General features: G+C 44.7%; 1 protein-coding gene across 5 annotated transcripts; it reads left to right on the top strand.

Moving 5' to 3' along the window:
* Positions 1–21,183: 21,183 nt before the first annotated feature.
* On the top strand, positions 21,184–65,868 carry PIK3R1 (phosphoinositide-3-kinase regulatory subunit 1). 5 transcript variants are annotated; one of them, XM_073680200.1, is made up of 15 exons: positions 21,184–21,784; positions 49,920–50,012; positions 50,432–50,506; positions 52,487–52,618; positions 53,159–53,360; positions 53,482–53,561; positions 59,165–59,270; positions 59,762–59,860; positions 59,969–60,149; positions 60,242–60,367; positions 60,631–60,773; positions 60,938–61,114; positions 61,214–61,282; positions 61,803–61,970; positions 62,060–65,868. In XM_073680200.1, exons 1-15 carry the CDS (start codon positions 21,451–21,453, stop codon positions 62,247–62,249), a joined length of 2,175 nt encoding a protein of 724 aa, XP_073536301.1. In that variant the 5' UTR covers positions 21,184–21,450; the 3' UTR covers positions 62,250–65,868. The 5 variants fall into 5 exon arrangements, with proteins under 5 accessions (XP_073536301.1, XP_073536300.1, XP_073536302.1 ...); XM_073680199.1 differs by having other exon boundaries at positions 53,156–53,360; XM_073680201.1 differs by lacking the exon at positions 21,184–21,784 and adding an exon at positions 45,738–45,986 and having other exon boundaries at positions 53,156–53,360; positions 62,060–65,803.
* The last annotated feature ends 6,221 nt before the right edge of the window (positions 65,869–72,089 follow it).

Genomic DNA, 72,089 nt, shown 5'->3' with positions numbered 1-72,089 from the left:
CAAAATATACAAGCGGTATGTCGTTATATCACGAAGAAGAAGTGTGTATAACTTCGAAACGCGTCAATAATAAAACCGCATAAATAAGTTTCTTGTATCCTGGATCTATTCATCATTCCTCCAGCAGCGCGGAAAATCCACGAAATTTCCTCCTTTGCTGTAATAATAATCAGAACATTGGTGGACTTGATTGGCTCCATGCACTGGTCCCCATCACTGACGGGTGGAGAATCTGACTGCCGTTACATGCACTGTTCTCATCCATAAACTGAACCCCAACAGTACATGCTGAGATTTTCCCCACATGCACCCCAAAGTGCCCTAGCCCATACAATTAGTCCGTTTTGCACATGGACAGCACACAGACTGGAAAATTGGAAAATGATGGTCTGAACAAGGTCTTGGCTGTACAGGCCTTACACAGATAGGACAGTTATGACAAGTTGATTGGCATTCATTTAAAGGCCCTTTTTCTTGCAAACTGTATAAAAACTGACAATTAAAGAGGTTGTCCACTACAATGTGTAGTTGGCAGATCGATTTAAACCTTGGAAATAAGGATTTCTTCAAATACCTTGTGTTTCCAAATGTGCCTGTGAGTGGCGCTATTGGCGTCTGCTCATCCCCATGATGTGACCCCCAGCTGCAGCTGCCTCTGATGTCCGGTGATGTCATGTCAAGTTCTGGAATCGGAAGCTGAATCAGCATCACCGAGGAGAGACCCAGTCCCCCCGAGTGACTGGGCTGTGGGCAGAGTTTCCCCGCATGTCACAGCCCAGCATCGCGCAGGCTTGCGGCACTCTGTTAATAAAACCAGTGCAAAGATTGGATTTTTTGTTGTTGTGTATGTCAGTTTACTGATTTAATAAAGATTGAAATAAAATTTGATATAAAGTGGTTAACATCTTTTATTGTCTACTTGGTGGTAATAGTTATAATATGCGATATCTTAGGTACCCCCAAGATTTTTTGTCACTTTGATAGGAAATGAGTTTATATATCCTTTTTTTGGTAAACATACATACAGAGATGCATATACAGTACAGACCAAAAGTTTGGACACACCTTCTCATTTAAAGATTTTTCTGTATTTTCAAGACTATGAAAATTGTACATTCACACTGAAGGCATCAAAACTATGAATTAACACATGTGGAATTATATACTTAACAAAAAAGTGTGAAACAACTGAAAATATGTCTTACATTCTAGGTTATTCAAAGTAGCCACCCTTTGCTTTGATGACTGCTTTGCACACTCTTGATGAGCTTCAAGAGGTAGTCACCGGAAATGGTTTTCACTTCACAGGTGTGCCCTGTCAGGTTTAATAAGTGGGATTTCTTGCCTTATAAATGGGGTTGGGACCATCAGTTGTGTTGTGCAGAAGTCAGGTTGATACACAGCTGATAGTCCTACTGAATAGACTGTTAGAATTTGTATTATGGCAAGGAAAAAGCAGCTAAGTAAAGAAAAACGAGTGACCATCATTACTTTAAGAAATGAAGGTCAGTCAGTGCGAAAAATTGAGAAAACTTTGAAAGTGTCCCCAAGTGCAGTTGCAAAAACCATCAAGCGCTACAAAGAAACTGGCTCACACGAGGACCGCCCCAGGAAAGGAAGACCAAGAGTCACCTCTGCTTCTGAGGATAAGTTTATCCGAGTAACCAGCCTCAGAAATCGCAGGTTAACAGCAGCTCAGATTAGAGACCAGGTCAATGCCACACAGAGTTCTAGCAGCAGACACATCTCTACAACAACTGTTAAGAGGAGACTTTGTGCAGCAGGCCTTCATGGTAAAATAGCTGCTAGGAAACCACTGCTAAGGACAGGCGACAAGCAGAAGAGACTTGTTTGGTCTGAAGAACACAAGGAATGGACATTAGACCAGTGGAAATCTGTGCTTTGGTCTGATGAGTCCAAATTTGAGATCTTTGGTTCCAACCATCGTGTCTTTGTGTGACGCAGAAAAGGTGAACAGATGGACTCTACATGCCTGGTTCCCACCATGAATAATGGAGGAGGAGGTGTGATGGTGTGGGGGTGCTTTGCTGGTGACACTGTTGGGGATTTATTCAAAATTGAAGGCATACTGAACCAGCATGGCTACCGCAGCATCTTGCAGCGGGATGCTATTCCATCCGGTTTGCGTTTAGTTGGACCATCATTTATTTTTCAACAGGACAATGACCCCAAACACACCCCCAGGCTGTGTAAGGGCTATTTGACCAAGAAGGAGAGAGATGGGGTGCTACGCCAGATGACCTGGCCTCCACAGTCACCAGACCTGAACCCAATCGAGATGGCAAAAGGGCCAACAAGTGCTAAGCATCTCTGGGAACTCCTTCAAGATTGTTGGAAGACCATTTCCGGTGACTACCGCTTGAAGCTCATCAAGAAAATGCCAAGAGTGTGCAAAGCAGTCATCAAAGCAAAAGGTGGCTACTAAGAAGAACCTAGAATATAAGACATATTTTCAGTTGTTTCACACTTTTTTGTTAAGTATATAATTCCACATGTGTTAATTCATAGTTTTGATACCTTCAGTGTGAATGTACAATTTTCATAGTCATGAAAATACAGAAAAATCTTTAAATGAGGTGTGTCCAAACTTTTGGTCTGTACTAATTATATAGATATAGATATATACACACATATATAAATATATATATATACACACACACACACACACACACACACACACACACACACACACACACACACACACACACACACACACACACACACACACACAGTAGTGGCCAAAGTATTTGCACCCCTGCAACTCTGTGAGATAATACTCAGTTTCTTCCTGAAAATGATTGCAATCACAAATTCTTTGGTCTTATTATCTTCATTTAATTTGCTTGCAAGGAAAAAACACAAAAGAGAATGAAGCAAAAATCAAATCATTGATCATTTCACACAAAACTCCATAAATGGGCCAGACAAAAGTATTGGCACTTTAGCCAAAATAACTGCGAACAACCGCTTCCGGTAACCATCAGTGAGTTTCTTACAATGCTCTGCTGGAATTGTAGACCATTCTTCTTTGGCAAACTGCTCCAGGTCCCTGATATTTGAAGGGTGCCTTCTCCAAACTGCCATTTTGAGATCTCTCCACAGGTGTTCTATGGGATTCAGGTCTGGACTCATTGCTGGCCACCTTAGAAGTCTCCAGTGCTTTCTCTCAAACCATTTTATAGTGCTTTTGGAAGTGTTTTGGGTCATTGTCCTGCTGGAAGAGCCATGACCTCTGAGGGAGACCCAGCTTTCTCACACTGGGCCCTACATTATGCTGCAAAATTTGTTGGTAGTCTTCAGACTTCATAATGCCATGCACACGGTCAAGCAGTCAAGTGCCCGAGGCAGCAAAGCAACCCCAAAACATCAGGGAACCTCCGCCATGTTTGACTGTAGGGACCGTGTTCTTTTCTTTGAATGCCTTTTTTTCCCTGTACACTCTATGTTGATGCTTTTTGCCAAAAAGCTCTACTTTTGTCTCATCTGACCAGAGAACATTCTACCAAAACGTTTTAGGCTTTCTCAGGTAAGTTTTGGCAAACTCCAGCCTGGCTTTTTTATGTCTCGGGGTAAGAAGTGGGGTCTTCCTGGGTATCCTACCATACAGTCCCTTTTCATTCAGACGCCAACGGATAGTACGGGTTGACACTGTTGTACCCTCGGACTGCAGGGCAGCTTGAACTTGTTTGGATGTTAGTCGAGGTTCTTTATCCACCATCCGCACAATCTTGCGTTGAAATCTCTCGTCAATTTTTCTTTTCCGTCCACATCTAGGGAGGTTAGCCACAGTGCCATGGGCTTTAAACTTCTTGATGACACTGCGCACGGAAGACACAGGAACATTCAGGTCTTTGGAGATGGACTTGTAGCCTTGAGATTGCTCATGCTTCCTCACAATTTGGTTTCTCAAGTCCTCAGACAGTTCTTTGGTCTTGTTTCTTTTCTCCATGCTCAATGTGGTACACACAAGGACACAGGACAGAGGTTGAGTCAACTTTAATCCATGTTAACTGGCTGCAAGTGTGATTTACTTATTGCCAACACCTGTTAGGTGCCACAGGTAAGTTACAGGTGCTGTTAATTACATGAATTAGAGAAGCATCACATGATTTTTCAAACAGTGCCAATACTTTTGTCCACCCCCTTTTTTAGGTTTGGTGTGGAATTGTATCCAATTTGGCTTTAGGACAATTCTTTTTGTGTTTTTTCATTGAAGACAAATTAAATGAAGATAATAATACTAAAGAATTTGTGATTGCAAACATTTTCAGGACGAAACTGAGTATTATCTGACAGAATTGCAGGGGTGCCAATACTTTTGGCCACCACTGTATATATATATATATATATATATATATATATATATACATATATATAAATATATATATATATATACACACACACACATATATACACACACACATACACTAGAATACTTACCAGTTCCCTCTTCTTCAGTTCTTTTAAACTCCCGCACATTACAGGACCTGTGGTGACATCACGGACACATGACCGGTCACATTGCTGTGATGTTACCAAAGGTCCTGAAGTCCCCCAGAGTACAAGACCTGCGGTGACATCACGGTCACATGATGTGATGTCACGGAAGGTCCTTAAGCTGTCTTGGAATTGAAAATTAGATTAATATTATCAATCTAATTCTTGCTGTAGACACTGGGAGCTCTTGCAGGAGTGGAGTCCCTGGGCACATGCCCAGTTTGTCTACCCCTAACAACGGCTCTGAGGTACACATAGCATAAATATTTCACCCGAGCCCCGGCTCCATAACTGGAACAATGCTGACACCAAAAGTGAGTACAGGCTCTTTTTATTCTACTTAGGGGGACTATTGTAATTGAGAAGGGGTTGACTTGAGTAGTGGACAACCCCTTTAAGAATACAAATTCCAAAATTTAGACCCCAATTTGAACCACAGAACACTTGCTGCATTTATGTGCAAAGCTTTCCCCAACCAAGGAATAGTTACCCGCTGAACAAGAGAAAAGTTAGAAAGATTCTCTGCCCAGTCAACATTTACTATAAAGACCAGTTCAATGCCATGAACCCATCTCTTATACCAAGCATCCAGACCAGTACATTCATTATGATGAGGATAGATTAGTATGCCTATTATCGTGTTCAATAGGATTATCTAATTCATTGTATAATAGGATTGCTTTATGGTTGCAGAGTAATAAAATGATGGTGACCTTTAACTCCACACAGGATGCCCTTTCCAGTCCATGCCAATGGCACAACGGTTATGCCAGGGAAGCAGATAACTTGTACACTGGATTGAGATTTACGACATTTCGCTGGGGCATCTTGGAATAAGGCCACTTACAAAACTAATAAGAAGCCTAGAATGCCAAAATAATTATATTAAGGTGGGTCACATGTAGACTGATCCTATACAAGAACAAGACCCCCAAACTACAAAATGAAGCAAACAAAAATATTTTTTATTAAATAAACAATAACATAACAATTAAAAGGACATAACAAGACATAAACCCGGGGAAAGTCAATCAAGAATGAATTAAAAAAAGTTGGATGATAAATAGACATTCCACAATACAATTAATTTTAACCATCGTATCTTTTTCAGCGCATGATTCCAGACCAAAGGTCACAATTTAACATAATGATTGCACAAATGTCCTAATAGTAGATTATTGAACTAACCAAAAATTTGGAAAATTGCTATTAAGACATATTATATACTTAGAACTAAGGAATCAGAATATAATAGTCCAAGATACCTGTTCCGCTCGCGCCCGGACTGACTGGCGTGAGAGTGATTAGTGATCCCACTGTACCATGAACCGAGGAGTGCCTGGAGGGGCGTAACTAAGTATCAACCCGATCCGACCAAGGTCGCACGGCGGCTTAGTCGACTCCGTGGACCAAGGAGGAACCGAGCAGAGGTACCAGGTGCGACTCCAGGTCAGACCCCGGTCATAGTTGTTGACCCACACCGTAAAATGAAGGAACAGGCAGGTTAGACTGGCATACAGGCAGGTGGGTATTGGCAAGTACGGCTGGTATGCAGACAGGTGGGTACTGGCAAGTACGGCTGGTATGCAGACAGGTGGGCACTGGCAAGCACGGCTGGTATGCAGACAGGGAGATACTGGCAAGCACGGCTGGTATGCAGACAGGGAGGTACTAGCAGGTTGGAGCGCAGGCTGGATAGGGTCGAGTACAGACTGGGAGACAGGTACAGAGCCGCAGATGCGGTAGACAAGCAGAGTAAAGCGAAACCGCCGGAGCGGAGGACAAGGTAGAGCAGAGAGGAACTGCTGGTGCGGTGAGCAAGCAGAGCGGAGCGAAAACCGCAGGTGCGGTGGGCAAGGCAGAGGAGAGCGGAACCGCCAGAGTGGTGGACAAGGCAGAGCAGAGAGAAACTGCAGGTGTGGTGGACAAGGCAGAGCAGAGCGGAACCGCCGGAGCGATGGGCAAGGCAGAGCAGAGAGAAGCCGCCGGAGCTGTGGGCAAGGCAGAGCAGAGAGAAGCCGCAGGTGCGGTGGACAAGGCAGAGCAGAGCAGAACCGCCGGAGCGGTGGGCAAGGCAGAGCAGAGAGAAGCCGCCGGAGTGGTGGGTAAGTCAGAGCAGGGAGAAACCGCTGGTGCGGTGAGCAAGTCAGACCAGAGAGAAGCCGCCGGAGCGGTGGGCAAATCAGAGCAGATAGAAACCGCCGGAGTGGTGGGTAAGGCAGAGCAGAGAGAAACCGCCGGAGCGGTGGGTAAGGCAGAGCAGAGAGAAACCGCCGGAGCGGTGGGCAAGGCAGAGCAGAGAGAAACCGCCGGAGCGGTGGGCAAGCAGAGCCGAACAGGGCTGAAGGTGCAGGCAGAGAGGACAGGGCTCTGTTCACATGGAACAGACAGGAAAATACAGGAGGATGGCTAGAACACAGGAGGAAGATACGGAGGAAGGGAAAAGGGACAAGCAGAACCAGATACACACAAGGTACTTCCTATGAAGTAGCGAGTGGACACAAAACTCACAAACAGAAGTACAGAGACAATGAGTTGAAGTTAGGTGCAGGTTCAGATACTGCAGGAAAAGGGAAGGTATGGACATAGAGGCAAACAGGTAACAGGCTAGGATACATTCAGACAGGAACTGCTACTACAATGAGATACAAGAACGAGCCTGGGTATACAGCTGCCAGAGTGGCGGAAACAGACTAGAAGTCACAGGTAACAGGTCTGGGTATGCAGCCCCCAGAGTGGCGGAAACAGACTAGAAACAGGACAGGACCTGGCAATTCAGCAGCAAAGACTAACTGAGTGAAGGTGTTGCTCAGGCCCCTCCTTCTGGGTGGAGGGGGTTTAAATATCCAGTGACTCACAGCAATAGGCTGGAGACGCATTAGGGGTGCGCCCACAGCAGCTATAAGAATCAGGAAGTAACCGGGCCGCCGCCCTAAGCAGTCAGTCAAGAGACATGCACACAGCATGAACTGGAGCAAGGTTTGTAGGCTGGACTGACAGGTAAGATTGCGGTCTTGCATAGTGGGAGGTGGCGCACTATGCAAGCACGCCACCAGGGATGTTACAATACCATCTATGGTGGAGGGTATATCCCAACTCATAGTTAGAATTTAAACTTCATGTAATGCCAATAAATGGAGCACAATTGGACAGCACTAAACAGAATACAAAAGAAAGGCAAAGGATACTATGATACTATGGGAGACTCAGAGGCTGATCCATGTTGCTAATACTGCCACATGTGCTAGCCATATGATTAGTCCTAATAGACCTAGTAGTGGCAAACATTTAGTATTATTCAGTATTTTCATATACTCCCTCAGTCGGCATAATACTGTCCGATTGCAATAGATATACACACGTGGTCAAAATTGTTGGTACCCCTCGTTTAATGAAAGAAAAACCCACGATGGTCACAGAAATAACTTGAATATGACAAAAGTAATAATAAATTAAAAATCTATGAAAATGAACAAATCAAAGTCAGACGTTGCTTTTCAACCCTGCTTCCACAGAATTTTTAAAAAAAATTATACTCCAGAAATAGGCCTGGACAGAAATGATGGTGCTCTTAACTTAATATTTTGTTGAACAACCTTTTGAGGCAATCAAACGATTCCTGTAACTGTCAATGAGACTTCTGCACCTCTCGACAGGTATTTTGGCCCACTCCTCATGAGCAAACTGCTCCAGTTGTCTCGTGTTTGAAGGTTGCCTTTTCCAGACGGCATGTTTCAGCTCTTTCCAAAGATGCTCAATAGGATTTAGGTCAGGGCTCATAGAAGGCCACTTCAGAATAGTCCAATGTTTTCCTCTTAGCCATTCTTGGGTGTTTTTAGCTGTGTGTTTTGGGTCATTATCCGGTTGCAAGACCCATGACCTGTGACTGAGACCAAGCTTTCTGACACTGGGCAGCACATTTCTCTCTAGAATCCCTTGATAGTCTTGAGATTTCATTCTACCCTGCACAGATTCAAGACACCCTGTGCCAGATGCAGCAAAGCAGCCCCAGAACATAACAGAGCCTCCTCCATGTTTCACAGTAGGGACAGTGTTCTTTTCTTGATATGCTTCATTTTTCCGTCTGTGAACATAGAGCTGATGTGCCTTGCCGAAAACTTCCATTTTTGTCTCATCTGCCCATAGGACATTCTCCCAGAAGCTTTGTGGCTTGTCAACGTGTACAGTCATGGCCAAAAGTATTGAGAATGAGACAAATAGTAATTTTTCCAAAGTTTACTGCTTCATTTTTTGTAATGGCAATTTGCATATACTCCTGAATGTCAAAGAGTGATCAGCTTAACAGCAATTACTGTACTTGCAAAGTCAATATTTGCCCAGAAAATGAACTTTAACCCCCAAAACACATTTCAACATCATTGCAGTCCTGCCTTAAAAGGAGCAGCTAACATCGTTTTAGTGATTGATCCATTAACATAGGTGTGGGTGTTGATGAGGACAGGGCTGGCGATCAATCAGTCATTAATAAGTAAGAATGACATCACTGGACACTTTAAAAGGAGGCTGGTTCTTGGTATCATTGTTTCTCTTCAGTTAACCATGGTTATCTCTAAAGAAACATGTGCAGCCATCATTGCACTGCACAAAAATGGCCTAACAGGGAAGAGTATCGCAGCTACAAAGATTGCACCTCAGTCAACAATCTATCGCATCATCAAGAACTTCAAGGAGAGAGCTTCCATTGTTGTCAAAAAGGCTCCAGGGCGCCCAAGAAAGACCAGCAAGCGCCAGGACCGTATCTTAAAACTGTTTCAGCTGCGGGATCGGACTACCAGCAGTGCCTAGCTTGCTCAGGAATGGCAGCAGGCTGGTGTGAGTGCTTCTGCACACACTGTGAGGCGGAGACTCTTTGAGCAAGGGCTAGTTTCAAGGAGGGCAGCAAAGAAGCCACTTCTCTCCAGAAAAAACATCAGGGACCGACTGATATTCTGCAAAAGGTACAGGGAGTGGACTGCTGAGGACTGGGGCAAAGTCATTTTCTCTGATGAATCCCCTTTTCGATTGTTTGGGACATCTGGAAAACAGCTTATTCGGAAAAGAAGAGGTGAGCGCTACCACCAGTCTTGTCTCATGCCAACTGTAAAGCATCCTGAAACCATTCATGTGTGGGGTTGCTTCTCAGCCAAGGGAATCGGCTCACTCACAGTCTTGCCTAAAAACACAGCCATGAATAAAGAATGGTACCAGAATGTCCTCCAAGAGCAACTTCTCCCAACCGTCCAAGAGCAGTTTGGCGCCCAACAATGCCTTTTCCAACATGATGGAGCACCTTGCCATAAAGCAAAGGTGATAACTAAATGGCTCATGGAACAAAACATAGAGATTTTGGGTCAATGGCCTGGAAACTCCCCAGATCTTAATCCCATTGAGAACTTGTGGTCAATCAAGAGACGGGTGGACAAACAAAAACCAACAAATTCTGGCAAAATGCAAGCATTGATTATGCAAGAATGGACTGCTATCAGTCAGGATTTGGTCCAAAAGTTGATTGAGAGCATGCCAGGGAGAATTACAGAGGTCTTGAAGAAGAAGGGGCAACACAGCAAATATTGACTTGCTGCATTAACTCATTCTGTCAATATAACCCATTGGTACTCATAATATGATTGCAATTATATTTCTGTATGTGATATAAACATCAGACAAACACTAATAAAAACCAGAGGCCAGCAGATCATGTGAAAATATAATTTTGGTGTCATTCTCAAAACTTTTGGCCATGACTGTAGTTTGGCAAATTCCAGTCTGAATTTTTTATGATTTTTTTTTCAACAATGGTGTTCTCCTTGGTCGTCTCCAATGAAGTCCAGTTTGGATCAAACAACGACGGTTGGTGCAATCTGACCATGATGTTCCTTGAGCTTGAAGTTCACCTTTAATCTCTTTAGAAGTTATCCTGGGCTCTTTTGTTACCATTCGTATTATCCGTCTCTTTGATTTGTCATCAATTTTCCTCTTGCGGCCATGTCCAAGGAGGTTGGCTACAGTCCTATGGATCTTAAATTTCTGAATAATATGTGCAACTGTAGTCAGAGAAACATCAAGCTGCTGGGAGATGGTCTTATAACCTTTACCTTTAACATGCTTGTCTATAGTTTTATTTCTAATCTCCTGAGACAACTCTTTCCTTTGCTTCCTCTGGTCCATGTTGAGTGTGGTACACACCATGTCACCAAACAGCACAGTGAGTATCTGTAGCCCTATATACAGGCCCACTGACTGATTACAAGATTGCAGACACATGTGATGCTAATTAGTGGACACAACTTGATTTAACATGTTCCTTTTGTCACATTATTTTCAGGGGTACCATCATTTCTGTCCAGGCCTATTTCATGAGTTTATTTATTTTTTTTAAATTCCGTGGAAGCAGAAAAGCAATGTCTGACTTTCATTTGTTTATTTTCATAGATTTTTAATTTATTATTACTATTGTCAGATTCAAGTTATTTCTGTGACCATTGTGGGTTTTTCTTTCATTAAACGAGGGGTACCAACAATTTTGACCACGTGTGTAAAAGTGCCAAGTGCTTCCCTATACCGATTCTAAAGTGCTCAGTGCTGCAGTATACCCAGAAACAAACAGTAATGCTTAGGATACATTACCCACCCCATGAAGTTTAGATTCTAATTATGAGTTGGTCGTTCTGGCTTTTAGCCAATGTGTATGGCCACCTTTGTGGCCCATTTAGAAGGGCCCTTAAACTACTCTAATTGACTATTTACTGGCTAATTGGGGGACATTTATTGCCCTATTTACACAGGTTGATGAAACAGTGATGGGGTCAGAATGATTGCTAATATTGTTCTGTCCCCAAAAAGTAAGTTATTGTCACGAGGACAATTTTCGTAGTAGCCTGGCAGTTCTTAATAGGGCTTCCATGGACAGGTTTAGTGCTAGCCACTCCCTCTACCTAATCTCAGGGGTTACCCTTCACCCCTTAACTCCTGTACAGGGATCTGGACTTGCACACAAGCCCATGAGTAGTGGCTACATAGTCAGCTGACTGGTGGAGCAAACTGGCAAGAAGGGTTATTATGTGGTGTCATTAACAATAGGTCAAGTCAGGGCAGAATAGAAAAGCAAATGGGTGGTTGATATACATGCAGAGGTCACAAACCAGAATAATCAAAATAGTACCAAAGAGCAGGGATGAGGACCAAGTCAAGCTGAACTTTAATAACTGGCAATGGAGAAAAGTTACTCAAGATCTTCAAAAGCCACCAGCCCCACCTAGGATTAACAACAATAATACTAGTCAGAAGTTATCCGTCAAGCTCCAGGCCAATATGGTACAAGTCCCAGAATCTCACAGGATCACTACTTTGTCACTCCGCATCACCTACAATATAGGCGACGACTGGGCCTGGTGAAGAAAGCAGAAGCAGGGGGTGTGGGCACTGACACGGATGTCACAGTTATTGGCAGCACATGTCCTGTTTACATGGGGCGAACTGATCCCGATTTACATGCATTCATAACAATCAACTACTCCAACGAACGGGTGATTGCCGGCCTGTGCAGCCGATAATCAGGAACGAGCAATCGTAGGATTGGCTTCTCTACATGGGCCACTAGTTATGAAATATCCTAGTTATCTGCCTACACGTTCTACGATAGGAAGACCCTTTTGAACAGCTCATACACAGAGATGTGTCATCTGGCAGGGGTGAGATATGTTTTATCGGATCTCTTCCTGCCAACCTATCCCAACTTAACGCAGGTGTAAAAAAAAGACAAAAACAGTGTATGCGCCCCTCCTGCAGTGTTGCGGTTCCAGCCCAGTCGGCAGCACTATTCCCAGCGGTGCAGCAAATGAGTGGTCGCTCGTTTGCTGTACCCTCTACTATTTCACCCAAGTAGACCACTGCCCTGACTTGAGGCTCCTGAGGACAAATACAAAATCTCCAACAGGGCCCCAACTATTACAGGCTTTTAATAGTAATAATGTTTTCATATGGAACTTTTGGGCCCCTAGGCTAAAGGGCCCATGTGCGATTGCAATCCTTGCACCCATTATAGTTATGCTCCTGGCTGCAACCAAAGAATGGCAGCTCTTTAGCAGCAGCCTGCACGTAACTCAACAAGTCACACCACTCTCCAGGAACAGTGGTGTTGACATCGCTGGAACCGAACCACTGCAGGACAGGAGTATACGCTGTTTTTGCTTTAACTTGGGTCTTGAATTGATTACGTTGTGGTTATATAGTGGTGGACAACCCCTTTAAGGCTGGAGCTACCTGTCACACACTGGTCACATGACCAAGGATCACTCTATGCTGGAGCTTCATCGCAGCATGATAAAAGTGATTGGGGTAGCACTGCAACCCCCAAGATACTGTGACTCTGACAAGCAAAGCACAAAAAGTTGGAACCAGTGTGATTTTTTTTGCAACTTGCTAGTCGTAGTCGTGGTACCTTGCGGGTCACAATGCAATCCCATTCACTTGCAATCACTGCAATCTTTGGCCACATGACCAGTGTTGTGGCCCGAGCCTAAAGAGTCTTGGACACTGCAAGATATTTGTGAACGAGCGATGTTAGGGCGCAAGTAAGGCAGCTGTATAAATCGGACCGAGATCAGAATGCAGAGCAGAATGCAGAGCATGGACTGGCCAGCAGCTCTACCGGCCCGAGCGTGGCAGCTGCATAGAAATATATGAATCAGTCATTATCGGGTGGGGAGAGCTGCCCGCTAGTCCGTGCATTGTGTTCTGATTTTGGACTAATTTATACAGCCGCCTGACTGCGCACTTAAAAACACTTATTTCACGATTATCCTGCCGTGTAAACGGGCTGCTGATCACCCGATGAACAAAACATTTGTGTGCATCGTGATCAATCTGTGCAAATGGACCCTAAGATTTACAACACAAGATAAACCAAAATGACCACTATTAAGCACTTGTGGTCTATGGACCCATCAGAGCAGAGGCCCCTGCCCATGTATACCCCAATCTTATGGTCTATGGACCCCTCAGATCGGAGGCCCCCGCCCCTGTATACCCCAATCTTATGGTCTATGGACCCCTCAGATGGGAGGCCCCTGCCCCTGTATACCCCAATCTTATGGTCTATGGACCCCTCAGATCGGAGGCCCCCGACCCTGTATACCCCAATCTTATGGTCTATGGACCCCTCAGATGGGAGGCCCCGGCCCCTGTATATCCCAATCTTATGGTCTATGGACCCCTCAGATGGGAGGCCCCTGCATATCCCAATTGTAGCGTCGGCGTCCCTGCCCTCTGCTAGGCAGGGACGCTGTTCCCCTCACCTCTCTGCTCCGAGCCCGGCGTCCCCCTCCCGCTCTGCTGGCAGCGCGCGCTCCTTCCCAGCCACTGAGCTTAGGGCGCGCTCCCTCCCTCTTAAAGGGGCCGCGCGCCGTCCTAAGGAGTCCCCGGCCAATGGCCGGAGGACTTCACCATATATAAGGCACCTCCTCCAAAATGGAGGTGCCCGAGCAATGTTGTTGCACTGTTCACTACTCTGCTTCAGCCCTCGGGTCCCGTTGCCAGTTACCTGCCTGATTCCTGCCAGAGTCCTGCCAGTTTGCTGTCTGTTTCCTGCCTGATATTCTTGCTACATGCTTGCTAGCCTGAGGTCCGACGGTCTGCCTTCCTACTCCTGTCAGTCTGTCTATGGACCAGCTTGCCCGCTCACCTGGGAGCGCTCCTCTGCTACCTGCCTGCTAGCCTGCCTGGAGGCTCCGCCGTCACATGCTGTGACCACCTGCTATTCCAGAGACTCTCGCCCGCTCACCTGGGAGCGCTCATCTGCTACCTGCCTGCTAGCCTGCCTGGAGGCTCCGCCGTCACGTGCTGTGACCATCTGCTATTCCAGAGACTCTTGCCCGCTCACCTGGGAGCGCTCCTCCGCTACCTGCCTGCCTGCCTACCTGGAGGCTCTGCCGTCACGTGCTGTGACCACCTGCTCTTCCAGAGACTCTCGGCTGCTCACCTGGGAGCACTCATCTGTCATCCGCCTGCTAGCCTACCTGGAGGCTCAGCCGTCACAGGTCGTACCTACCCTATACTCAGAGACTGTCCCGGTCACTTGCTGTGACCTCCTGCCCGTTCACCCAGAGACTGCCCCGGTCACTTGCTGTGACCTCCTGCCCGTTCACCCAGAGACTGCCCCAGTCACTTGCTGTGACCTCCTGCCCGTTTACCCAGAGACTGTCCCGGTCACTTGCCGTGACCTCCTGCCCGTTCACCCAGAGACTGTCCCGGTCACCTGCTGTGACTGCCTACCCGTCTTCCCTGGTCGCCACCCGCTCCCTTACAAGGACCGCCCCCTTGTATAGTAGCTCAGAGGTTCCGCCTACCAGATCCGTTACAGTTTGCTCGGGCCATGGAACCCGGTGGCACCCAAGCTCCCTCGCTCTCGGACCTCTGTCATGAACTGTCCCGTCAGAGGTCCCAACAGGAGTCCATCCTGGGTCACCTGCGGAATGTCAATTCTCGCCTGGACACTCTGACTGCTCCACCAGCAACCACCGCCAGTGCCATGACTCGCAACCCGGCAGCTCCGCTGCCCACCAATGCCATAGTATCCTACCCCGGACCCCGGCTTTCTGCACCTCCTCGCTTCGGAGGCGACTCCGCCCAGGCTCGGGGCTTCATAAATCAGTGCACCCTGCACTTTGAACTCCTGTCCCACCAGTTTAACTCCGACCGGGCCAAAATTGCCTTCATCATGTCCCATCTCACCGGGGAGGCCCTGGCCTGGCTAAATCCTCTATGGGAGAGAGGAGACCCCCTGGTGTCCGACTTGCCTGCCTTTCTCATGGCTTTCCGGAAAGTCTTCGACGAACCCGGACGGAAGACCTCATCCGCATCATCTCTGCTACGCCTCCGTCAGGGAAGTCTCACCGTGGGCCAATATGCCATACGGTTCTGTACCCTTGCCTCGGAGCTGGCCTGGGATAACGACGCTCTGGTATCCGTCTTCTGGGAGGGTCTGTCCGGCCGTATTAAAGATGAACTTGCCGGTCGGGACATTCCTACCACTCTCGATGATCTAATAACTCTTGCCACCCGGATTGACCTACGGTTCCAGGAGCGTGCCAAAGAGGTCACCCGTGAGAGAAGGTTTCCACGTCTAGCTCCTACTTTTCAGAGATCCGTCTCTCCCCAGGTACACTCTCCTGAGCCTATGCAGGTCGACCAGACCAAGATGGTCAAAACCCGTCAGGACTTACGCCGTGCCGAAGGGAGCTGCTTCTACTGTGGCAGTAAGGAGCACCAGATCCGTACCTGCCCGGAGAGGTCGGGAAACGCCTGTGTCTAGGTTCGCTCAGAGAGGTCAACCTAGACAAGAATAAATCCTCTCCATCTCTGCTACTGTCAGTCTCTATTATCTGCGGGGAGAATCGTTATTTCGAACTAGCCCAACTTGACTCTGGAGCGGCCGGGAATCTTATCTCACAGTCCCTGGTAGAAAAATACCGCATTCCCACCAAACCTCTGGCTGTACCATTATCTGTCGCTGCTGTGGATGGGGGCCTCTTACCACGTCCCATCCAACTCATCACCAAATCCGTAACTCTGCAGGTGGGAATGCTGCATTCTGAGAGCATCTCTTTTCATGTTCTGCCTGGACTCTCTCACGCCCTCTTATTAGGTCTACCTTGGCTCCAGAGACATGCACCCGTGCTTGACTGGCAGACCGGAGAAGTCCTTCGCTGGGGACAGGACTGTCATAAGACTTGTTTGGTTCCTGTTCATCCCGTCCGTCCTTCTCCTACCCCAACTAATCTACCTGGACTTCCGATTCCCTATTGGTCATTTGCTGATGTCTTTAATAAAAAGGAGGCAGAGACATTACCCCCTCATAGACCATACGACTGTCCTATCGACCTGTTACCCGGTACTACTCCTCCCCGTGGGCATATTTACCCGTTGTCCGCTGCTGAGACCCGGTCGATGTCCGAATATATTGAGGAGAATTTGGCCAGGGGATTCATCCGGAAATCTACCTCCCCGGCGGGAGCAGGCTTCTTCTTCGTAAAAAAGAAGGACGGCTCTCTCCGTCCCTGTATAGACTATAGAGGCCTTAACCAGATCACGGTGAAGAATAAGTATCCCCTTCCGCTCATTCCAGAATTATTTGATCGCCTGAGGGGGGCTAGAGTCTTCACCAAACTGGACCTCCGTGGGGCGTACAACCTGGTCCGTATCCGTCAAGGGGATGAATGGAAGACTGCATTCAACACCCGGGACGGCCACTATGAATATCTGGTAATGCCCTTTGGTCTCTGTAACGCTCCTGCCGTCTTTCAAGAGTTGGTCAATGACATCTTCCGGGACCTTCTCTACTCCTGCGTTGTGGTGTACCTGGACGACATCTTGGTCTTCTCTCCGGATCTCCAGACTCACCGGAGGGACGTTCGTCAGGTCCTGCTCAGGCTCAGGCAGAACCACCTCTTCGCTAAATATGAGAAGTGCCTCTTTGAGCAGACCTCGCTTCCGTTTTTGGGCTACATTATTTCTCAGACCGGCCTACGAATGGATCCAGAGAAACTGTCTGCCATCGAGAAATGGCCCCGACCGGAGGGGTTGAAGGCCATTCAGCGATTCCTGGGCTTCGCCAACTACTACCGCCTCTTCATACCGCACTTCTCTTCCCGGACTGCCCCAATTTCCACGCTCACCCGTAAGGGTACTAATCCCAAAGAGTGGCCGCCCGAAGCAGAGGAGGCTTTTCTTTCCTTAAAACAGGCCTTCTCTTCCGCCCCGGTGCTGCATCGTCCGGACGGCAACAAGCAGTTCTTTCTGGAGGTTGACGCCTCCTCCTCTGGAGCCGGAGCTGTACTTACTCAAAAATCTTCTTCCGGGAGGATGGTAACTTGCGGCTTCTTCTCCAAACTCTTCTCCTCTTCTGAACGCAATTACTCCATAGGAGACCGAGAGTTATTGGCCATCAAGCTGGCATTGGAGGAGTGGCGTTACCTACTCGAGGGGGCTCTTCATCCGGTAATAATTTACACTGACCACAAGAACTTGGCTTATCTCCAGCATGCCCAGAGACTTAATCCGCGCCAAGCCCGGTGGTCCTTGTTTTTTGCTCGCTTTGATTTTGTTCTACATTTTCGCCCGGCTGACAAGAACATCAAAGCAGACGCCTTGTCCCGATCCTTTCTGGTATCTGATCTCGAGGAAGAACCTAAACATATCATCGATCCCGCCAGAGTAATGCAGGTGGCTCCCGTGAGTCTAAATCGTCTCCCTCCCGGTAAGACGTTCGTATCGGTACCTGATCGGGAGAAGATCCTACACTGGGGTCATTCGTCTAAACTAGCTGGCCACGCCGGTCAGAAAAAGACCCTCCAGCTTATTTCCCGGCACTACTGGTGGCCTAACCTGCGCAAGGATGTAATAGACTTTGTTTCTGCCTGTGTGTCCTGTGCCCGCAACAAAGTTCCGAGACACCTGCCAGCCGGTCGCCTCCTTCCTCTGCCAGTACCTGCTGCCCCCTGGCAGCATATAGCGATGGACTTCATAACTGATCTTCCCGTCTCTGCCGGTTGTACGGTCATTTGGGTGGTCGCTGACCGCTTTTCCAAGATGGCTCACTTCATTCCCCTGCCAGGCCTCCCGTCTGCACCCGAGCTGGCTAAAGACTTTATCCGCCACATCTTCCGTCTTCATGGCCTGCCCCGTCACATCGTGTCGGATCGTGGGGTACAGTTCACTTCTCGTTTCCGGAGAGCCACTTGTAAATTGCTAGACGTCACCCTGGACTTCTCCTCCGCTTACCACCCACAGTCTAATGGTCAAGTGGAGCGGATCAATCAGATCCTGACCAGTTACCTCCGGCACTTCGTTAATGCCCACCATTCTGACTGGGTGGATCTCCTGCCATGGGCCGAATTCTCGTACAACAATCACGAGAGCGAATCTTCCTCCAAATCCCCGTTTTTTGTAGTCTTCGGTCAGCATCCTCGGATCCCGTTTCCCATCTCCACCTCGGTGGACAATCCGGCTGCGGAATCTCTTGTTAACAAATTTTCCTGCACATGGGAGAGTACCCGGTCCGCACTCCTTCTGTCATCCGAGCGTATGAAAAGACTTGCTGACAAAAAACGTCTGGATCCTCCTCAATTCCGTCCAGGGGATAAGGTCTGGCTCTCGTCCAAGTATGTCCGGCTCAAGATTCCTTCCTATAAGTTAGGGCCTCGGTTCATCGGTCCTCTGGAGGTCATCAGTCAGATCAACCCGGTGGCCTATAAATTGAAACTCCCGGCCAACTTGCGGATCCCTAACTCCTTCCATGTATCTCTCCTCAAACCCGTGGTACTTAACTCTTTTTCAAAGTCTACAGGTACGCCTCCTGCTCCGGTTTCCGCTGAAAACGAGTTTGAGGTAGAGAACATTCTGGCCACCAAAAGGGTAAGAGGAAAAACCTTTTTTCTGGTAGATTGGAAGGGGTTTGGTCCTGAGGAGAGAACGTGGGAGCCCCGGGAGAACATCCATGCCCCTCTCATCCTTGCTAAATTTCTGTCTGGCCTAAAAAAGGGGGGGCCTAAAGGGGGGGGTACTGTAGCGTCGGCGTCCCTGCCCTCTGCTAGGCAGGGACGCTGTTCCCCTCACCTCTCTGCTCCGAGCCCGGCGTCCCCCTCCCGCTCTGCTGGCAGCGCGCGCTCCTTCCCGGCCACTGTGCTTAGGGCGCGCGCGCGCGCGCTCCCTCCCTCTTAAAGAGGCCGCGCGCGCCGTCCTAAGGAGTCCCCGGCCAATGGCTGGAGGACTTCACCATATATAAGGCACCTCCTCCAAAATGGAGGTGCCCGAGCAATGTTGTTGCACTGTTCACTACTCTGCTTCAGCCCTCAGGTCCCGTTGCCAGTTACCTGCCTGATTCCTGCCAGTTTGCGGTCTGTTTCCTGCCTGATATTCCTGCTACCTGCTTGCTAGCCTGAGGTCCGACGGTCTGCCTTCCTACTCCTGTCAGTCTGTCTATGGACCAGCTTGCCCGCTCACCTGGGAGCGCTCCTCTGCTACCTGCCTGCTAGCCTGCCTGGAGGCTCCGCCGTCACATGCTGTGACCACCTGCTATTCCAGAGACTCTCGCCCGCTCACCTGGGAGCGCTCCTCCGCTACCTGCCTGCCTGCCTGGAGGCTCTGCCGTCACGTGCTGTGACCACCTGCTATTCCAGAGACTCTCGCCCGCTCACCTGGGAGCGCTCATCTGCTACCTGCCTGCTAGCCTGCCTGGAGGCTCCGCCGTCACGTGCTGTGACCATCTGCTATTCCAGAGACTCTTGCCCGCTCACCTGGGAGCGCTCCTCCGCTACCTGCCTGCCTGCCTGGAGGCTCTGCCGTCACGTGCTGTGACCACCTGCTATTCCAGAGACTCTCGCCCGCTCACCTGGGAGCGCTCATCTGCTACCTGCCTGCTAGCCTGCCTGGAGGCTCCGCCGTCACGTGCTGTGACCATCTGCTATTCCAGAGACTCTTGCCCGCTCACCTGGGAGCGCTCCTCCGCTACCTGCCTGCCTGCCTACCTGGAGGCTCTGCCGTCACGTGCTGTGACCACCTGCTCTTCCAGAGACTCTCGCCTGCTCACCTGGGAGCACTCATCTGTCATCCGCCTGCTAGCCTACCTGGAGGCTCAGCCATCACAGGTCGTACCTACCCTATACTCAGAGACTGTCCCGGTCACTTGCTGTGACCTCCTGCCCGTTCACCCAGAGACTACCCCAGTCACTTGCTGTGACCTCCTGCCCGTTTACCCAGAGACTGTCCCGGTCACTTGCCGTGACCTCCTGCCCGTTCACCCAGAGACTGTCCCGGTCACCTGCTGTGACTGCCTACCCGTCTTCCCTGGTCGCCACCCGCTCCCTTACAAGGACCGCCCCCTTGTATAGTAGCTCAGAGGTTCTGCCTACCAGACCCGTTACACCAATCTTATGGTGTACAGACCCCTCAGATGGGAGGCCCCCGCCCCTGTATACCCCAATCTTATGGTCTATGGACCCCTCAGATGTGAGGCCCCCTGCACCTGTGTACTCCAATTTAATGGTCTATGGACCCCTTAGATTGGAGGCCCCTGTATACCCCAATCTTACACCCACTGTCCGGTGTTACCCAGGACGGCTTCATACATGCAGATGAACTCCTCACTTCCAGTAAATGTTTTAAAAATTATTTAAAACTTTCTATATTGGAAAAAAAAAAGTATAATTTCAACTAAAAATGCCAATTTCTGCAGACTATGCATCACATAGGTGAAGAGGTGCAGCAGCTGCAGTCCGTCCACGATGGCTCCACACTCCACCCATGATGTGCCAGCTCCCCTCCGCCGGACCCCAGCATTCTGCTTCTATAAGCCCCCCATTAGCACTATTGGTGTTACCGCGCAGTGCACGTTGTCACTAGGGGTACAATGACGGAGAGGAGCAGAAGTTTCGCACCGCGGGGACAGACAGGGTTCTCCGTACATGCAGCAAAGCGCTGAAATCTTCCTCTGAAAATTCACACGCACATGGCAACAAGCCTGCTGCCCATTTAAAAAATGGCTCCTGCGGTCCCTCCCCCCTCCGTGACGTTGCATCTATCTCCACCAATCAGGAGTTAAGCATTAGAACTACTGAATGACAGATGTGTAAAGCAGACAGATGCGCATGCGTACGGAATAATCTTACAGCATCTGTACGTCCCGCCCACCCGGCTGGCTGGCTGCGTCTCCTCGCCCAGTGCTGTGAGCGGCTCCTGTGTGTGCGGCGTCGAGGAAGGAAGAAAGACGGAGGAGGAGGACGAGGGAGGAAGAGACAGAGAAATGAGAGCAAGCTCCGGCGCTTCCGACTCCAGGCAGTCCCCGGGCACCTTGGCTGTGTGAGCGCCGAGCCGGCTATTCATTGCACCGACAGTCTCCGCTTTTGGCTTGTAGAAATCCGCGGCGGCAGCAGCAGCATGAGCGCGGAGGGATATCAGTACCGGGCCCTGTTCCCGTACAAAAAGGAGAGGGAAGAGGACATGGAGCTGCGGGTGGGGGACGTCCTCACCGTCAACCGGGGCTCCCTCCTGGCACTGGGCTGCGGGGAGGGCAACGAGGCCAGACCGGAGCATATCGGCTGGCTGAACGGCTTCAACGAGAGCACGGGGGAGAGGGGCGACTTCCCGGGCACCTACGTGGAGTACATCGGGCGGAAGAAGATTAACCCTCCGACCCCCAAGCCCAGACCACCGAGACCCCTACCCGTGGCCCCCGGGGCCGCCCGAGGAGAGGCGGGGGCAGAAGCGCAGGGTGAGTGTCTGGTGTCTGCCCCAGTGTCCTACCTGCACAGCTGTCACTGGTCTGCCTGCACCATGCTTTATATGACAGCTCTTCTCACTTATGTGTTTTTTTTAATGTCCAAAATCCAGCAATTAACCTTTTAAAAGCTGCAAAAAAAAAATGCACTGGGAAAATCCAAAAGTGACCCTCATATTGCTAGATGGTGGTGTGTAGTAATGTCATATGAGTTTTTGCTTTAGAGGGGCTGTGGGGAGTCCATTTTTTTTAACTTAAGTGCTTAGATTTGGAGCTAAAACATTTGAAATTGGGTTTCATGAAAAATGTTCCATCGTTTGCCTTCAACTGTCTATTGCTGGCTGCAGAATGAGTTAACGAAGAATCTGTCGGTGAGTTCCTCCTAACAGGAGAGTTTGTAACTTTTTTTCTGCCTTTCTGGGCTTATAGCTAATTTATAATCACAAGATGCAATATTATTAATCATTCCAAAATGGAAAATCATGTTAAGCCCTAAAAACACAATTTTAAGTAAAAGAATAGCCCCCCATCCTTTAAACTGTATAGGCATGAGATCTTTCTCTCCAGATCAGCGACACACAACCCCTCATGGGTAATGATAACCCCTCGCCAGTGGATGAGCACCCCCTGATGTTAGCCCCTCATGTGTATGAGAACCCCCCCCCCCCCCCTTCCTCCGGGGTATAAGCAACCCCTGATGTCAGTCCCTGTTGGGTACGAGAGCCCCTGCCCCTTCCTCATGGGTATAGGGCAGCACGGTGGTGCAGTGGTTAGCATTACAGCCTTGCAGCGCTGGAGCCCTGGGTTCAAATCCCACCAAGGACAACATCTGCAAGAAGTTTATATGTTCTCCCCGTGCTTGTGTGGGTTTCCTCCGTTTTCCTCCCACGTTCCATAGACTGATAGGGAATGTAGATTGTGAGCCCCAGTGGGGACAGTGATGGTAATGTTTGTAAAGTGTAGTGGAATTAATGATGCTATATAAGTTAGTAAAATAAATAAAATGGGTATGAGCACCCCCTGATGTCAGATAGCGCGCCCCCCCCACGGGTATGGCTAGGTCCAGCGGACAGATTTCTAGGATCTTTCTATAACTTTTCTTCAGCGTTTTGCAGTGATTGGCTGAGTGTCAGATTGGGCTGCTGGGCTGGGAACTGTGCTGAGTAACACTGATGTGGAAAAGTACCAGATCTGTGGTGTATAAGTGGTCCAGAGATGGCTGGCTGTCCTCTATGGCTCCTATACTGGTCATACAGGATAAAGCAGCTTCTGTCCCTGCATGCTTGGCCTTGTAGTGCCCCATAAGTTGCACCATGTGGTACAATGATCAGCCCCATATTTACACTCTGTTGCCCATTTAGCAGTGTTTACAAACGTGGTGGTATACTCCTGTAGCCAGTGCATGGCGGTCCGGTACGGTGGTATCTCCTTCCAGAAGTGCCACTAATAGACCTGACACATGACCCCCGCAGGCCCGAGCCCCGTGCACGTCCCATTGTCCCCCTCCTGTAAAGTACTCATTCTTTATCTCGGCCCATTAGTATTGAGCTCGGCGTTTCCCCGGGAGCCATCATGTTCCTGCATTTATTGTCCAGGACATTCTTGAGTCAAAGTCAACTGTGAATGTGGAATGTGCTGCCAGTGCACAAAGAAGTCCAGTTCCTGTCCTTGACTATTGATTTTTTTCCTGCCTCTTTCTTTCCTGTGCTGCATGTAGATCTGCAGGCTTTGTGTCCAGGACAATAGAGCAGAAGTGTTTCTGTACCCAGAGTTTATTCAATGAAAGCACTCTGGGTCTGCAGCCCCTCCGCACCTGGGCTCGCTACATGGCATTGTCAGCCCTGGGACATGTTCTGGTGTCCAGTAGATTTGCATACATGGTTTACTATGCTGCCAGGAGAGCTGGATTTAGCTGGAGGAAGTCTGGTGGTCAGGGGGCCCTATGAGGGGCAGAGTCTTGCGCAATGCTCTGCATGGTGCTAAGCACAGAGCACACTGTTTACATACTAATCAGGCGTCTCGCGCTCACATTGAAGTATCTGCCATGTTTGTTTGTCCGAGTTCTAAATGTTTGTAAATTCCTTTCTAACTTTAGTCCCTCATACAAAATATTAGAACAATCTGTAGTTTACTTTTTTTAATTGTTTTATTTATTGCTGCAATTAATACTTGTTATTTTGATGCGTGCTGTGGTCAGGATTCTCGGCTGATAGAGGACATATTCAAATGAGACACAATTGCAATTTTTTATATATATTTATATATTTTAAATCACACTTCTAATGCATTTGCAATGTGACCAGATGATGAAGCCAGGGAAGTTGCTTTTTGAGGTGCAAGTGCCATCTACTGGCCTGGAATAACATGGGAGAGTCTGGAGAGCTGCACAGGATCATGTTCTGGTGTTCTGGGCTAATGCAAAGTTCACATTCCCCCCCCCCCCCTTCATATTTTGTGCGGTTTTAATATATCTGCTGCAAACAATTACATTGTTTAGACTCATCAGTGTTTGTGACATTTGTGCTTCTTAAGAGAAAAGGCTTTTTTCAGAATGTTGCTGAATTTTTGCAGAGCACTCAGTCAGGGTTTCTGTCGCAATCCCGCAATATAGGGTTCAGTCTTGAGCCCCACTGGAGTCGCTGTAGACACTGTCTGATCTCCATCCTGGCAATATTCATCTTTTCCAGACCTACCTGCTAGACAATGTGCACAGTGACTCCATCAGCTTCATTAAAGTGAATGGCTCCGTAGGGGCCCCTCCTGAATCCAGGTACATGCCATATTCTGGGGATGTTCTGTTCTAGATGCATTGCTTTTAGAGGACAGGTTGGTGTCTCATGGAGGCTCTACAAAGCAGCACCTAACTTTGACTAGGGTCTGGCATACGGAACATAGGTACTGCATAGCGCTATTGGTTTGAATAGGTGGCGGATGTGCAGTACCTGTCCGTGGCCACTATACAATCGACGGAGCTCGGCTATGCAGTTCTGGCCGACACCAGGAACAGCTGATCAGTGGGGGGCGCCGGGTGTCGCACTCCCACCGATCAGACATTGATCTATCCTAAGGATAGGCCATCAATGTAGGACATGGATAATCCCTTTATATGTCTTGGCAGTATTCTTAGCGACCGTGGCCTTGCATGGACAGCACTGATTGGACATTATCAGGCTGTGAATACAAACCAATCCTATAACTCCCACTTTTCTGTTTATTAATACATTTCTAGGAGGAATAATAGTGAACGGTACAATGCGGGGTCTAAGAAAAGCGGATTCTGAACTGTTGCATCATAGAGAATACAAGTGTTACTATTACATGTATCAGGAGAGATGACAGATCCTCTAAGGATTTATTGCTTTCTAATAATGCCATCTCTTTTTACCAAATGGAAATCCAGTCCCATTCTCATTACTTCTCATTTAAAGAAAGAAGAAAACATTTGCCATGTCAGAGGCAGGTCAGGAGCTTTAATCAGTGGGAGTCCTGGTGCCGAGACCCCACCATTCGGCTAAGAGCCTTTCCTCCTTCATGTTGGCATTTGTTGTGGGTCTTTACACAACCCACATGCAAACCTTTTTGTTATGACAAGGGTTTTTTTTTTTTAAATGAGTTGCAGTTTAAAGGGATTGTCTCATGATGACATCCCCTTTTAGTCTGAATTCGGCAGTGACCAATTTAGTCACCAAGCTTCACAATCTCGTCTTCTCTCCTTTGGAAGCAGGGGCGCCATTCGGGTTAATGACCAACCATGTAATACATGTACGGGTTGGGTACTTCAGCGCCACTCTTTACGTGGGCATAGAAAAAGGAGTTGTCTTCATTAACGAATCCGTTTAATATACGGTCTTGTTCAGACTGTGGTTGCAGGCTGCTGCTGCTATGTTGCTCTATAGCTTATGACCTGCGCTTGCAGTGCACATGGCGATGCTTTGCTTGTTGGCTAAGGTGAACAGATACATTAGCTTCAAAGTCTTAGGGTTATTGAATGACATGAATCAGAATTCTCAGAAACCGGCATCTGGGGGGGCTATACCTCCTGACATATGGAGCTCAGCAGTGCAGGCCATGTCATTTTGTGTGGAAATATATGGGCCTTTAATGGAACGCTATGCCTCATACACTTGTAAGAAGAAATTTTAGGAATATGCATAAGTTGGAGATTTGTATGAATCTGTAGGTGCGCCGCCTGGCTGGTCCCTGCCGTTGCGCGCCGCCTGGCTGGTCCCTGCCGTTGCGCGCCGCCTGGCTGGTCCCTGCTGCTGCGCGCGGCACATGACAGCCTTTTTTTTTTGAGTTCCCAGTGTGATCTGCTCCCAGAGTGGATGGGCTAAAAACTCACTTTGCTGCTATTTTGAGATCTTTTGGCCCAGCTTACTACTTTTGTAACAGTGCCGTTGTGTTATTGCCAGTAATGAAGCAATGCAATATCCCCCCTCCCCACTTATAGGCTGATTACTTACTCCGCCAAATCTCAGATGAGCCCTTAACAGGCGTTAATGAGGATAAGCGTTAAAAGGACAGGAGTGTAATTGCTTGCTCCCTCTGTAATCCATATGCTCTTTACATATATTAATAAAGACGTTCTTGTATATTGGTTGTACTTGTGTCATCCAGTAAATATTTTCTCAACTGGTAATAACTGTTCCCGTTTTGTTTTTTTTATATAATCCAAACTTTCATATCCCAGACGGGTTATAACCTGCGTCCCTCACCTGCATCTTACATTGCTAGATGAGGGTTGCTTTCTGACACCTAATCTCCAGTAATCTCGGCACAGACTATGATATCATACTTGGCACACAGGTAATGTCTTTTTTTCCAGAGATGTTTGGTTAGGGTAATGAATTGCTTCTTGGAAAATCATGGGAGCTTTTAAGTCAACAAAAGTTGGAGAAGCATCGGTTGCATCATGTCCTTCTTGGCTGCGCATCCATTGAATACACGTCCCCAGCTGCCAGGTGACACATTGGCCATCCCGTTTCCCTTTTTTCCTTCAAGTCCCTTTTGTTGATTTTGGCTCGTTTATGGAAATGTCGCAATTTGTCAGTTTTTCTCTCCCCCTTCCTAATTTTATTAATTAATTAAAAAAATTATAAGAGCGGCGTTGTTTCATCATCATAATCAGAAGATGTGATGAGAAGCAGACGTGAGTCCTGGCTCTGCCAGACTTGGTTATGGAACTTCACCACAGTGATCTCTACCAAACTGCAGAGCGTATGTGGTTTGCCCCAAGCTATTTTCTTCGCATGTTAGGAGTAGTAGTTTCTCAACAGCTGGAGAGCGACAGGTTGGAGACTGCTGACGTTTAGCGAACTCTGGTTGTATTGGATTAGGACGTCTAAATCTGGTGTTGTATGGGTGCATTTATAGATCGAGGTTAGGCCACGTTCACATTCAGTATTTCGTCAGTCTTTTAAATCAGTATTTGTAAGCCAAAACCAGAAGTGGGTGATAATTCCAGAAGTGGTGACGTGTTTCTATTATCCTTTTCTCCGATTGTTCCACTACTGATGTAAAATACTGACCATGTGAACATGGCCTTACAGTGCTGTACGCCGTACATGACGTCTGTGTTTCTGTCGAAATCCCTGAAAAAACATATTTCGACAATGCTGAAGTAGCCGTTCACTTCATTTTTTGCAGAATCTGATGGAAATCCTGAGCTATTTAGTGTAGAGCAGTATATAAATGTGACCCTAGCCTTAGATATTCATTTTACTTTTTACTGACTAATTTCTCTCTTCTTTGCCCATACTACTAATTAATCTATGGCACTCACCCTTAAAACGTATCGGTCACCAGATTTCAATAGAAAAACTGCATACGTTTTTTACTTGGATCTTAGACCCGATGATGCTGTTGTGCTTACTGTAAAAATCCATCTCCGATTGGCTGTGTAATACGAATATTAACAAGAGCATTTTATAAGTTCAGCTATAGAATGAAATAACTGTATGCAGGCTCTGACCACCGCAGCTTGTACTGAGCAGTGTGAGATAGCAGCAGCGAGGAGGCACACTGAGAAACTGTCAAGTCTTGGTAGGCGATGGTTGATTTAAACTCTCATAAATGATTATACGGCCATTCTTGCATGGATTTTCAAAGCAAGTACACTAGCATCATTAGGTATGCAATCTCCGCAATTGTGTGTATGCACTTTTAAGAGGAAGCCGAAAAACTAGTGCAAGGCAAAAGAGGGGTGTCTGCATATAGCGATTATTCAGATTCCATTGTAAAATAAAGGTCATAACCTCATTTATTGTCACGGGAAAATGCTCCTTTTTTTTTTCTTTGCTCCAGTTTTAGATCTCTCCCATTGTGCTCCGTTCCAGACTGTCAGGGCCGTGCAGAGATCTGAGCGCTCGGCGCTGTGCTGCTCTCGCTTCCACGGTTGTAGGGTTAAGCTGCAGACTGTGCGGTAACCTGATACCAGAAGGAGCCTGTCTGAGCCGGCCCTGTCCTGCTGGATCAGGAAATCGCTGATCCAGAGAATGATGCAAGACAGCTACAATATCGCAACTTTACTTTTTGGAAAAACGGAATTTTTGTAGTTCAGTTGCAGGCTTGCAAAAAGTAATTTCTTATGGAAGTCATTTTCAGCAGTGCAATATTGGATTTATCTTGCAGAGTTAGTAACTTTACCACCATGTTCCACATTTTTATGCTGCATCTAATTGAACATATTTTTCCACCATAACACACTTTTTTTTTTTTTGTTCATTTGTTATGCTAATGCAAATAAAGCAACTTTTCTACCATTTTACTGTTGCATTGTGTCTGTAAGTCCTTTATCTAGCTGAGTGCTTTTCAAAACTGACACAAGTCCATCAGACCTCCTTCTGTCCCCCCTCCCATCTTATAGTGTCTGCGACAGCAGCAGGAAGGAGGCTGTACTCAGATCTGCAGTGTGGAGAGGGATGAAAGCATGTCTCAAGGAGGGCAGAGAAAACGGGCTATAGAAAACGAGGAAAGCACATAAAGATAAAATAAGTAGAGTATTAGCTGTGGTGATGCATGAAAGCAAGTGACCGCAGAACCTTGGATACACTCATCACATATCCAGCCTATATTACAGGAAGAGACACTCCTACAAGAGGAAAATCGGAATCTTGGATCAGGCTGCAAATAACCTATGTAGGGTCTGAAAATGTGTAACTAAAGGTAACCACGAACACGAAAAAAATATATTTTTCATGTCAGAGGTGACCATAGCCTTTAAAGCGCCACTCCAGCTTTTTTTTTTTTTACTTTACTGCTGGAGTGGTGCCACTAATCTAAGTTTCTTGCACCTAGTATCACCGGCTGCCGTCGTCTTGACTAAACCTCAGCTACAATATCAGTCCATGGACCCCACTTGCACTGATTCCTATAAGGACCTGTTCACACTGGCATCACCCAGGGTTTTCTTGCTTTGGACCAGTAGATTAGCGCTTGCTGCATTACTCCACATATAACCTGATGGACCCATTATTAGCCTACAGGATCTTCTTTGACACCCCCCATGATGCCAGATTGAATAGAGTCCAAATACCTTGATCAGGAGATGAAAGGCATTTTATTATAGTCACTATAAATACTAAAATACTGCCCCGTGTCTTCATGCCAAAGAAACCAGACCCGTATGGCGCAGAATTTAGTGTCTGTGTGTGACTGATCCCATTCTGGGCCCTTGGTCGGTGTATTATTATACCGCAGACAGTGACCTGAGATGCCTAACAAGAGCCGGGTGTCATCCCCTGAGAAGTTGCAACTTAGTTACTATGTGTGGAAAGTGTCGACCTTCTACACATTGCACATTTCACAGCGTAGCCGGTTATTCTGGCTGTAAAGTGCTACTTCAGAAATAAAGTGGCTATTGTTATAGTCATTCCTAAACGCCACGTTGACCTGTGCGCTCCTATGAGAGATTTGGGATGTTACTGGAAGCGGGGAACTGTCTTGGATATTATAAGTTCCATTACAAAGTTTTCCAAAACTTGGCAGTGAGGAAGATTTTATGGTTAAACCGTAACCAATAGAAGAATTATTGCCGCTGTTTGGCTGGATAATGCATTTGCAGTGAGCAGGAATGTTCCAGCCACAATCCCCATTCTCCAGTTTCTAGTTGCACTGACTTTTCTATTGACCTCCATGTAAATCCAAAACAGATGTCAGTAGTACAGGTGGCTGGGGAATCAATCACATATGCTGATCTGGTTTTGGCTGGAATCCATAGTCAATCTATAGGACTTGTTTAGAAAAAAAAGATCTGAGTCATTTCTCCTTGGGAACAGCTTTGCATCTTTATGGCACGTGTAAATTATAGGCTTTATGGTGGGAGAGGCTTCAAGAGAAATGCGCCTGTCCTGCAAAAAGTGCTGAGGCAGATCTATAATTGATGCGACCTGTCTTCTCTACCTCCGTGCCGGTGTGATGAGGTTATGTGCAGATCTGAATCTGATCAGCATTAATCTTAAGAGCCTTTAAGTAATGTATAGTGTTACATCAGGAGCACAGATGTCTCAATGTGTTTGCATTAATACTTTATATACAAAATGTATCTTCTTAAAGATGACCGTAGATCTTAGATAGGAAGTGTCAGCCAGACACTTGTTCAGCTCTCTCCCGACTCCCCTTTGCATGAATGCTTATGCAAGCTTTCGTGTGTTCTCTATGGGGAGAGCAGAGTTAGTCAGAGACTCATCTGACAGCGGCTTATATGTCTGCAGTACAAAAGTAATGTGCGATTAAGTTCAGACTGCCAGATCCTTATTCTCTCCCTTCCCCATCCCTACCAGTAAGGGTCCCCATCCCTTCCCCATCCCTACCCCCCCCCCCCCCCTTTTCCGGTAAGGGTCCCCAACTAAAATCCTTCAGACTTTTCATTTGCTTGGTGAAGCAGTAAACTGCTCATAGTTGGTTACATACAGTAGGATGAAGAAGAGCTCAACACTTTTCGTAACTGAGTAAAGGTACGAGGTCGCACTTGTTGGTGTTCGTGATCCCCGTATTCTGATCGCAGCAAGAGGACAGAAGGGGAGACTCAATTACAGGCATTTATTGTTTTGTTCAGAAGCCTCATCGTGACGCTGCCATCTGTCTTCTGAAGTTGAATCTATAATTTTCAGTGTTTCCTTTGATCACGTCCAGGTATATAGTGAACACTGCTCTTTACAAGGTTACCTTTACAGTAATTAGGTGTATTTATGATCAGCTCGAGTGCTAGGTGTTAGCTGTTCCTATCATGAGAAAGCGTTTTTCTGTCTCCAGTTTTACATGGCTGCCAATCATGACTAGGTGACAAAACAGACGAAAACCTGTTCCCCATACATCCAACGGGAAAATCTGCATATTTTTTTTTTTGCCGTTATTGGAATAATTAAGTGCTACTTATTTCTCAGGATTTTCCCCATTCCAAGTAATTAATTGCAAAAATCAGTGTCAGCCTCGGATTTCTGCTGGGGAAACTGTCTGGTTTTATGACATGTTTGAATATGCACCAAACCCAGACACGTATATCATGGACAAGACGTGGGTCTCTTGACATGAGCCAGACAGCCTCCTAGCCATGTATGAGGCTGTCGACTTTGGGTTAGGAGAACCACGGTCGGTCCAGGCACGGACCACAGAACACAGGTGTGATTTTACCCAACACCACATCTGTGTGTGGCCCTGATGGCTTTCCCCGGCAGTAAGGACCACTCACTTGGTCGTCCTCAGATTAGTGTAAGGCTTCCGGTTTGGACCATTATGTCACATTTCATCATATCAAACCTTGGAGTTCCCCTGGTCCTGACCTTAATCCTGTGCCGATACCGCAGCCTCATCCCTTGTGTCCCTCGTTTCATGGCTTGAATAGACCCTTGCCGTCTCCTGAGACGTTTGGAGGCCCCCTCTTCCCTCCTCCTGACGTCTTACCTTCTCATATCTATCCTTTGTATCATTACCGCTCTGTATATTGTACATTTCTTACATGATGTGACATTGTAATCTGTTCCCGTTCCCCAGGAATGTCGTCTCTCCCGTGAGCCTGAGCACTTGGCAGTGTCTGGCGACTCTTCTCCCGAGGGGGCTGTCAATTCATTGCCGCTCGTGCTATAATGAAGACATTTTTTCCCTCTTGTTATAGAAACCACACCAGAATTTCTAGTTGTGTCTCAAGCAAGTAGTGCTTTCTGTCTTGCATTTCCATGCTTGAATTGCTTGTGGACTAGTTGCTTGTGTTTTATTAGCCCAATCGGGCATGTCTGTTCTTGTCAAAGAATACAGTCTATTGTCTGCTGTCGCCAGTGTTTTGCTGTCCATTGTTTGTCACACTTAGCCTTCGAAAGGAAAATACTGTCTCCAGCAATGAACATACAGCAGTTACTTTTGAGTTGAAAACTTTTTCTGCAACTTTTATTCCTTCGTTCTCTTTAAACCACTTGCTCTGTAATTTGTAACCTGCCCCCATGGTGGCGTCCCTCCCAGTAATATATGCTGGATATGAGGTCTGTGTCCGGACTGTTTCCTTCACTAGCTTAGCATAGAATGTGGTGCTTTTCATCTTCATATATCCCACCCATACTCCCAAGTGTTGGCCATAGGCTTTCTTGTTTCTCTGTGCACTTATGCACAGCTGTCTAGTATAGGCCCAGTGTGTACTTTTTTCATAGTTTGATAGTTCAGCTTGTGTGATCTGCCCTCCCTGAAGCCTTAGATGCTGTATCTCCCTTAATCACAGATCTGAAAATTCTTTTCCTATCTGATGCTATCTTTTAAGGCCCGATAAACATTTAAACTAACTTTAGCTGAACCCGCCAATATAGACCGGTTTGACCGACAGTCGTGTGTAGGTTGGACCTTCTACTCTTCCCCCTACAGATGATGGCAGCGGAGATAAGGATCCGGCATGTCCGATTTTGTCTGTTTGGGAGCAGTCTGGCAGCAGGTCTCCTGAAGATCACAGAGGCTTGGGAGAGGCAGGCGATATGGCCGCCAGCGGAACTATCATTTGGCCGGCGGTTATCTATATTGCAAACGTACAGTGCTGTCTGTTCACATCACGTATCCATTCATTGAAATGTATGAGTGTGGCCTGCTCTGACTTGTTTTGTTTTTTGGTCCAGTGTTGGAAATAAGTGTATGTAAAAGCTCAGGTGTGCATGAGCCTTAACAGTAAGGGGAGGAGAGCAGAGACAGCAGCCTATATTGGTGTGCAGTTGGATTAACATCAGACTCAGCAGGATACCCAGCTAGGTGAAGGGTTTAGCAAGATGCTACAAAAGCAAAATGGTAGATTTTTTTTTTTTTTTTTTTTTTTTTTTTTTTTAAGACTATAAAGTTGCTTGCTTTTGCATTTAGGAGACAATTGAGGAATAAAATAATTTGGCCTGAAGGTGAAGTATCTGAGGCATGAGGCTTTGTGTACCTAATGTATCATTTCATACCAGTTCTTAGTGATTTAAGGACTGGAATTTGATCCAACCATTGGGTAGGAATTTCTGTGGCAACCTCTGGGCCTCCAGCTGTTGCAAAACTACAAGTCCTGTCATGATCTATGGTGTGCAGTCTCTTCTACAGTGAGGGTCATTGTCCTTTTGCAATTATTAAGCATACAAGGCCACTCTGCAAGTCCTTTAATGAAATGTATGGAAAGTAGTGTTTGCGTTGTACGTTTGCTTTCCTTTCCCCCTCCCCCTCATAACGACTTGTACATTTTAACTGCTGGCACATTCCAAAACCAGATGGCTACAGAGAAAGAAAAAGTCTTCATCCCCCTCTGTATGGAGAGGGCTGATTTATAGCTCCCGGTGGGAAGGTCTCGGTTGCCAGCGCAAACAGTGAATGTCTGTGCCAGAAATCTTGGTGATACTGCGCTATTCAGGATTTTACTTGCAAATCGTGCTCTGTTCTCTGGACGTTTATACTTGGCCTTTATGTGCTCTTAAGATTTGGCTGCTTTATTTAATGAACCTAGCAGATCCGAGCTGTGATCTTTTGGAATCCATCAGTGAGGACGTATGTCCCCCACTTCACAGCTGCCTGGCTTGGTAGTCCCTAGAATCATGATGGCTCACTTGAGTTGTGCAATGAACAATGTGCCAGGATGACACACAAACCTGGTGACATGATGGAGCCGGCTGTAAAGTGAACAGCTCGTCCTGGTATGGGTATACAGGTGCATCTCGCTAAATTAGAATATCATCAAAAAGTTAATTTATTTCAGTTCTTCAATACAAAAAGTGAAACTCATATATTATATAGAGTCATTACAAACAGAGTGATCTATTTCAAGTGTTTATTTCTGTTAATGTTGATGATTATGGCTTACAGCCAATGAAAACACAAAAGTCATTAGCTCAGTAAATTAGAATACTTTATAACAGCTTGAAAAATGTTTTTAAAATCCGATCTGTTGGCCTAAGCATGAAGTGCTCTAAAATTTCCTGGTAGACGGCTGTGCTGACTTTTGTCTTGATAAAACACAGTGGACCTACACCAGCAGATGACATGGCTCCCCAAACCATCACTGATTGTGGAAACTTCACTCTAGACCTCAAGCAGCTTGAATTGTGGCCTCTCCACTCTCCCTCCAGACTCTGGGACCTTGATTTCCAAATGAAATGCAAAATTTACTTTGCATTTACTTAGTGTCAATGACAGCCTTCTGGACATCTGTCAAGTCAGCAGTCTTCCCCATTATTGTGGAGCCTACTGAAACAGACTAAGGGACCTTTCTAAACACTTAGGAAGCCTTTGCAGGTGTATTTTGTTGTTTATTTTAATTTACTGAGATAATGAGTTTTGTGTTTTCATTGGCTGTAATCCATAATCCTCAACATTAACAGAAATAAACACTTGAAATCACTGTTTGTAATGACTCTATATATGAGTTTCACTTTTTGTATTGAACTGAAATTAACTGTTTGATATTCTAATTTAGTGAGATTCACCTGTATGTGCAGCCTTACTCTGTCCTCCTGGGTCTGTTTTCCAATTTAGTGGCATTTTTGGCCCCTTTATGTTTAAAACGAACCCACAAACTTCTTTTTATCACCATTTCCCAAACTTGTGATCACTGGGTGTGATTGTGCTGGTGGTGGCACATCAATACAGACCAGTGCTACCACCTGGAGACGTGGCAGCATTGGCTACAGAGGAGCAAGGTGTTACGGCATGCTTGGGATGTCTGCACATACCGTAAGTTCACAAGTCTAAAATATTTTTTTTCAAAATGGTGTATGCACACCCTGATGGTGTACTCTGCTAGGTAGCAGGAAATAGTGTTAAAAAATATCCTTGATAAAAAAATATATTAAAATTTGACTTCCTTTAATAGCACATCCGTTTCAGATTGATGGGGGTCCGACAGTTAGAGGCAGAGTCACCAATTTGAATGGAGCAAGTATCTATGGGACTGACGGGGATATCCAGATACACCCCTGTGGTTAGGCGATATGTTTTCATTGTCTATTGAGTTTTGACACAATTATATGCCATCTTCATGGCACTGCCATGCTACAAATTATATGCCACCATCGTGGCACTTCCATGCCGCAAAGGTAAAAAAGTTGCCAAGTCAAAAAACTGCAACTAGTGAACCCAAGTTCCAGCTCGTGGTGTGTGTTCCCCACCCTCGGACATGTTTGGGTCTTTCTGCTTCTGGTGCTCTACAGAGGACGCAGATTGGTTCTTTCTGCAGCATTTGTGCATGTTGTACCCTTTTGGCCGGGTACCCTTTGCTTTTGTGAAACCTGTAATGTTTTGACATCACCACGCTGTACATTGTGGTCAGCCACATGAGGCGAGAGAAATGTGGTGCCACATTAGAAGAGTGCTATGTGCATCCTGTAAAGCTTACATGGTGACTGATGGGCTGTGTACGGGCTATCCAGATGTGAGCAACTCGTTACCATCTGCGTCTTCACGCATGGTTCTGGAGAACATTGTCTCTATAGATATCTGATGCTGTTGGTGATTTCGGGCCATGCATTTTCTTCCATGGATAACCCCCTTTTTTTTTTTTTTCTATTTAGATAACGAAGCTGGCACACTGTCAATTGGTGAATTGTGCTCCGAAGAAATGACTCAAAGGGGTTTTCCCGCGAGCAAAGTTGATTTTTAATCAATAGAACTTGGAATAATAATAACTTCCGCAATTGGATGTGTTTAAATAAAATGTTCCTGTGCTGAGATAATCTTATAAATGTGCCCCTGCTGTGTACTGTGTAATGGCTGTGTCTGTGCAGGAACATGGTCTGATCATACCACAGCTCCTGGGCAGGGGAGGAAGCAAGGGAGTATACAGACTGGACCGCATGGGATCGCTGCTGATTGTTTTTGTTTGTTTTGAGGTAAAACAATTTTTAAAAACAAGCAGTGAAATGTTTTACCACACAAAAAGAATCATCTGCGATTCCGTGCTGTGATGTCTGTATACTTCTTTTTTTTTTTTTTTTTTTTTCTCCCCCTCCCCTCCGCACCCTGTCCAGGAGCTGTGGTATGATCAGACCATGTTCCTGCACGGTCAGACACAGCCATTACACAGTACACAGCAGGGGCACATTTATAAGATTATCTCAGCACAGGAACATTTTATTTAAACACATCCAATTGTGGAAGTTATTATTTTTCCAAGATCTATTGATTAAAATCAACGTTAAGATTAACCTTGTACGTGGAAAAAAAAACTTAAATTCCTATAATATCCAGCTATAAACTTCGGCACAAAAAAGCTGAATGTGTCAACAAGTGACGCTTTAGTCAACAAATCTGACAGATGTATGCAGATGTATATTCAACGTTTCGACCAAAGTTGGACTTTGTGAAGATTTCTCTCTGTGGAGAGGTCGGAGTATGTGGGTATGCGGATCTGGTTGCGCCATGGAGATCCACATACTGCAACCTCTCCACAAACAGATAAATCTTGGCCAACTTTAGTTGACTATATATCTGCATACATCTATTGGATTTATTGACTAAAGCATCGCTTATTGATACATTCAGATTATTTTTCTACTTGTCTTCTGAAATGGATTCCCCATGCCTTCTCTTTCCTTCCAACAGGCCCTCTTCTTTGCGGACTTATTTTCCCTACAATTATATTTATTTTTTTTGCCTTAAACAACCATTTTCCCTCTTCTGTGAATTAGCAAGAAAGCTCACAGCCCTCACTTTAATTTCCTACAACCAACCTTTATCCTTCCATTTAAATTTCCATGGGAAATTTTAAACCATTTTCTGAACATCAAAGCTGCGGTGCCCAATGACGTACGAGATCCCGGAGAGAAGCCCTACAAGGTATAGATGGTTCTTCTACATGAGAACCGTCCTGTCCTCTCTCCTTTGGTTAAGTGCCCACGTAGCGTTTTTTACGGCTGCAAAAACGCTTGTAAAACAGTCTGCCATGCAAAGCAATGTGAATTCGTATGTGCTGTGCACATGATGCGCTATTTTGCGCGCCGAATTCGCATTGCGTTGCAAAACGCAGCATGACCATTTCTACCGCGATTACGCTGCAAATTCGCGGCCATTGAGGAACATTGAAACGCAGCAAACCCGCAGGTATATGTGGATTTTCTGCGTTTCAATTAAATTCAATGGCCACGAATTTGCAGCGTAATTGCTGTGTATGTGTGTGTGGTACCCAGGATGAAGAGGAGACTATAACTCCTCTTCATCCCGGCTACCACGCGGTGAAAAAAAGAAATAAAAAAGTTAAAAATAAACAAAACCTGTATACTCACCTCTCTGGCGGCCCCCGATCTGCTCCCGGCCGCCTCCTCTCTCTTCGGCATCCCGCGGTATACTGTCAGGACCTGCTGTGACGTCATTTAGTCACCTGATGGTCACGCAACCGCTGACGTCGGCGATCAGGTGATGATCGCGTGACCATCAGGTGACTAAATGACGTCACCGCAGGTCCTGACAGTACACTGCGGGACGCCGAAGAGAGAGGATCGCCGCCGGGAGCAGACCGGAGAGGTGAGTATACAGGTTTTTTTTTTTTTTACTATAGATGCTGCATTTAAAGCATCAGTTGTTCACACATTATAAATCCATGTCAGTTGCATGGATTTATATTGTCTGACCAACTTGTCAAGCACTTTTCCAAGTGATGCTCAAAATCGCTTGGAAAACTGCATGTAAAAACGCTGAAAAAACGCTTCTCCCTGGCAGAAAAAACGTATGTAAATCTGCATGCGTTTTTTTTTCTGCCAGAGAGAGGCAAAAACGCTCCGCATCAAATCTGCTACGTGGGCACATAGCCTTTAATTCGATAGTAACAGGGCCTCTTGCTGCTTTTTCTCCAGATCCATTCTTACTATTGTGCGCGTTGTTACAGGACGTGGTTTTCTGTAGGTTCTCACGTGTTAATAATAGTTGGCGGTGAGAGGCCCGACCTTCACACTTTGGTCAGCGACTCATGATTGCGCTACAACCATTGTGAAATGACCGCCCTTAGTGGATTTTGCAGAATTCACTGCAAAAAAAGAAAGTGGCCATGTTTTTCTAATCTTGTACAACCCCTTTAAAGTGGATGTCAAGCCCGAATTCTTTTTACTTCTAAATAAGTTTAAAGTAGTAAGACTTGCAGCCTGCTAACATTGTGTCTGATCTCCCAATATGAGCATCGGCTCCTGGTCCTAGGAGCTCGTTCCCGCCGTTTGTTTTTTTTTGTCCTCCCCTTAGTGCTGTATGTACAGGGGCTGGCTAGCTCATTTCAATTGCTAAACCAGCCCCCCTCTCTGGCACATACATTAAAGCTTGTGAATTGAACAGTCTGCCATACTGAAGTTTTCTCTCTGAGCCTGAAGTGGAGCTGCCAGGATCAGTGCTATACTGTAGATCAATGCATGTATTTTGGCCTAAAAATCATTTTTGCCAAAGTTTTTATGAAACACAATTTCAGTTTGCCGCCTTTTGCTTTTTGTCTATTGCTGGCTGCAGAATGAGTTATCAAAGCATTTGTCAGTGAGCTCGTTATGATGTTTTGGCTTACAAATCCTGAGGTAAAAAACTCACCAAATACTGAACGTGTGAACGTGGCCTGGGCTCCTCTCAGCTAATTTCTGACCACAAACCACATCAACATTGAGCTGAACTGTCTTGTGGTCATAAATCTGCTGAGGAGCCCAGAAAAAGAAAGATAAGGGCTACAGATTCTCAGATACCCCAATCTGTACCCAAATAAAAAGCCTAAAATACTGAACATGCTTTTAAAGTAGTAGTAGTAGTTGTTCTGATTTGCTAATTGGAGGTATTTGCTGCTATTATTAATAATAATATTTAATATTACATCTACTACATATTGAGATATGATCTTGGAGATGGGAATACCCTTTTAAGTAAAACATTGTACCCAAAGCTGGATTTCAGCACGCTGGAGCCAATCCTGCTGGTTTATCCGGGTGTTGGGAGAGCTAGATGTAGGCGAAGCCACTAATGGGTATAATCTGCATTATGTCTAATAGGGCATGAGAAGGACTCCTCTATATCAAGATTTACCACATCAGGCTGTCTCATTTATCAAAACCGTCTAATAGAAGATCTGGCCGCGTCGCCCGTTGCAACTTATCATGTCACAGCTATCCAGGGCTTCGGTTATACAGTTTTGATAAATGAGGCCCATTATGTCTTATTCATTTTACATTATTGCAGTTTTATTCCGCTCGAGCCGTTTTTTAGGTTATGCGATAGGGCTCAACCAGTAAAACCAGGTTAAATTGCTTCTGGAGCTTGAAATCCGATCGGTGGGTCTTATAGATGGTGCTATCAAGAACGCAAGAGGGCGTATACGTCCCTTATCCAGTTTAGCAACTGTCTGCCATAAAATGCTAAGCCTATAGGATTAACCTCCATGGAACGGATTTAGCAAATCAGTCAGCACCGAGGCAAGAGGACCGTCTGCTATTCCAGCATGGAGGGCACTTCTTTCCTCCCTATTTTTCCCCTTTTGCTGTTCGGTGCTACTTTTAGTTCGGAGAATGGCGAGGGAACGTTCCTCCATCTCCTCCCCCCGGAGCGAGGATTGTGCAATAATTTAGCCGAGTTTAAGAAGTTCTCATCTGTCAGATTCGTGCAAGCGAGTACATGTGCCTTTCATTATTTAATCGCCTGAGGAGACTGCTGCTTTAGTTGGCAAGTAGCTTTTTTTTTTTTTATTACTTAAGAGGGAAAAAAAAAAAAAAGCAAAGCCTGTCTGTTGGCGAGATTACAGAATGCCGGAGAGGAACGTCCAAATGCTGGGGAGAATTCACCACTTCTCCCTAAAAAGACTGGGAGCAACATTCTGCCTCTTAACCAGGGTGGCGTGTGGGGGTCCTACAAAATTCAGAGGAAAAAATAATGAAGAAGGAAAAAAAAAACATGGGTTCAGTATGGTTTCAATTTGTTGTTCTGGGCTTGAGATGATAGTGCTTCAGTAGTAAAATATGTACCGAGTTTATTTCCAGATCCAGTGATGGTGGAAAACAAGGCCGTCGCCGGCAGTATTGTTGGCAGCCTCTGAGTGGCCACGATGATTTCACCTCCTTTTTGGTGTAAGCTTGGAATCCAATACTTTGCAAGCCAGCCAAATGAGATCTCATACTTTTCTCTGATGAGGGGCAATACCCTAAAACACAGTGTCTGCAAATTGAGATTCTGATTTGGCTTTTATCCCAAGTCATGTTGCAAGGCTCGTTAAAGTGTCTGTATTGACCTTTAGGGTCGCTACTTCCAATAGATGGCGCTAGAGTTTAAGTCCTCTCTGAAGAGACCATTTGCATATTTCATTTCCCAGAGGAGCATGCAAGGCGTTTAAGTCTCCTCATACTGGCATGCCAGTCCTGGCATGTCACTCTCCATAAGGAGAAAACTTACCCCCTGAGATCCATGGCTGAGAGTGAAATTTAGAAGCGCCACTCTGTTATTTTTTATGAGCAAGCAGGTTCATGAATCCCCCTCCTACCCACTAACAGAACTGGAAACCACACGTATTGTTCCCCGTGGCAGCAGGCTGCTGTACACAGCCGATACACGCTATCTTGTCATCCTTATCTCTTAGGGGCAGGCAAAGATGTAACGTGACGGTTTGTTCTGCGTTTGTGACATTGAAGGCATCTTGCTCAGCCTCAGGCCGTCCTTCCTCTGATCTCAATCTCAGAAATGTCTGCTCATACCAGCGCTAGACCAAGGAACCTTCAATGCCAATGGGGAATGGCAGTATAAGGAGGTTAAGGACAGTTTTCACCAACCAGTGATTGAAAGGGGGTCTACACGATAATGCATTACCCCTCGTGTCATCCATGTTGACATGAGAGCGCTAACGATGACTCTCAGGCCTGCATAAAAGTTGCATTCAGATGAGCTCTTTGCCGAGGGGTTTTGGAGCCAACAAAAATGTAAACTGTATTGGTGGCTGTAGGACGATCTGCAACTGGCCGACTGCACCTGCAACTTCACATAAAACACCCAATAGGTATTTGAGCTCTTGGGGAATGTGCACACTGAGTTTATTTGAAGAGTTTTTGGATCAGAAACTCCTCAAATCCTCCAACTCCTCAAAAACTTTGCGTTTTTGCTCTGAAAACTCAGCAAAATGACTGCGCATATATCCTCAGAGTTCATGTAGCATACACAGATCTTCTTTTAAAGTTGTTTTTCCCTATCTGCATTCTGCATGACATCATGTACCTTTGTTAAAAATAATACAGCTGGTAGTTTCCCTTCCCGTGGATGTATATCGGTGACATCAGCAGTCCTGCAGCCAATTTTTGTACAAATTCTTTTGATATCCCTTCTGAGATGAGAGGATGGTCAGCTGTTTGGAGGTTTCCTATATAACTAGGTGGAGACTGGCTCCAAAAAAAAAAAAATTCTGTTGCACCCTACATGCTGCTCTTTCACAGACAGGCATTGGATATAATTTGCAATGTTATACCTCGCTCACCCTGTGGGGGCACTGTAGGAGAAATGATCACAAGTTTTTTCATTACCTGTGCTTATAGATTTGGGGCTCTAGCTTTTTTTTTTTTTCCCCAGATGCAATTTTTACAGGAATCCGCTCAGTGTTTTCCTTTTGTACAGGTAATGTTAATCTATGAGATAAAAGTACTACACAAAAGCAGAGCATCTTAGAAAGTACATGATTACAGTACAGTAAGATCACTATGGAAAATCCTTTTGAGAATAGATAGCAGGACGCAGAAAATAAAAATACATTAAGTGGAGAGCCTGAGCTGACCCGTCGGTGTTTGTCAGCGCGCCAGCTATATTTATTGGGCTTCGTTTTCTGCGTGGCGCTCAGGTCACCTTCTCTTATCCCTGCTCATGACTACAGGGCTGTGCTGCAGCGTTGGCATTTCAGAGAACAGCTCTCCTGTCATCACCGATAGGCAGCTCTTCAGATCATTAGCAGGTAAAGAGAGGTTCAAAAGCTTTTCCACCGAATGTAATCCGAGGCCGGCACGTATGGGGCAGCTTTAGAAGCGGTATATTCGCACTTCATGTACACGGCGCAGGCCGGGCTCAGCCACAGTAACACATGCAGAAGAACCAGAAGACCTCCAATCCTTACACAGGAGAGATTCCCGTCACCATTTCATCATACGGCCCCAAAGCAAGGGATTTTCTCAAATAAACGGCTCTATTTATTGCCATTAACACTCCTATGGCTGTCCACTAATTGATCAGCATACTGCTATTTCTCTGACGCCCTCCATAGGAGAGCTTGACTTGACCAAACTTTCATGTTTTTTTTTTGGGGTGGAGGAAAGAAGAAAGGCACTGCCGGACACATTTAACAGTAAGGATCGGACGGTGAAATTCCAAATGCCTCATCCTTCTCTCCCCTGACATAATTTGTTGGGTGTCTGGATCGACCATACACATTCAGTGGTCGACCAGTTCTGCCAAAATCGGCAGGTCTAACTCACACTTCTCCAATGATGTACGTGGGCTTCTAAACTTCGTTCACATCTGCTTCCGATGGACCCAGTTGACTATATTGGACTCTTATCAGGTTTCCATCATATTCCTAGGTAGAATCTTTCATCTGTCATTGTAATCTGCAATAGAGCATCCATGTGAACATGGAAAAGCTTGAGAAACCTCCATAATTTCATTTTTTTTTTTCGTCTGTTGATCACTGATGAAACTCGCTATTTTTTTGTGTACCAGAAAAATCGCTGATGTCTGAATGAGGCCTTAGAGGTATACACCATGGCATACCTTGTCTACGTTATGGGTTTCCTCCTTGGCGTTGTGACTTCTTGGCAGAAGGTGAGGTTTTCTCGCAGCTTTTCCAGTATATATCTGACTTTATTCATAGACAATTTGACAACGGGGAAAGTATAATCTGCCAAATGTTTAATATCGGACTCCGAATACCAAATCTATGTCAGTCATTCTGGTTCCCATACCCTGGCAGCTGACTTGTCTCTTATCTTGTCGCGCTTCTGACATTATCGCAGACTCCATACGCTCATGATGTCCTTCACCAGCACTTCACGGTGGGAAACTTCTTCTGCGGAGCCTTATGTTGGTTTTTGTGCTGATAAGTCATTTTGGTTTCTAGAATATTCATTTATGTAAGGACTAATTAAAGGGTCTTCAAGTGTAGGAAGCCGTAGTCAAATTGTGCAATGAACCTACATAGAAAAGAAGAGCGTGCGTGCATTTTAATAGTCGTCTTTACTTTCCCACCCCCTCTTTTATATTAAATAGTATTTAGTTGGCAATGCCGCAGGCTTCGTAATGCAGAACAGACATGTAGGGGGCAGCAGAACTCAATCCACCTTTAATTCCTTGGGGCTTCCTTCCAGAAAGTGTCTCTGCTTTGACTGGAGCCAACAAAAGCCATCTGTTATCTTATTTATAGCTCCTATTTCTAAGAAGTATATTCTATAGCAGGTAAAACGTGGCTGACAGGTCATAATTCACACGTTTACTGAGGCTTGAACTGTCGGGACATGATGTACAACACCTCAAAGACCATTCACCTGCATTTGCGCTTTGAAACCCGAGTGCTAATTAGGAAAGCAGCAGTTATCGGACTTTGTCAGCTGCTGTAATATGCTGCAAGCTTGGTACCGGACTGTGCCGGGAGAGGCGTGTAGAAATGGGGGGAGCGCATGACATGTGCTATATCTCATTGTATAGAGTTGGCATCAGTCTGATCTATATATTTTTTTTTACTTGTATGTTAAGTAGAAAGTTGGTTGCCAAGTGTAAGGTCTTACCGAGCTCAGATATAGAATTGTGCCCTCCCTGATAAAGACTGCGGGGATAAATGTACATAGACATTCCCGTTTCCTCCATTAGTCCTAAAAGTGCAGCTGACTGTCATGTAAAACAGATTAGAAAGGGAAAGACCACTGTTCTTTTGAAAGAATTGTGTGTTTTGAGGAAAGGACTCGAGGTCCAGACTTATTGAGGTTGGAACCTCCGCACCACAAAAACAAATCTTGTCCAACGTTTCGACCGGCTTACACCCTGCTTGCCGCATATCCCGAATCCCGGCTCCTGCTCCACACATGTCCTCCTTGACATGAAAGAGATCTTACCTTTTACTTTATTGCTCTACTAGATTTCTGTCTACCTGCACCCACAACAGATGTCCTTGACAAAGACCGTTCCCGGTTGAAACGTTGGACAAGTTCTGTTTTTGACTCCTTGCTGGATGAAAATAAATTTTACTCTGCAGCAAGACCCACAGTCTGATTTCATTTTCTTTTGTGGTGCTGAGGTTCCAACCTCAATGCGTCATGTAAAACAAACACTATGAGATTAGACCGTCATCCGCAAGCAATTTTGTATTTTTCAGGAATTTTCTAATCCTTCAAAATCTAGATGGAGAAACTAGATTGGTAGCTTTACTGGGGTCTGATGTGGGCGATGCAGATCTCTGTTCGAAGAATATACTATATTGGCAGCCAAAAAATGGCACTACCTGTTGGAAATGAGTATTAGGGCATGGTCACACTGTTATTTTTTCTTTTTTTCTCTTGGATATTGTAGCAGATCTGCTTTGAATACGTTTCCTAATAAATTCAATGGGAAATCTACATTGCTTTTCATATAGCAATTATTTTTTGGGCTGGGGAGGGGCGAGGTTTTGAAAATGTCAGATTTGGTGTGGGGTAGAGGGTAAAAGTGATACGGCAGGTCTTTGTTTTGGAAGCTTTGTGGAATCTGCCCCGGTCTTGACACCAGGAAGTCAAAGGGCTGCGAAGAAAAGTTTCAAAAACTGTTACATTTTTTTGAAACTTTTCTTCACAGGACTGGTGCAGATTCCACAAAGATTCCGAATCAAAGACCTGTAGATTTTTTTTTTTTTTTAAATCTTATTTGATTTTTCAGACTCACTGTGAACATACCCTCATACTTTTTGTTCTCAAACTTGATGCTATAAAGTGAGTGGTGAAAATGAAGACCATCTAGTTCAACCTGAGCATTGCTTAGGAGGACGTCACCAAATTTTCTCCCATAGTAAAGCGCAAGAATACTAGAAGTTTTCAAGTGTAGGGATTAGTAAAATTGGCGCATTTGTGTCTTTCCCGGACCTCTTTGTCTACCCCCTCCGTACGGGTCGCTGCACAGTGCACACAAGCCCGTGTTCTCCTTTTTTCATACAGCAGACAGAAGAAAAGATTGGAGCTCGGTATGTGTCTGGAACAAATATAGACGCTATAAGTTTCCACTGGGCTGTGCCAGGTATTGGCTTTATAGTATATCTTTCTGCTGAGGACCTCTCCAAAAGGTGCAGCTGCGAGCCGGTTTCATCTTGCACTGTGCAGCAATGTTTGGCACGGCCTTCAATGTAAGGTATGCTGTCGGCTCCAGCGTCTCTGTTCGGACCTGTCTCTGTTACCAAGACACAAGAGCCAGGGGATTGGAGGGCATCTTGATCTATGAAGCCAACTGATTTGCTGCCGCTCCATGCAAGTAAAAATAGACTTGGTGGAAAATGCTGCGTGGGTGACATGTCACTGACAGGCTTCTTGTACTACCTGCTGGAGACCCCACCACTCGATCACACTCGTCCATGAGGAGCTGCTCGGACAGTGACCTGAACGCCAAAGTCCGGCTAAGGGGGGAAGAAAGATGATTGCGCTCAGCGAGAAACTGATTGAGGACTGTAGCAAGGGGATCAACAAGGTCGCCAAGTTTCTGAAAGGGGGATTCAGCGCTCCGAAGCTGCAGGCCGTCTTTCAGAACAGCTGCAAGAAAGCACAAATCCTGGTGGCAGGTACAGAACATGTAATGGGGTCTCGTCTAGACACGGAGCGCTCTTCTCTGCTGGTGCCTTTCTTCTATGTTTGCGTTTGTCGGTGGCTTTAATCACTGGTAAGAGGTGGGCAGTGAGCGCTCCCGGCCCATTCCGGCTTCCTGCTTCTGCTCTGTGGACCTATTTATTCATGCCGGGGACTTCTGCATGTTCATGTCCCCTCCTTTCCTTCTCTTTTTTTTTCCAAGCCTCGATCACACACCCCCGCCACTGAACATTTTTATAATTACAATTTCCTGTCTCCCTTCCTAAAATAAAAAGGGGCTATTCACCGTCCCGCTGCAGAGTCCAACATTTGCATTTTTCAGCTCTGAACAGGAGGTAGAGGGAGTTATTATATAATGCTCCGAACTAACGTGTCCGCCATAATCACAGGCGTCGTAATAAGACAAAGCCCGCTATACTGATCTGTGGCGAGGGAGGGGGTTCACAAAATTAATTCTGCTGAATCTCCATTTACTGTTTATATATGAGATGTTAAAGCCTAGTCACTCTTATGGTGTATAATATGTATTTGGTGTGTGTGTACATCTATTGTTCCCTGGTAGCAGCCATTCGAGGCTGGGGAGACTAATAGTCTGCCTAGCTTGGTCAGTCAGGAGACTGCACACTCCTCAGCATTTGCTGACACCCTCCAATTGTAAAACTACAACCCTCAGCATGCCCTGCTCGCATATGACACGCCACCCCTTCTAAAACTACAACCCTCAGCATGCCCTGCTCGCATATGACACGCCACCCCTTCTAAAACTACAACCCTCAGCATGCCCTGCTCGCATATGACTCGCCACCCTTTCTAAAACTACAACCCTCAGCATGCCCTGCTCGCATATGACACGCCACCCCTTCTAAAACTACAACCCTCAGCATGCCCTGCTCGCATATGACTCGCCACCCCTTCTAAAACTACAACCCTCAGCATGCCCTGCTCGCATATGACTCGCCACCCCTTCTAAAACTACAACCCTCAGTATGCCCTGCTCGCATATGACACGCCACCCCTTCTAAAACTACAACCCTCAGCATGCCCTGCTCGCATATGACTCGCCACCCCTTCTAAAACTACAACCCTCAGTATGCCCTGCTTGCATATGACACGCCACCCCTTCTAAAACTACAACCCTCAGCATGCCCTGCTCGCATATGACACGCCACCCCTTCTAAAACTACAACCCTCTGCATGCCCTGCTCGCATATGACTCGCCACCCCTTCTAAAACTACAACCCTCAGTATGCCCTGCTCGCATATGACACGCCACCCCTTCTAAAACTACAACCCTCAGTATGCCCTGCTCGCATATGACACGCCACCCCTTCTAAAACTACAACCCTCAGCATGCCCTGCTCGCATATGACTCGCCACCCCTTCTAAAACTACAACCCTCAGTATGCCCTGCTCGCATATGACACGCCACCCCTTCTAAAACTACAACCCTCAGCATGCCCTGCTCGCATATGACTCGCCACCCCTTCTAAAACTACAACCCTCAGTATGCCCTGCTCGCATATGACACACCACCCCTTCTAAAACTACAACCCTCAGTATGCCCTGCTCGCATATGACACGCCACCCCTTCTAAAACTACAACCCTCAGTATGCCCTGCTCGCATATGACTCGCCACCCCTTCTAAAACTACAACCCTCAGTATGCCCTGCTCGCATATGACACGCCACCCCTTCTAAAACTACAACCCTCAGCATGCCCCGACACACTTTAGCTGTTGTAAAACTACAACTCTTGACATGCCTCGACAGCATGTGATACTACATCTGCTATGAAACTACAAACCCCAGCATGCTCCGATGATCCGCACCACTACAGTTACTATGAAACTACAACCCCTAGCAAGCTATGATGGCATGTGACACGCTAGCTGTTGTGAAACTACAATCCCCAGCATGCCATGACAGTCTGCGGTGCTCCAGCTGCTGTGAAACGACAACTCTCAGCATATCCTGACTGCTAAACTCCTGCAGCTTGCTGACCCCTGCCCTAGATGTTGGTACCCTATTATTGACATGAGAATTGACTGTGTCCACATTACTCTTGGGAGTGCAGGGTATGTAAAGCATGAGGGACAATCCACGGATTTTTAGCTTTGGCCAACATCAAAGCTGAAGACTTCTCGTTTTGCGGTCTCTCTTGGAAATTCACAAAATAACTGCCTGTGGAATTTCCAATCAATCATGTGGCGATAATTAGCATCTCCTCCCGAGGTATTAATCTGGCAGCGTTGTGCCTGCACTTTGCCCTTCTCCTCTGCTGCTGATTGTGCAAGTCTACAAGAAGAGAGCGATTAAATGTGAGCGGCGAGGTAGCTGCCGCCTGTAAATTGCAGCGGATTAAGCGGGGTTATTCTGTAATTCCTGTAAGCGCTGGATTAATTGTTCTCTTGCCTCTGTCGCTGTCATGAAGGCTTTTTATATGGAGCTTTGGTTATGTTTCATTCGGATGCCTAAACTATTAAACTGGGTACAGCAAAGAGAATGCCAGGGAATAGCATGCCGGGCAGCAGGGAATAGCATGTCGGGCAGTGGGGAATAGCATGCCGGGCAGTGGGGAATAGCATGCCGGGCAGTGGGGAATAGCATGCCGGGCAGTGGGGAATAGCATGCCGGGCAGTGGGGAATAGCATGCCGGGCAGTGGGGAATAGCATGCTGGGCAGTGGGGAATAGCATGCCGGGCAGTGGGGAATAGCATGCCGGGCAGCGGGGAATAGCATGCCGGGCAGCGGGGAATAGCATGCCGGGCAGCGGGGAACAGCATGCCGGGCAGCGGGGAATAGCATGCCGGGCAGCGGGGAATAGCATGCCGGGCAGCGGGGAATAGCATGCCGGGCAGCGGGGAATAGCATGCCGGGGAATAGTTTTAGCTGAGATTTGTAATTTTTTAATAAGGCGACTGTTTGTTCAAATTTGATTTTGGTTGGGTTTTTCTAGATTGATTTTGCTATTTTTTTTGGGTGGGTAAAAATAGCAGATTTCTCTGTGTCAGAACAGAGTGCCCAAACCGATCCTCTTATTTTCCATTCCTGACCGGATAAATGGTTTTCCTCCTATGTGAAGTCTAATAATGGCGGCTTTTAAGGAAATGGTGCGGTGCAATACTGTGCAGTAATCCTGGTCTTTCGCTCCCCTGCCCTTGTTGCCACAGCTGTGCATTGCTTATAATGTCCCATCTCGCCCTAAAAGCTTCCAGTGTATGAACTTTTCCTGTTCCCATTATGTTTTACTTGGATCCGGCTTCTGCTAAAATAAGCAAATGGAGCTGCACAAGCCACGGAGATTGGAACATTTTTATATTTTGTTTTTTTTGCTTGTTTTAAATATGGCTGCCCTCGTGCTCCACTTCTGCTTATGAATGGGCGTTTATAAGAAAGCAGATGTCTTTGCCAGCTGCTAAGCTTTTTTTCCCCCTTGTAATTGTATTCTAGTGCTAGTTACACAAATTCTCGTATGTATTTGATTTTTTTTTTTTGTCTGTTTTTATAAAATAGATTTTTTTTTCGAGTGTTGCAAGTTGTTGCACAGCATGGGGTTAAGAGTTGAGAACTTTTAACCTTAACCTATCCTGCTTTTTTTCACAATACCTGCTGAGACATTGCCCCAAAACGCAGCAGTGTGCTCAAACTTCAGGATCATACAATCCACCCTCATCTCTGGCTCCCCCTAGTGGCCTGTGGCTGTATGCACACCCTCACATATTGGTGTCTTTCCAGTGTGGCGGGCCATACAGGTGATGAAACCGCCTTGTCTCTTGTGGCCATCTCTGATTTATGGAACATTTGCTCAGACTTTTGTCAAATATAAAGTGTTTGCTCTGAGTTTAAAGTTTAACTCTCCGGTTTCTAAGTAGCTGAGAACTAATGACCTCTTTTTTTTTCTCCTGTAGCTTTCATGCTTCCTGATCTGGCCGAACAGTTCTCCTCACCAGAGCCGGCCCCACCAGTCCTTACCAAGCTGATCGAGACCTTAGAAAGAAAAGGTATGGAGTGCATTCATCATACTGACCCCTTCTACCACTGTGTATGCAGCAGAGAATATATGTATATAGCGGGCACTGTATTGTGGCCAGATTCCCCCCACACACTTCTAATGAGCTGAGCTTTTCTGGGGATCTTGTATCTCTCATGTGAAGCACAGAAAATCCAACTCTGTAAAATAAACAGGTGACGTTAGTATAGGAGAGAGATGATCAAAGTATCTGACCTGTAAAAATCCAACCTGTCTGACCAGAGACTTGGGTCAGCAGAGCCTGTCAAATAAATGAAGCTTTCCTAGACTTGCAAGCATGATAAAAGCTAGTGAACGATCTGCTGCTGCCATCACCGTAACTAGAAGTCAACGTCTTCTTAATTATTGTGAAAGTATTGACAGTGCTGCTCATCGCGCTTTTTCTTTCAGGCTTGGAATCCACATCGTTATACAGAACCCAGAGCGCCGTCAGTGTGGCCGAGCTCCGCCAGAACCTCGATTACGGTACGAGCCTACAAGACTGATAAAAGAGGATTGTTGCATGTTCAGGAGCACAGAGCTCCCCCAGCTTATTTGCTGGGGGGATACTGCGCTCCTGATCACTGGCAGTTCAGACCAGCAGCATGGCTGAGCCATTGGCCTGAACTGCACCCTCTCCGATGCTGAAAACAGAGGCAGCGTGGAGGAGGACAGATGGCAAGGCACAACAATTTTGCCAGCTTCAGAGCTGCGCTCACAAGCTCTATAGTAAAGAACTTGCATGTGCTGCAATCATTGCCTCATCTGATAGACTGCTCCTTTGCAATGAGAAGTAAACTATAGAATGAAAAATCCTTCCGAGCTCGTAAAAAAAAAAAGAGGATTTTTAATAAGAATAAATTGCAAAGTTGTATTTATTAGCACTTTGTGATTTTACGCAAGAAGATGAAGACAGCTCCTTTAATTACAGCGTAATCCTGCTTCATGGAATAGATGAAATATCTAATGTCCTCCCTTCCTGGTGGGTGAAGATCTTTAATTTCAAGGGGTCACCCAGCCAAGTATGTCTTAGGATGCGATTAAAAAGAAAATGGGAATACTTTCCCTACCAGTGCACCACCGCTCCTATTTTCATACTGTCCTGCTCTTCTCCCTGTCTCTGTATGGATAGATGCACACGTCACCGCTGCCGCTAACCACTTATTGGCAGTTGTCACTTGTCTGTACTGACATGTCATTGATGGAGCATAGAGACCATGAAAACCCAGGAAATGCTGGAATCTGAGTATTAGGAAATTGCTGTTTTTATTTTATTTGTATAGCATTATTTTACAGCATTTTATGGTATTTTAAGTGGCGTGGAGAAAGTCTGTGACTGGATGTCCCCTTTAACTTATTTGCTAATTTCAGGCTGTCATGTGAAGAATGAATTGTTTCCATTGTGATGTGAATGGGTGTGACGCTGTGTGACCAGGACAATCCTAACCAGTTACTTTGAATATTTTCGTCAGGCTGTTCCATTTTCAGCCAGTAGATGGTGCCAGAAACCACACAATCCAGAATTCGCTCAGGTTCTCAGATTCCTTCAGATTTGTCTTTATGGGTTCATGTAAAAACATCAAATTTTCAAAATCTCGCCCTCTGCAATGTTTTTTTTTTTTCTTTAAGTAACAATTATTTTTCTTTCCTTTTTATACTTTAAAGAGGCTGTCTGAAAAAAATATTATTTTTAATTAAGCCATTACTAAAAAAAAATAAATAAATAAAATAATAACGGAGGCATACTACCCATTCAGAGCGCACAGCTTTGGACGTCTGCTTTGATAGCGGGGTCTGCCCTATTCAGTAGTCACAGCACAGAGATGGTTCTCCGATCACGCGCTCTGCTAGTCACCTGACTGCTGCAGGGACTTCTGAGTGGGACAGTCAGGCGCCTGTGCTGGATCTACGGGGGGTGCTGGACAGTGAATATCCCTCTGTTTTTAATATTTCTAATCAATCCATGGCTTAAAAAAATAAAAATTATATTGCTGTTTACACTCCAAAAAGTAGTTGCCTGCTTTTTTCTCGCCCCCTTTTGGAGGTTTACACTCCAAAAAGTAGTCACCCGCCTTTGTCTCGCCCCTTCCACCCCGGATGGAGAGAGAGCTCTGCATTTGCAGAAATCTGAAGCTCATTGTTTATTTTTCTTTAGTATATTTTCTGCTCACGTTTCTGGAGACTCCTGATTTTTGTCGTCCGCTTGCCTTGCCCCGGAGCCTTCTCCACCCTTTAAAAAAGCTTGTGTGTGTTTATACAAAATATTGACAGGCAAAACACAGACTTGTTAAAATCGCCTTCTTATAACCTTGTCGCCCGGGCTTCTGCAGCCAGTATTGGGTCTTGCTATCCTGTGAAACGCTAGGTAGATTCAGCATAGAGCGCAGCCTTTGTGCTATGTGATGTGCTTGTAGCATTATACCTATTTAATCCATTGATCTTGTATTTTTTTTTTCTCTTTTCCAGATACTGCTCCGACTGATTATGAACATTTTGACGTCCCTACTTTGAGCGACGCTGTGAAGAGGTTCCTGCTAGATCTGCCTAACCCCGTCATTCCAGCCGCCACCTACAATGAGATGCTCTCTGCAGTCAGAGGTGAGGATCCTGCCCGGCGCTGCTCTTTATTCTGTCCGCTGTCAGTATGGTTTTAATGCTTTAATTCTGAGAAGAAGGCAGTGATGTGTAATGGTTAACGATATGAAGGTCTCTGTATCTGTGTGCAGACAGAGGTAATTGTTAACCTTTATCAGCTCTGGCAAATGGCTTGTATTTGGGGAGGACGCGGTGTTCCTGGTTCAGGAGCCTCCGCAGGATTCGACACCTGCTGCTCACTGCGCCGCCGCTTATCTCTTCACAAAGTCCATTCAGAGCAAATGTAAGGATGTTTTGGTATCAACCCACAAAGCTAGCATTCTGTCACATGCTGCCGATCAGGATAGCGATCTGATACCCTTCAGAGGAGCAGGAGCTGTGGGTGCCGCTCCTCAGTCAGTGGCAGGTGACCGGTCGCTCCTCCTAGTTAACCTGGTCTGTAGTTGCAGTTTAGCTTTTTCATCTTTGCAGGATCTTGTGTGACTTTTGGACTAACCCCCCCCCCCCCTTTTTTTTTTTTTTTTTTTATTTACCTATCAGCAGAATCGGTGAACTCGGACGACTACGCTCAGCTGCTGCGGAAGATCATCCAGTCGGCGAATGTGCCCCAACAGTACTGGCTCACCCTCCAGTACATGCTGAAACATTTCTTTCTACTTTGTCAAAGTTCCAGCAAGAACTTGTTAAGTGCAAAGCTACTGGCGGAAATCTTCAGCCCACTTCTCTTCAGAAACCAGCTAGGGAGGTAGGTAACAGCATTACGGAGAGGCTCGGCATCACTCTTACTGATGCTATAGGATCGACAAATGCAGCCTGTTTTTTTTTAATTTTTCTGTTACACTGACTTTGCTTTCTGCGTTTTGCAGCACGGACGGCCCTGAATACAGCACTCAGATTCTGGAAGTTCTTATTGCCAGCGAATGGAACGAGCAGCAAGCAGCGCCAGGTACGGCCATTCTTTCCTTGCCTATAAGATTGCAATGAAGTTTGCCTTTGGGCTTCTGCTTGTAAAATTCTTAGAAAGATCAGGGACTGCCAGAGTGGCCAGTAGCTGCACGATGCGGGTCCTTTTGGGTGTGGAGTGGATTGTAGCCTATATCTGTGAACACCACATACGAGTGGTGAAGCTGCTTCTTCTCGCTTTTTGTGGTGGTTACTTTTTATTAATCCTGATGCTTAAGGACCGCTTATTTTGGCTGAAAGGTTACATTTGTTATAGGGGGCATTCTCATTTGGGACATTTATAGTAGATCCATAAACATCTGATAAATGCAGATTCCACCACGCACAATGTGAATGGGGGCTCACCTTGTGCCACGTGGAGTGGTGCACTCACCAGGCACTGCTGTGGGAGCTCTGACTTATCGAGTGCAGTACATAGCCGTCAATGGAGATTTTATCCATTCCTTGCAGTACAAAATTGATAAGGTTCTACCTCTGTGACCCATGTCCCAGGTGTGAATACCCCTTTTAAAATCTGCTGTAAGATGACATTAGTTACCCAATAGTTTAAGAATTTGCAGCTAGGTGCTGGCTATAGGTTTGTTTGAGGCTCTCTAGGCCAAATTCAGACATTCATGATATAAGGACCAACCATGGGTCTCCCTGTCTGAACTCAACCGTTTTTGGGTCAGAGGAGAGCCATAATCGGGCCATCTATGTGTTTCCACGGACGTCTGAATGAGGTCTTCAGAGTAGAGGATTTGCTTCTTACCGGTTGCACAGAACCCAATTTGGAGGACCTTTTTCTATTTTGCTATATTTTACTGCTTGCGCAAGTTGAAAATGAACTCTGATCTTCCATGGAGCAGTACATGGCGATAACTGGCAGTCCTCCCAGGCTGCTTCTACTTTTTATGAAATAATTAGAGGCTCCCTGCTCCTCCGCAGACGTAGTCTGTCCACGTGCATCTTGTTAAATCCTGTGCGCGTCACCGGAGAACGTGCAGGAGACCACATGTGTGACTGCCAGTCTAGAGTGCAAGCTCCCAGGGTGAACCCAGCCTTGCAGAGTAATGTTGGCAATAAACTGTACTGAATTCAGTGGGGTTTTTTTTTTTTTGTTCCCATTTTCAGTCTTGGCATTAATTTAGTTTTTGGTTCTTTTTCGAGCTTTATCTGTTAATCTGAGCCCTGACGCCCGGAGTGTGTGGTGGGGCGATGTCTGGCTGCTGGATTCCCCTCGGAGGAATTGTTGTGGTTCGCCAGGTGTCTTCCTCCTCTGATGGGAAGGATTTCTTGGTTAATTGTTCTCTTTTGACCTTTTCTGTGCCTACTGTTAACCCATATTAGATTAGATGTGTACCCGTGCCCCTCCATCACGACTGCTCCTTTACACGGCTGTGTTTGCTCTCTTTATTCCTTTTTTTTATATTTTTTGCTCTTGCTAAAAACAGAATTGATCCCGTTAGAGGGGAAGTTAAAAATTGCAGAAGGAAATGCAAATTGCACATAAAGTCCTATAGATAAGGTAGTGTTAGGGTCTCATTCTGCAGCGTGTAGTCTTGGCAGTGAATGGCACTGCATTGGCGCACATACCCGTGTTATGCATGCAGGGGTCCGGACTGTTGTGATGGGCACCCCTCCCATGTTGGATCAGCCCTGTCCCCATTATCCTGGCTCGTAGTGGTAATCTGGTGGTAAGTTTTGGGAGACAAGAATTCTGACGTGTCGGAAACTTGGCGGCGGGCGTGAATGTTTATGGTGTCGCTGTTTGGTAACACAGGTCGTGTTGTGCCTTCATACTTCAGGCCAGTCAGCAGATGCACTTATATATTCTTAGTCCATATCATTTACATCTATAATTGAGCTGTAAACCAAGACCTGTTTGTACATATTTTCTGTGTCGACCTGAGACGCGCTGTACCGCGGGGTAAAGCGTCCATACATCTGTCCTCGGCTGCACCTTTCAGTGGAGATTGGCACAAGGTTATTTTCTTAGTCAAATACTCATTGCAAAAGTCTGTGGATGCCTTCTTCCTCACTCACTCAATGTTTTTTTGTTTTTTTTTACGCAAGGTTTCTCCTTTTTTTTTTCCTTTTTTTTTTTTTCTATTCTCTTGCATATGTGCATTTGTCTTGAAATGAGTTGTTTTTTTGTTTTTTTTTTAAAAAAAAACCAAGATAATTCAATAGTCTTTTCTGCTTTTTTTTTCTGCAATCATCTGATTCTTAGGTTTTTTGCACCCTTTTTACAATGACGTCATTTTTCAATGCAGTTAGTTAATTGTAAGTACGACCGACTACTTCTGCCCGTCATACTTGCTTTGACCACCAGAGGGAGCCCTTTAGTAAGTGTCGTCATGTTGGAGCCTTTGTTCTCAGGATGTGAAATCTTTTCCAGTCTCCATGATGGAGCGGAGGCCGCTGGCTGCCGTCAGTCCCTACTGCTTTATTAACTTCAGACATACTGTCCCATTAATTCTTTGCCCTAACTGCTGCGATTGGTTCTAAAGTGCAATTATTATGTTTTTTTTATTAAACAAAATAAAATAAAGCGCCGGGCAAGTTAATATCTTGGATTCATTGTCGCTGTGTGACTCATTTTGGCGCCATACATTGGGCATCTCAGAAATGCTTGTCTCCTTGGTTGGTGACGTCTTGGCAGAGAATGGTGAATTGTATGACATTGTCCTCCGTGATCTGCGACTTTCGCCGACGGGATGCAGATTTGTTGTCTGGCAGGAGTGACATGTCAACTGCGGCATGTGACCACGACCGTAAAAATCCAATATGGCGGATCAACTTTGCAACATATTCCGGTGACAGGAGAATGGGGATGTATATGGCAACCTCCATCTGTAGCGCTGTCACATGTCGTATCCCTGTTATATGGCGGGTCATTTATCACCGCCAGCAGGTCAGTTAGGCCATCTGCTGGCGTTCAGCCCTGCCACAGATAATCGCCGTGCATGGCGACACGAAAAATCTTGTGACCGCTGATCTACATGGCAGATCCTCCTATTAATCTTTGGTGGCATTTGTCCTTTGTCATAAGAAGATAGCAGCGCTATTATACAGCGAGGTCTGCAGAATGCACAGAGCGGCCGCCATGTGATGCGGGAATACGGGCTGAACAATGCACATCTATCCTCCCGCAGTAAACTGATTAGTCACGGACGCTGTGCAAGGCAGCAGTTGCTGGCAGTGCAGGGGTTAACCAGCTGCACAGTACCGTACCTGTCCTCGCCTCGGGGTAGATTCGTGGTACGGGGGGTGGGGGATGCGTGTAGACTTGTCTGTCTTTCTTAGAAGCAATTTTTTGTTTCACTACTGTTCCCTTGCAATTTTTTTTTTTTTTTTTTTGCTGAACAGACTTCCTGAATGTGGCCGCTGTCAGTCTGCTGCCCTGCGCGAGAGCCCTGCTCCTCGCACTCAGCGACAGAGGCTATTTTAAGTCCCCGCACAATGGTCGTCTCAGTTACCGAGCTAAAACCAGAGCTGCTCCCTGCACCAGCCACTTGTTAGCTGATGACAGCTTCGCCGGGTGATTGACAGCCTCTTCTCTGTCCTTCCCACCCCCACCTCCCCAAATCCCTAGCTCAGCAAATATTTGAACCTGCTTGAGTTAATCATGAAACTGAGATCTTTATCTGTGAGAGACGTGCAAGCCAGAGTCTCTCCCCCTCCCCTCCTGGCAGCCAGCGCTGCACCGAATTCGCCTTCACTTTTTAATCATTAACTGGAAATGAAGGACTAGATTCCAGCGCACGGCGCCCAGGTCTGATTTCTGAGCCCAGACTCGCAGGAGCTGCCGCTGACACTTCGCCTCTGGGATACTTAAAGGAATTGAACTTGGGATTATCCAAAGCACTTTATTTTATTTTTCCTGGAATTTTGCTTGTTTTTTTTTTTTTTCTGGATTTTTTTTTTTTTTTTAATTTTTCTATTTTTTGACGGATTTATAAAAGCCGAGGACAATGCACGATATCCTGAGTAAGTAGATTCCGCATCCCCATGCTCGGTCCCTTTGTCCGCTCTCCTTCGTGTATCTGGCTCGTACTTAGTGACTTTTCTGAGGCTGAAGAAGGGGTTAAATTGCCGTTCTGCTCTACCTGCATCCATCACTTACCTGTCTCTTCCATCACCCATGGCCAGACATTTCCAGCAAGCCGGACTGGTTTGGTGTGCACGCTCGCTGCTCATGTATGTGACAGGGCCAACCAGCTTTTTAACACTTTCTAACAAGTGGCTCCAGGGGGTGTGTTGCCTTCTGCCCCCGTTGCCCAACATGTGCCACCCCTAGGCTCTCTTGTTGAGGATCCACATCTGGAGAATCGCTTAGTTTTCTAGTGGGTGTGAAGACTTTTGCAATTCCCCTAGTTTTAAAATTGCAGAAAATGCTGAAGGTTGTAAGGGAATGATCATATTTGCAGTATTTAACATTGGAAATATTCATGCACCCTTTTTTTTTTTTTTCCTTTCTGTTCGGCCTCCTTTCCATAAAAGCGGCTGCCTTTGTCTTGCCCTCTGGGCTATTAGTTGCCTGCGTGCAGCTGGGGCTCTGCTGGCCGTACATGTGCGAGAAGAAAGGAAAGTGTCAATGGTACGTGCCGCAGGAGATCAGCTCAGTCGGGCTGCTAGCCACGGACCGTACCATGTCACAGCTGTAAAAAGGGGATTGCATTGTGCAAGCGACGTTATCAGATGCAGCAGCCACATAAAAAAAAAAAAAAAAAAAACTTATTACATGCGTGTTGTTTTTTTTTTATGGTGCTGTCAAATGCAAATCTCCAGTGTAGAATCTGCCTGCGAGAGACAGGAGTGGCCCATTAATGGTCCAATGGCTAGGACGGCTCTGATGGTGATGTAATGGGTTTCTGTGCAGCCCCTTAAAGGTTTTAAATGAATTCCAAGACACCATTTCATCGGAGGGCTCAGTTCTTCTTACAATGTGCAACGCTATGTGGAGCCTGGATGAAGGGGTGCCACAGTACGACAAGTCTGACTCGCATTTTGAGGGCGATTTGATGTTTTACATAGAGATGGATGCTCCAGGTAATGTGTGCTGCACGTGTGGGTGGGTGTGCGTGCTGTATATCTCCATTGTGTCCTCTCTTATACAGCTCTTTGTTAGACTCAGCGCTGCTGCACTTGTTCTCCTCGGCTCTGGTTCCCTTTTGTTCGCAGTCGGTATATAGTTCGGTGCTGCGGAGCCTATTGTTCTGGGGTTAGGGGGCGATTTAGGGGTTAAAGCCAGTGCTTTTTGTTGCGTTCAGCTGCCGCGATGATACTGAGCCAGATTAAACTGTCGTCTTTTATAGAGATTAGTGTGAGACGTATCTGGGTCACAGATTGATGCTTTTAGCAGCGTGACTCCGTGCAGTTATCTATGTCAATTTTTTTTTTTCTTTTAATTTTCTTTTGTTTAGAAAGTACTACTTTCAGCCCCCACGTTGTTCACCTGCTTTGCAATTTAATGAAGGCAGGTTCTGCCTAGTAACGCCGTACATTATTTTTTGATTTTATTCTGTCTATTGTGAAATTTCAGATTGTGACCTCGTTTTTATTTTACATCATTTATTGTATTTTTTTTCTTTTCTTTTTCAGCACTGCCTCCAAAACCTCCCAAATCCACCACTGCTGTAACAAATAACGGTACTAATCACAGCATGTCGCTGCAGGACGCTGAATGGTACTGGGGAGATATCTCAAGGTAATGCCAAACCCATTGTTTGCCGCTTCTTGCCTGCATGGGCCTGTGCTAGGTCTAGAACTTCTAGAAGAAACCTCTGCACCTCCTTGAGTTGTCTTAGAAGAAATGCAATAATTAGTTGGGTCTCTAGACATGTGGAGACCGGTGGCTGGCTTTACTTAGAAATGCTGTAAATGTAGAAGTTTCTGTACAGCCATGTAACACCCACTTATGGGTTAAGTGTTGGGGTCCTTGACTCCCTTCTGGGTCCTTGACTGCCTCCACGGCCAGGGTCCTTGACTGCCTCCAGCTCTGAATGCTTCAAATGAATAGTCAAAAATAGTTGTCAGAATGAGGTGCATTGGGCAGCAAATGGCACTGTCCTATTGAAACGACCCTGTCTACACATGTGGGTAGTGTTACCCTTCAGTATACGCTGTTGTATCGCCTCATCCATTATTGCCCCCATGGCTCTTTTCAGATTTCTAACTTTAATAAATGTTTTATTACAGGGAGGAGGTAAATGAGAAACTTCGGGATACCACTGATGGTACCTACTTGGTACGAGATGCATCTACAAAAATGCTTGGGGATTACACACTTACACTAAGGTGAGGAGCATGTTGTGTGAGAAGTCTTACGGCATCAGCTGGAGTTTGGTTTTGTTTTACTTGTATTTTCCATATCTATAACTGTCATTTATTCCCTTTTTTTTTCAGGAAAGGGGGAAATAACAAACTAATTAAAATATTTCATCGAGATGGCAAATATGGCTTTTCTGACCCGCTGACGTTCAACTCGGTGGTCGAACTCATCATCCACTACCGGAATGAGTCTTTGGCCCAGTATAACCCTAAACTAGATGTTAAGCTCTTGTATCCAGTATCCAGGTTCCAGCAGGTAAATATATAAGTTGTAGTTGTCCACCTAATGTTGCTCTCGGGGTTTAGAGTATAGAGAAGTCACCATTATCCCTTTTTTTTTTTTTAAAGGATCAAGTGGTGAAAGAAGACAGTATTGAAGCTGTTGGAAAGAAGTTGCACGAGTATAACCTCCAGTTCCAAGAGAAGAACCAGGAATACGATAGACTGTATGAGGACTATACAAGGACTTCTCAGGTAAGGCTTTACATTTTCTACAGGCTGCAACTTTTCATGGCCATTACTTTGCTTAGGTTACCATGAAATATCCTGTAAAGGGATAGGTTCAGAGTTTTTTGGTGTATGGTGGATTTTAAAGTGAGGATCCACTTTAAAATCCACACCAAAAAACGCTGAACCTATCCCTTTAGAATCTACAGAAAAAACTGAATGAACATACCCTAAGGCTCAGCAAGTGAGACATTTGCCGAAATTGACCGAATCCTCTTTGATTTTTCTAGGAAATCCAAATGAAAAGAACAGCCATCGAAGCATTTAACGAAACCATTAAAATATTTGAAGAACAGTGTCAAACCCAAGAGAAGTACAGCAAGGAATACATTGAGAAGTTCAGACGGGAGGGAAATGAGAAAGAAATTCAAAGGTACGTGGGGTCTTGCACAGCAGAAGTAAAGTTTCTTCTTTGAGAGTGGTCTCCAGATCATTAAGGAGACAGAATGGTTCTTTCTTAATAATGAAAACTAAATACTTCCTTGTAGATGCTGATTTCTGTCAAAAGTAACTTATATTTTTTTTCTTTCCTATTAGAATCCTTCATAATTATGAAAAATTAAAGTCTCGGATCAGCGAGATCGTTGACAGTAAACGAAGGCTGGAAGAAGACCTGAAGAAGCAAGCTGCTGAGTACCGGGAGATAGACAAACGTATGAATAGTATAAAACCAGACCTGATACAGCTGAGGAAGACCAGAGACCAGTATTTACTGTAAGTCCTTCTCCACCCTAACCTTCACCTGTCTGCTTGCTGTGAACATAATATCAGGCCTCTTCACTAAATTTTGTCCCCCTTTTCTTTGTGCAATAGGTGGTTGACACAAAAAGGCGTAAGACAGAAGAAGCTGAATGAGTGGCTGGGCACGGAAAATACAGAAGAGTAAGTGTGCTTAGGTTATAATCATGTGGGTAGGGGGCTGCTAGGCTGAATTAATATGCCTTTTTCCAAAATACATTACCAACCCTAAAGTTTATTACCATAGAAGTGTCCAAACAGCCAGGGATAGGTTACCAATTGAGATTTTTTTTGTTTTTTTGACTGAGGATTGTACCAAGAAAATCCTCTTTATAGCTTTTAATATGGTTGTAATACATCTAATGCAGGGTTTTCCAGCATGAGAGAACATGCATAGTGTTATAATACATTTGAGGTCACAGCAGAAAGGGTTCATAGGCTGTCTAGAGGAATGATAAGAAACGTGCATTTTATCTAGCAGCTCTGCCAGTCACCAGAACATGCCATTGCACAATAGTCAGAAAGATAGAGCCAGGGATATATCGTGATTTACACAACCTCCACTCTACTACATCTAGTGTATAGATGGCCCAATGCCGACCACTGCTCTTCACTTTTCTAAAGGCTTTTAATTAAACAAGTTGTTTTCTTCCCCACTTTGCAGTCAGTACTCCACGGTGGAAGATGAGGATTTACCCCACCATGACGAAAGAACGTGGAACGTAGGGAATATTAACAGAAATCAAGCCGAGAGCCTGTTACGTGGAAAGCGAGATGGAACATTCCTTGTGCGGGAGAGCAGCAAGCAAGGGTGCTACGCCTGCTCAGTGGTGTACGTATCTTTTCACTACGCATCCCCAATACTTATGAACGCCCATCATCCATGCTGTGTACTTATGACTTCATTTTTTTCTATTGCAGAGCGGATGGGGAGGTCAAGCACTGCGTCATCAACAAAACCCTTACCGGCTTTGGATTTGCAGAACCATACAACTTATATAATTCTCTGAAAGAACTGGTGCTACATTACCAACACACGTCACTTGTACAGCACAATGACTCTCTGAACGTCACACTAGCAAACCCAGTATATGCACAGCAGAGGCGATGAGCACCCGACAGACTCTGGAGTCTATTCCCGTGTCGACAAAGTTGATGCCGGTTTCGGCAAAGGAAAAACAAAAAAATCCTAAAAGCTCCCTCGTCGTCCGCCTTCTTCACAAGATTGAGCTGCAGTATCAAAGCTACCTTCAGATGAGATAAGAGCTTTCTTTCGCCATGGAAGCAGGAGATGAGTGTTAAGCTGTGAATGTATGTTTCTAAGCTATCGTGCTTGCTTTGCAAGATCGAGAAGCACAGCAACAGAAAGATATGCTATTATAAGCCTATCTCCCGGCCTGCAGGTACCGCGAGGCCTTCACCATGGTGCTTGTTTACGTTCTATTGAAGCTTTACCAGCTTGAATGTTGGTCACCACCGATCCAAGAAGCCAAGGTGTCTTTTTGCTAGAACAGTACTGTTGTTTTTTTTTTTTGTTTTTTTTATTTTCTTTGTTTTTTTTTTTTATTTTCGTAAAGGGGGAAAATACCGTTCCAGAACATCCTTTTTCAAGGACCAGTGACATATTGCTAAGTGGATCTACCCACACAGCCTTGCGGATTGTTTCTTTTTTTTTTTTTTTTCTTTCCCCCCCTCAAAATAAAAGATTACAAATGTAGCAGAACGGCACTTTGGGAGAAACTTTTGGATAAATGGAACTTTTTACAAATTTGCTTCAACCCAGGCAAAGTGCCAGGAAGTGTTTTACTAAGACTTTTATCGTCTAAAGAAATGATTTCTGTTAAGAAAAACCTATTTAATATGGACGATGACAGGATGGAAACTGATAAATCGTATATATATATAAATATATATGTACATAGCAATGGGGACAAGCTATCGAAAAAAAAGAACTTATCAATACCAAACTGTCTTTTTATTTTGCTGACTGCTGAATCCTTAATGCTATGCAACATCCGTTTTCTTTAAGCTGTTTTTTTGTTGTTTTTTTTATTATTTTATACGTACCAATAACAATTTTTCTGTCCACGAAATGTTACTTTTTTTTTTTTTTTTTTGTTAGTTTCTTTGTGTTTAGGAAATGTGCAGTACATCGTCTGGGGGTGTAGAGGTGGAGATGGTAATAGCCGAGGTGAAGAGAAATGATGGGAATTTAAACGAGCTATTTTACCATGAACCTTGTATAGAGTAACTTGGCGTTATGCCCAAGATTAAAGAAGAAGATGATAACTCAGAATTCATTACAGATATTTGATTAATGCGTTGTTGGGCAGTGCCTAATGAGCTTCAAAGCTGCTTTTTTAAGAAAAAAAAGAGAGAAAATAAACCATAAAAATATATAAATATATAAACCTAATAAATCAGAGTTTGACAGTGTTTTATTATGGGTTGTTTCTAATGATGGTACTTTGCGCTACTGGCGCCTTCTTGTCCTCTGTCCTTACTGTTTGTGACTAGGTAGAAAGCCCGCACAAAACTTTCTGCTTCCTGCTCAATATGAACGTGATAACCCCCCCCCCCATCATTTCAATTGTGTAGCATGCTAACCCTGCCATACGTAACTTCACTGCATCGGTTTTAAAGAAACTTTTAAGGCTTTTAGGAGGGGAGGGGCAAATTTTTTTTTTTTTTTTTTTCTTGCCCAACTTTTTTTTGTAAAAAAAAAAAAACTATAAAAGTCTTTTTGAAAATTATTGCAAATGAGCATGGGAATACTGTGGGATACAAATGTCATCTTGTGGACCTTTTTTTGTTACTTTCCTGGCACTTTTTTCCACCGCTCGTTCACAGGCCAATTGTTATTTTTTTTAGGCATATTGGCTCTGGAAAAGCGGCGACACGTACTGCTCGAGTTTTGTATTCTATAGTATTTGCGATTGCCTGCCTTCGTAGTATTTGCTGACATTATCCAGTCCGCCTCTGTGACTATCTTTAACATTTAGTCCCCCTCCCTGCCCTATACATTGCTTTTACCTTTTCGACCAGGATGAATCGTGCTCGGTATTCTTCATCCAACTTTGTTGAATTGTCTGCCATCTCTAGCTTTGTAATACTCGAGAGATGAGCATTAGTAATGACGTATTCTGAAAACCAAACTATACTTTAATAAAAGACTCTGCTGAATTTTAGAAAACTTTTTTTTGGCTTGTGTAGATTCTACGTCAATGTGATGTCGTCATCTTAAAACTTCATCATCAAATTTTTTAATCTGTAGACTTCCTTGGAAATCTAATTGTGCTTGATAAGTTGCTCCACGGCTATGAACTATTTGGTACTTGGAATTTACACCATGCAATTTATTTTATGGTTATAAGACGATTATTTTTTTTTTCGTATGCAGTTAGGTTTTCTCCTTAAGACTCCGGGATAAGTATAATTGACTTGTTTCCCATTCTAAGCCATACTTTTTTTTCTTTTTTTTTTCTTAACTCTGTTGTAGTTTTTATTACCTTTTTACAAGAGGTTTTCTTAAGACAAATTTAAGTCTATGAATTGCACATGCACTATTCATCAGATTCAAGGTACACCAGGCAGATTTCTAAAGCACAAGAAAATGTAAATTCAATGTATACTATGTTTGGGTAAGTGTAGAGAAGGAACAATAGGCTGGAAAAGGGGCTTGTTAAAAAAAATAAAATAAAAATTCTGGAAACAGCACAACTACTATTTATGGGCTGTATCTGGTATTACGGTTTAATTGCACCTAGCTGCAATACCAGCCGCAGCCTATGGAAAGGAGTGGCGCTGTTCCTACAGGCAAGAAAGAAAACGACCCTCTAAGAGAACTTGATTATTATTGCGGTAGGAATGAGATCTGAGGCCACAAAATCTACACTACAAGTTGATGCAATGGGGAAAAAAAAGGGCTTTTTTTTTTTTTCATTTCGTGCATATCAAGTACGAAGATCCTATGTAAATATCAGCCCTTGGTCTAGAATACACGAGCATTTTGTATTCTAATGTTGGTTTTTCTCGAAAGGCGACTTGTATTTTTGCTTTGGTGGTCTTCTGGTGCAGACAACCTTCAGCACTCGAGACGGCGCTGAACTACGTTCTTTTATGGTGCTCATCTCAATGGTGCTGACCGCATGTAAAGCAATTAATGGGAGTGCCAAAGCCTACCTGTCCCCTACTGTGAATAGTTATTTCAAACCCAATGTACCCAAAACCTCTACCCCTCTACATGGAGAGAACGGACTGCGTCAGAGCTGAAGATATCTGAACGAACTCGCTGAATACAAAGCCATTGTGATCTTTATCCAGCCGTACGTTTCCAAAATGGCTGATCTTTTGCATTGTTGCCAAGAATCCTCAGATATCTTCAGCTTTGGAAAGTTGCTGAAACATATATATGTGAACAGCAATAGATGTCCTTCATGTAAAGGCTTTTACCTTTTAGGTTTAGTTTACATTGAGCTAGAATTGTTGAAGTCTCTACTCATTTCCAGTCTTGACAGATTGCTGCCCATGATATAGGCTTGGTCATGCATGGTTGTCCGATATTTTTTATTTTATTTGGACAGACCTCTCTGTGGCGTTCTGGATCTCTTTTTAGAAATGGGCGGCAGTGTGCTCATTGCCTGGCAGAGGCGAAACATGCCAAATTTTGTATCCGGAAAATAACGGCTTAATGCGTCGATATTTATGACTCGCTATGTCAACGACTTCATATTATTTGTCACCGTATGACTGCATTAGCTGCCCAATGTGCTGCTAATTTTTTTTTTTATTCCTATTTCAGATGAAATTATGTTCAATGTTTGTACAACATTAAAAAAAAAAAAAAAAAATAATGACTTTGCTAAACATCATTAATTCTTTGGTCTTTTGTTAGGGAGGAAAAAGGATGGTTAGTAGTTATTTGCCTTTACAAGGCAATTAATAAAGTTGTGCCTCTGAAACTTTTGAGCTATAGCTTTGATAAAGCTCCGTGTCTCGTTTTAAGTTGCTTTAAAACATTGTATTAGACCTTCAGACAAAATAAAGATTGTTTTGAAAACTAACTTTTGCTTGAACGACTTATTAATACTGAGTAAGATTGTATCCAATGCTACCGATATTGGTTTGCAGGCAGTTTATACAAACTCTTTCTATGTTCACACGTTGCATTTTTGCTGCTTTTTTTTTATGCAATTTTAACCTGCGTTTTACAGTTCCGGCAAAGGCTATGAGATTTCAGAAACCTCATGCGCACACAGTTTTTTTTCCCTGACTGAACTGAATTTTGAAAACTGCAGCGTGTCCCTTTCAGCATTTTCGCAACGTTTTTCACCTATTGAAAGCAATGAGTGAGTGCAAAATCGCAGGTATCAGGTTTTGCTGCATTTTTGGTGCAGAAAACTCAGGAAGTTGCATCATGTTTTTTTGGGGGGCACTAAACTTTTATCAGCACGCACAAGAGACAAATGTGCCTGAAAAAAAATCACAGCAAAACCTTTTCGGAAGCAGCAGCTTTACTGCCAAGAGCAGGTTTTGCCTGTAGCAAAAACTCAATGTGAACATAGCCTTAAGCAGCACTCCTTGAAATATTTATACACTGATGTATGCTTTAAGGGGACAGAGTAGGAAATGAGGTAAATGCGTAATATTTTGAGTCCTCCTAATATTTTGTTTTACATAGTGTTCCTTTAAAGTGAATGTGTTTATAAAAACCTGTTTTGAATTCTAGGTAATTTTTTTTTCTATAACTACAAATTACTGCATAGATTATATATAATGTATGTGTGTGTGGATAGAGATATCTATACCTTGCAGATTACTAGGCCCAATATTAGTCTCACTTCCTGTCTGTACAGGAAATTCGTCTAATATTAGACTTGCACTTCCTGTTCTGTAAAGGTGACTTTTCAGCAGTCTCTCTATCATCACAGATAGGACTGTAACACCTCTACATAGAGTGGATGTACATCATTCACAACAGGTCATGTCAAGCTCACCTCTTCTCCATCCCTTCACAATGATTTATGCTCTGATAATGCTTCAATTCAAACAAATTGAGTTGGGTCTACTGCTGTTCGTGTAATGAGTTGAAGACTGGTGTAAAATTTGTAAGATTTTTTTTTTAATTTTAATATATTTATATGAAAAAAAAATTAAATACATTTACTAACCAGATGTAAACAATAGATCATCTCCTGATTTCACGTTCCCTTTAAGCAACAACTTGTAGAAATTACGATAACTAAACAATAGATAGTAGTAGTCACATATGAAAGTGAACTCTTTCTCCTTTAGTGACGCTACTTGGCCATTCAACAATTCCACTCAAACTGGAAGTTTCCATTTCCTACATTTTGCAGGCTAAAGTACATTACTAATAAGTTGTGGCAGATGTTGAAGGGGGTAGGAGGACCAGGCATGTTGGATTTCAATGCGCCCAATCCTTTATCACAGAACATAAGATGCCTGTGCCGAGTCTTGCAGCAACTTTTTCCCCTCTCTCCACTGAGAATACATTCATGTTCGTCCGAGCTGGTGTGTATGGGCAATCTAGAGCAATAGTACTTAGCTGGTGACTGTTCGTTTGGCTATTTGAGGCCTTTTTTGCAGTTTCACAAAAGGAATTCATTTTGTTTTAGAATTTTTTTTTTTTTTTTAAAGGAGATTTCCAGGTTGGGCCTTATTTTGTCCAGCATGGTAGCATAGCAAAATTTAGCAGTGTGTAAGATAAGGACGGTTAGGATTCCGCTCTACTTTCCGATTTCAAGCTGTCGACACATTACTGTTCATATGTAATTTGCTTACTTGTTCTGATTAGCTTCTTTTCCTGCTTCTCTCAATGTTCTTTTCTGTGAAGCTATCTGGCACATGACCCCATATATGAGCAGTCTTGGGATGTGATGACCCTGGAGCCGGCAAACGGCGTATAATATTCACACTATTAGGATCACGCTCTGTTGGAGGAAATCTCTATAAATGTCACTAGAGCATTATATAGAAGCAAACTGACAAAGAGTAACTTTTATGGCTCTATCCATTATTATAAACTGAGAAAGAACATACTTTATTAGTATTAGTTGCTTCTGGGTCACATATCACCAGTGGAAATGATAGAGTCAATTCACCAAGTTTGAGTGGGTTCAAGTCATTCACATTTTGTAGAAGGAAGACTAGAAGTTTGAGTGACCAGTTGAACACACTCTTAGGTAAAAACTGGTCATGTCCTTCAAAACCTAGGAGACATCATAACGCAATGGTGTTGGCAGGGATTTCTGAACAATGTCATTCACCTGTTTGTCATAGTGAACTCCTGGCCAGAAGGGAATCTTTCCTAATCCCATGAAATGCCTTCTAATGCACTAAATAAATACAGCAAATGAAGCATGGCTCAAGCATGAAGAAATTGCTGGAATCCAGGGACGCTTCCAGATAAATCTGATGTAGAATTCAGGTACGATACGTGGGTCAGAAGACCCATTCCTAATGCAAATGTAAGAATATCAAATTAAGATGTTTTCCCCCTCATTTTGGTTAGTCTCATAAAACGATTCCCAAGCCGGAGAGCACATACTTGGCTTAAGGCCTCATTCACAAGTCAGTTTTTTTTTCACGTACGAGAAAAACGGACCGAGTTTCACCAGTGTTGAAAAAACGACCTGAGTTTCATCAAAGTTTGGCCTGATTTTTATCAGTTTTTCTCATATATGGAAAAAAAAAAAAAAACTTCACCTTTTGTATGACAGTCTGAAAATTGGACAGATGGCTGCTTGATTTTTTTCACGGACCTATAGATTTGTATTGCCAGTTAGATCTGATATGCAGATTAGAATTGGATTGGTTTCCATGATTTTTGGGAGGAATGATTGTTTTGGAAAAAAATAACAACAAACAAAAAGCATACAAAGTACCAGACGGATGTCCCTTAGAGAGGTATTCACATTGATAGGGTCCTGGCATTTTGAGAAATGCCTTATCGCGGCTACCAGGTACACATGAAATGGCCAATTTATGCGCTAATATTTCTCATTTATTTCTATTTTCTAGAGCAGTAATGCTATTCAAATTTCATATCTTTCATGTTTGCATACTTAACGTTGCAGTCTGCTGCTTTGTTAGTATTTTATGGAGGTAGGGGCTCCTAGTAATCACTTGTTCACACTTATTTCTTGTATTGGAAGTGCCGTCAGTTTTTTCTGTTTCTGGAAAAAAATAACGACCTGAACTACCCCATTCTCTATTATAGGTACTAATGCTATCCGTGAAAAAGATTAATGGCACTCGTACGAGAAAAACGAACGTCTGAATGAGGCCTAATGCAAGCGGTGCAAGATTTTTTACTTTGGCTCCAATGTAATTAATTGTATTCCAATGGCAATATTTTGGAAAACCTTTTCCTTTTGCGTTGTGATGTAGCATCAACATCTAACTGGTCATAGGCCAAGTTTTCCTCAATGGGTTTTTGATGTGTTTTTTTCCGCTGTGTCTTACAGTTCCAGCAAAGTGGATGAGATTTATTTAAATGAGATTCCCCAAGTGTTTTTTTTTTTTTTAAAACTATGTAAACCGACCTGTGGTAAGATTTTTAAATTGGCAAAATTTTAATTTCTTTTCCAGTAAATATGCGTTTTATTTGTGGATTTTCCCTACAGACTTTAATAAGAAGCAGAAAATAACAGATAAAAAAAATACATATATACCTTTTTATAGCATTTCCATAGCAAAAACGTACTAAAGTCGCTTGGAATCCACACATGTCTTTATTGTTAAAGTTTTAACAAAGTAACAGGAATCATCCAAAATAAAGCCGTTTTATTTATAATTATAACATGACATACCAAAAAGAGACAAAAAACGCAGATGGAAAAAGCACAACAAAAATGTATGTAAAATAAAAATGCACTCAAATAACACAATGAAAAAACACAAGTAGATCAGCCATTTTGGAAACGTACGGCTGGATAAAGATCACAATGGCTTTGTATTCAGCGAGTTCGTTCAGATATCTTCAGCTCTGACGCAGTCCGTTCTCTCCATGTAGAGGGGTAGAGGTTTTGGGTACATTGGGTTTGAAATAACTATTCACAGTAGGGGACAGGTAGGCTTTGGCACTCCCATTAATTGCTTTACATGCGGTCAGCACCATTGAGATGAGCACCATAAAAGAACGTAGTTCAGCGCCGTCTCGAGTGCTGAAGGTTGTCTGCACCAGAAGACCACCAAAGCAAAAATACAAGTCGCCTTTCGAGAAAAACCAACATATTTACCTAATATGTGGAGAAATGCTGCAGAAAATCTACAACATCAAATACTCATTGTGGGAACTTAGCCTTATGTTTTCAAGGGAGTGGATCACATGGACCGAGCATTGCGTACAACACCATTACAAGCATATAGAGTGCCACCAGCCATGACAATTAAAGGGTTTGTCCACTATTATATCCCCCCCCTTGTGAAATAAAAATACCCTATACTCCCCTCCTGTACCGCGGTTGCAGTGATGTCGTTTCGCGGTCTTTAGAGGCTCACGTGACATTATGCCAAGTGAGACCTGCAGCCGATTAGTAACTGCTGTTGGGCTGTTGCATTCTTTGGACAAACTTAAAAAATGAGAACATAACAGCTCAATAGCATACACTGATTGGCTGTAGGGCTCACATAGCACAGCAATGTCATGGGAGCCTCAGGAGGTGAGTATAGTGTTTTCATTTTCCAAAGGGGGGAATATAATATTTAAGAAGGGGTTATCCAAGACTTGCTCTGCATTCAGACATTCTTGATTCACCGACCACAACCCAAACGCAACAGCCTTATAGGCATAAATAAGACTGTCAAGTTCGGGTCAGGAGTCTTGCAGCCAGACCGTGCATCTGGGCTAGTCGCACAAGGATGTGTGAATCTGACCTTAATGCGTGACACAATGGTCTGTTTTAATATTCTTTAGCAGACTGCTCTCTCTCCCAACTCCCACATATGCAGGAACACTGGGCTTGGCCAAGTGTTTTTCTGTTCTCTACGAGAGACCAGCTGCTTATCTCCTCGACAAACAAAAGAATTGGGCTATTCTAAATTCTAACCACCCAATTCTTATGTCTCTTGACAGAATATGTGGGAGGACAGTCGGGAGGCCCTCATACACTATAGATGTTCAGCAGGTTTGGATGACTTTAATGTGTATGGATGCCTCTGGGCCTTTACTCTCTTAAAAAAATTTTTAGCGTTCTGCAAACTCTTCACCGCCATAAGGAACATTAAGTAAGCAGTTAACATGGAAATGAATAGCTTGGTACCTATTAAATTGTACACCAAGTAAGGACAACAAGGCAATTTTTTGCTTTTAACACTTGGCTTCTGATATTCATGTGGATATTACTTTGGCACTTACCACTTTCCTTAACACTGTTGGAGACCAAGTGTATCCCCATCACGGGATTGCCTTTTTTCTGCAGGATGATGCCCTGCAACACTGAAAATATTGTCCAGCAGTGAGAGGAACATGATAAAGATTTTAAAATTGAGACTTGGTATCCAAATTCCATGGATCTCAATTTCATCGATCATCTGTGAGATGTGTTCGAAAGCAAGGTTGATCAACGGAGGCTGCAATTTACCTAAGGGACTTAAAGGATCTTCTGCTAACATCTTGGTGCCACATACCACAGGACACCCTCCGAGGTCTTGTAAAGTCCATGCCCATGCCTGAACAGGTCAACACTATTCTGGTGACACAAGTGTGAACCCCACAATAAAGTACTATATATGGCAGCATAAGTAATATAGTAATACGTTGCACAAATAAAAGCAGTTGTCTCTTCCTATCAAGTCATCACCTATCTACAGGATAAGTGATAACTTGCTGATTGCTTTAGGTCCCACTGCTGGGACCCACATTGATCCCAAGAATGGGCCTCTCAAGTGCCATGCCGCCCATGCTTCCTCCAGTGATCAGCAAGTT

Source organism: Phyllobates terribilis, unplaced genomic scaffold (genome assembly GCF_046119375.1).
Source record: "Phyllobates terribilis strain yellow unplaced genomic scaffold, ASM4611937v1 Scaffold_1__5_contigs__length_1240528914, whole genome shotgun sequence".
In the NCBI taxonomy this organism is placed as follows: domain Eukaryota; kingdom Metazoa; phylum Chordata; class Amphibia; order Anura; family Dendrobatidae; genus Phyllobates; species Phyllobates terribilis.
This window is presented reverse-complemented; position numbering and strand designations above follow the sequence as displayed.

Bases quoted from the DNA above. Each gene is read 5' to 3' on its own strand.
- PIK3R1 (XM_073680199.1), top strand. From the start codon at position 21,451: ATGAGCGCGGAGGGATATCAGTACCGGGCCCTGTTCCCGTACAAAAAG. The intron at 21,785-49,919 runs GTGAGTGTCTGG...TTTCTCCTGTAG, and splicing joins GGCGGGGGCAGAAGCGCAGG to CTTTCATGCTTCCTGATCTG. The intron at 50,013-50,431 runs GTATGGAGTGCA...TTTTTCTTTCAG, and splicing joins CGAGACCTTAGAAAGAAAAG to GCTTGGAATCCACATCGTTA.